We start from the raw sequence: 72089 nt of genomic DNA on the forward strand, positions 1-72089 counted from the left end.
TATTTTTATTTTTATTTTTATTTTATTAGGCTGTTTGTGTTTGTACATGAGTTAAGGTTTTTGATTTGTACGAAAAGTACGGCATTTAGTGTGATAGATAGTTGTGGTTTACATGTGTAACGCACACTTAGACCTTTCCTAACACTCTTTCTAAGTTGCTAGCATGAGCTTTCTGTGCACCAATATCGGTTGATAATCTACAAGAATCGTAACAGATGAATCACCTTTTTGTTTAATGCTGAAAAAAGTTTGAAAGTGCAAAACCATCAGCCGAGAGATACATTTTGCCCTTCTGAAGGAACTTGCAAGAATCTGAAGGTTTAGTCAAAAGCTTTGTGTGATTAATATACTTGTGTGCATATAAATGACACAGATTTACAATCTGTAACTTTTTTTTTTAGCTCAGGCAGCAAACGTAATCTATTTTTTTCATTAACTAAGAGTACCTGTTTATTTCTCAAGCAAAAGGGGTTATTGTTTTTTCCCCTCAGAGTGTTGGTCGCATTAAAAAAGATGAAGGTAAATATACCTCCATATCTTCCCTGGGTGAAATCAAAATAATGAAAAGAACACGCTAGCTGCACAATCTCTTGTCTGACCCTTTGAGCTAATGAAGAACCCAGAAGACTAACGTGTGTCGCACTTAATTCTCCCTCATGCAAATAACATTATTGTGATGAAATGCGGGAAGAGGGTTCACAGTTTTTGTTGATGACCATTTTTGTTGACTTTTAGCTCACATGCCCTTTGAAATAATACAATAACCAACAGCCTAGCTTGTTTTGCAGTGAAGAAGAACCACTTGAGCAATACAAGCTTCTTATAATAAGAGAAGGAATTTTCAGATTGTGAGAATAAATCAAATTTGTAAGAGGAAGAAGTATTCTTCAGAAACGACTTTTCTTTCATCTAAACATTTGTCTTTGTGCAAATATTACTCTTTTAGGTACAGGGTGACCCCCAAAAAATGGCCCCCCCAAAAATACTATAAACATCTACATGCCATCAATGGATTACTTCATGTTTGGTGCATGTTAGCTTCAGTTTATGCATGATCATTCCACAAAGTTTCCAGTCTGTATGTCAAATGGTCCAACTTCTCTGCTCTCTCCAACATGTGTTCGGAATGACCGGCCCTTGGCATTACAACTTCTCTGCTCTCTCCAACATGTGTTCCGAATGACCGGCCCTTGGCATTACAACTTCTCTGCTCTTTCCAACTGTGTTCGGAATGACCGGCCCTTGGCATTACAACTTCTCTGCTCTCTCCAACATGTGTTCCGAATGACCGGCCCTTGGCATTACAACTTCTCTGCTCTCTCCAACATGTGTTCCGAATGACCGGCCCTTGGCATTACAACTTCTATGCTCTCTCCAACATGTGTTCCGAATGACCGGCCCTTGGCATTACAACTTCTCTGCTCTTTCCAACTGTGTTCCGAATGACCGGCCCTTGGCATTACAACTTCTATGCTCTCTCCAACATGTGTTCGGAATGACCGGCCCTTGGCATTACAACTTCTATGCTCTCTCCAACATGTGTTCCGAACGACCGGCCCTTGGCATTACAACTTCTATGCTCTCTCCAACATGTGTTCGGAATGACCGGCCCTTGGCATTACGGGCACATTTGCTAGCGGAGCGCAAAATTGTCAGTGACAAAAAATAAGGGCCATAGCATACATATTCACAATTTTATTGTAACTAAGTGGGTGACCTTTTTTTATGGGGGGGGGGGGGGGGGCACCCTGGAGTAGAGCCAGGATCAGGGCAATCTCCACAAAGGAATGCTTTTGTGTCACTGAAAATTTGGCATGCAAGTGTGGCTGCAAAGACAAGGGAGTCATTCTTTAAAACATGTTGTTGGAGAGGACATATTTGGAATGGAAACTTCATGAGATGATCATGTGTAAGATAAATACAATTTGCACCACATTTGAAGTAATTTGCTGAACATTAATTTGTAGAAGTTAATGGCATTTTTGTGGGTGGCATTCTCGGGGGGGGGTGGGGGGGGGGTATCACTTTGTGTACCACCTGGGTTGCACCTGTGTGAAATATTCTTTAAAGGCCCCCAGTGTTGATCAGGACCAGTATAACCAAATAACATTGAGAAGTGTGACTTTCTGTTGTTTCCTCTTTTCTTCTGCGCAGTGCAGTTAACAAATAAGTGCAGTTAATAATGCACGACCAATTGACACACCCCTTTGACATCTGCTAGGTATTGCGATCCAGTATTCTGGTGCTTTGAGATCCAATTTTATGATGTTTGAACATCTAGCCTAATGTTGTTCTAAGATCTAGTGTTATGCCAATTGTTGATGTTTATATAGCAATGTTACTGTTTGAGATCTGGTAATTGAATGCTGTTTTGAAATCTAATATGAGCTGCTTTGAGATTGTACTATTTTGATGTTTTGAGATTTAATAGTGTGCTGTTTTGAGATGAAAGGCAGTGGTTGTTATGCTTTACAAGTTATAACCTCCAATTAATCTGTGATTCCCCTGTGGAACCCTTCCTTTAAGAACTCACCCTCCCTTCCCTCTGCTCACCCCCCCCCCCCCCCCTCCCATTTTAAGACTCATGCATCCTCCCTTTAGGACCCGGCGCTTTCTCTGGGGGCTGGTGGTTTCCATTTGATTAGTTTTTGAAGATATGAAAACTGAAAGTGCGGTTAATTTTGCATAGTCTGTGAAAATAAAATGCTAGAAAAGCACATCTTCAAACAGAGTCGCTTAAAATAGGGGTTTCACTAGCTGTCTTACAGTGTGTGTGTGTGCGCGTGTGTGTGTGTGTGTGTGTGTGTGTGTGTGGTACACTGACAGTGTGTGTGTGTGTGTGTGTGTGGTACACTGACAGTGTGTGTGTGTGTGTGTGTGTGTGTGTGTGTGTGTGTGTGTGTGTGTGTGTGTGTCTGGTACACTGACAGTATTGTTGTTGCTGTGAACAGGAAGAAGCTGAAACAGAGAGACAGCCAGATTGTGGACAAGATATACCAGGCACAATACTCTAACGGCTCTCTCCTCAATCGCTCCGGCTCCGTCAGGTCATCCAGGTGAGTGCACTTGGGATGGGGGGAACACAGACCTGGGAACCTATACGATTTCGGCATATTTTGTACGCATGATTGTCCAGAATACGATCAGTACGGTCAGTGGGGAAAAAGTATGACGAGTTAATATTCCTAGACTACTTTTCTTCACAAACGCTTCCGTAAGCCGATCCACTAGTTTGACACATGATTACAGTTTTTTGTCAGTAAACATTGAGAGAAGGATTTGTTTTGAATGTCTTGGTAAACTTAATTAACGGTGCAACGGACGCGTATGAAGCATGTTTGAATCATGGATGTTCAAATGCTGTCTGGAGTACGCTCATTTTTCTGAAAATACTCTAAGTTTGTTTGAGAATACTCCAAGTGCAAAACAGGGGTTCCCAGGTCTGGGAACAGGAAAAAGTGTGTTGTGGAACACATCAGATGGGGCATGGAAGGGTGTATCTTTTGAGCTCAGTTGACCCCGTGTCAGAAATCTTGCTGAGAAAACCTTTCAACTGTTAAACTGAGATTCCTTCAGACTTTTTCGGCAAACAATCAAAAAGCAATCGACCTATGAACCCAATGAATCAACCAACAAATCAACCAATCACACAGTGTAAACCTCCATATTCTGTTTATTCACATTTAATTATGACACTCACTGTTCAGCTCATGTTTTTTGTGTGTTTCTTTTTCCAGTGGCAAGAAGAAGAAACTGTCCAAGAAAGGCTCACGGGCTTCCATGAATGCGCTAGGGACCCTCAATGAACCAGGCTATACTCAGGATTATGGCATGAACGATGCAGGTGTGGGTACGTACAATCAGAGAACTCGAGCCAGAAACTCAGTCACCGGCTACAACAACTCTGCTTATGATGATTATGATGACTACTCTAACAGAAACGGAAGAAATTCAATCTCAGGTAATTACGGCAATGATTATGACGATCACTATGATCGGCGTCAAAACGCCAGGCGGTATTCTGATGATGACAACTCCAGGTACAATGAAGGTGTGGATTTCATTGCCATGGGAGCAAGCATGACGCAAAAAGATGTACAAACGGGCCGCTTACCACCCCTAGAAGATCAAGAACTGCCGGCGAAGAGGAAGAAGAAAAAGAAAGGGTTGTTGAAAAAACATCGGCAGCAGCAAGACCAGGACTGGTAGCACAGAGTATTCATAGAGACATAGAGTTCTTTGTCAATTGTACTATAATTCACTGTAAAAATTATCTCACACTAAAGTTGGTTCATTTTTGAGTATCCATATGTATCCATCAAGGTTTCTTGATCATGTTTTGCTCCTTTGTATATTTTTTTCTGTTCAGAAAATGTTATACCTTTTTTCTTCCACGCCTTTCTGTGCCAGTAGCTTTACTCTTGCTGTATGTGCCTGGATCAAAATGAAATCAAAATATAATTGCGCCTTGAAATGATATTCATGGGAGGTAGAGTCAGGTACATATTTGTACATGTACCCCCATATGTAACACTTTGCTTGTGTTAAAGGAACATTCTTTGCCATGTAAATTTACAGGTCCTGTGGAGTTACCCTCATGAAAATTCAAGTGCGTTTTCTCTCAGGTAAAGCGAACTGCCATACATACGTACACAGTACAGCACTTTCATTTTTGTGTGCATGCCTGTGTTCATGTTTTCAAGCCCGGAGACTTTTGCTGTGAACTTTAGATCTTTATCGTGTGTACGAGAGTACACGGGAGTGTTTGGACACTGAGGAGAGTCTGCACAAAGTTGAGTGAAAAATAAATCCCTTGACGAAGCCATGCTGACGCTATCAGTGATTGTGACAAAATGGTTTTAAATGAAGTGCCAGCGCTGATAGTGACAGAGCTATCTCCCTGCCCCATAAACCATTAAGTACAGGGCCCCAAAGATCTGTCCGGGGTTTTACATGGGACAAGGACATGCAGCCTGGGTTCCACTCAGACACATACCAAATACAGGTATTGACAGCCGGGCTGCGTCCTGTGCCGAGTAAAGGGATTGTAAATTATTCCATACATTTTGCAGAATGACGTAGGTGTCAATTATGTAATGAATTCAACGTCACAAATGACCAATCATCACAGGAAGAAGCCATGCAGGCTGCAAATTTTTTAAGACTCCCTCCTTTTTAAGACCCTGTTTTCTCTGACTTTTTGTTCCTGTATGTATAGCAGTGAAAGGGTTCCCTTGTTCCTGTATGTATAGCAGTGAAAGGGTGCTCTTGTTCCTGTATGTATAGCAGTGAAAGGGTGCTCTTGTTCCTGTATGTATAGCAGTGAAAGGGTGCTCTTGTTCCTGTATGTATAGCAGTGAAAGGGTGCTCTTGTTCCTGTGTGTATAGCAGTGGATGGGTTCCCTTGTTCCTGTATGTATAGCAGTGAAAGGGTTCCCTTGTTCCTGTAAATGTATAGCAGTGAAAGGGTGCTCTTGTTCCTGTATGTAGAGCAGTGAAAGGGTGCTCTTGTTCCTGTATGTATAGCAGTGGATGGGTTCCCTTGTTCCTGTATGTATAGCAGTGAAAGGGTTCCCTTGTTCCTGTATGTATAGCCGTGAGAGGGTGCTCTTGTTCCTGTATGTATAGCAGTGAAAGGGTGCTCTTGTTACTGTATGTATAGCAGTGAAAGGGTGCTCTTGTTCCTGTATGTATAGCAGTGGAAGGGTTCCCTTGTTCCTGTATGTATAGCAATGAAAGGGTTCCCTTGTTCCTGTATGTATAGCAGTGAAAGGGTGCTCTTGTTCCTGTGTGTATAGCAGTGGAAGGGTTCCCTTGTTCCTGTATGTATAGCAGTGAAAGGGTGCTCTTGTTCCTGTATCTATAGCAGTGGAAGGGTTCCCTTGTTCCTGTATGTATAGCAGTGAAAGGGTGCTCTTGTTCCTGTATGTATAGCAGTGAAAGGGTGCTCTTGTTCCTGTATGTATAGCAGTGGAAGGGTTCCCTTGTTCCTGTAAGTATAGCAGTGAAAGGGTGCTCTTGTTCCTGTATGTATAGCAGTGAAAGGGTGCTCTTGTTCCTGTATGTATAGCAGTGAAAGGGTTCCCTTGTTCCTGTATGTATAGCAGTGAAAGGGTGCTCTTGTTCCTGTATGTATAGCAGTGAAAGGGTGCTCTTGTTCCTGTATGTATAGCAGTGAAAGGGTTCCCTTGTTCCTGTATGTATAGCAGTGAAAGGGTGCTCTTGTTCCTGTGTGTATAGCAGTGAAAGGGTGCTCTTGTTCCTGTGTGTATAGCAGTGAAAGGGTGCTCTTGTTCCTGTATGTATAGCAGTGAAAGGGTGCTCTTGTTCCTGTATGTATAGCAGTGAAAGGGTGCTCTTGTTCCTGTATGTATAGCAGTGAAAGGGTGCTCTTGTTCCTGTATGTATAGGAGTGAAAGGATGCTCTTGTTCCTGTATGTATAGCAGTGAAAGGGTGCTCTTGTTCCTGTATGTATAGCAGTGAAAGGGTGCTCTTGTTCCTGTATGTATAGCAGTGAAAGGGTGCTCTTGTTCCTGTATGTATAGCAGTGAAAGGGTGCTCTTGTTCCTGTATGTATAGCAGTGGAAGGGTTCCCTTGTTCCTGTATGTATAGCAGTGAAAGGGTGCTCTTGTTCCTGTATGTATAGCAGTGAAAGGGTGCTCTTGTTCCTGTATGTATAGCAGTGAAAGGGTGCTCTTGTTCCTGTATGTATAGCAGTGGATGGGTTCCCTTGTTCCTGTATGTATAGCAGTGAAAGGGTGCTCTTGTTCCTGTATGTATAGCAGTGAAAGGGTGCTCTTGTTCCTGTATGTATAGGAGTGAAAGGATGCTCTTGTTCCTGTATGTATAGGAGTGAAAGGATGCTCTTGTTCCATGTAAAAGCTTGGACAGTTATGTGGCTGTGTGCATGATGGTGTAGATGGGAAAGACTGTATCTTCCTTCAACTTCACTTGCCCTTCCTCTCATGACTGGCAGAATAGTCTTTTGATTAGAGAATATCTTTATTTATCCCATGACCTGCCTCTTTATCTCTGTTAGCTGAGGAGGTGATTATTCTGAATATTCCATCACAACCATATGGATATCCTATGGATATCCCATCACAACCGAGTTTCGATCTCAACTGTCATTGGTCATTGTCTTTGATTTCAGAGTACAATTGAATAATTTATAGAGGTCATCTGCATATTCAGAGTTTACAGATGGACTACTTTTTGAGTCACTTGAGAAAAAGTGACTCTATGTAATCGGTCAGTGTTAGTCTGTCCGGCCGGCCGTCCGGCCGGCCGTCCGGCCGGCCGTCCGTAGACACCACCTTAACGTTGGACTTTTCTCGGAAACTATCAAAGCGATCGGGCTCATATTTTGTTTAGTCGTGACCTCCAATGACCTCTACACTTTAACGATGGTTTCGTTGACCTTTGACCTTTTTCAAGGTCACAGGTCAGCGTCAAAGGAAAAATTAGACATTTTATATCTTTGACAAAGTTCATCGGATGTGATTGAAACTTTGTAGGATTATTCTTTACATCAAAGTATTTACATCTGTAGCCTTTTACGAACGTTATCAGAAAAACAAGGGAGATAACTAGCCTTTTCTGTTCGGCAACACACAACTTAACGTTGGGCTTTTCTCGGAAACTATAAAAGTGACCGGGCTCAAATTTTATGTGAACGTGACTCATTGTGTTGTGAATAGCAATTTCTTCCTGTCTATCTGATGCCTCATATAATATTCAGAACTGCGAAAGTGACTCGATCGAGCGTTTGCTCTTCTTGTTTCAACATACGGACTGAAATATTTTGTGGTGTCAAAGTCAATATCACGTATAGGTACAGGCCTACATGTGTCAATATTGAGAAAATAAAGAATACTTCATACGATACGCACATTCTGCATGGATTTAAAGAGCGGAGTCGAGATATTTCGCTGGCTGAAGCGACTGCATGGTCAAAGGCATGTTCAACGAGTATCGCGAGTGGGATCAAGGGACGATACTCCCTAATTTTTACACAGACAGCCATCTACACAGAACCGAGAGAGAGAGAGAGAGAGAGCGCAATCAAAACACAACCCAGTCACCTGGTAGTTCGAAAACTCAATCTGAAACTGACATCGATTGTCGAAGGCATGCCTGCGGTGCATAACTCTGGAAAAGTTGTCGTAGCTGGGAACCCGTTGAGATCCATTCCAACGCCAAAAAAATTATCAGAAGACTCACCATGAAGTCAAATCAAACGTTAGGTTTTCTCATTTGGTTATTTGCTTTGGCTTTAAGTGTATTGCTTCGATTGATAGCTGAATCTGCTTGCAACCGTGCTGTTCGAACTGTCGTCTGCTAGACGGGCTTGTGTGAATCCGAGTCGAGTCAACTGCGGGGTTCAGCGACAAATGAGGGAGTGGCACCAAAATGAAAAGAAGAAGACGAAAAGAAGTTGGAGATACAGTTAAGATATATGGGGAAGAGAAGAGGATGTGAGGTGTTAGATGTATCCAACCTTAGGTGTTCAAACTCAAGACCGGGACAAAGTAGAAAGCGATGTACCGCGACCGACTCTCAGTGCCGACATACAACTTCCAAGCTTTATTGCTTAACGTCTACAACAGGCGAAGTATTGAAGCTTTGGCTCACCTAAACCCGACGACTGAATATGTAAGTGATCCACGTGTGAAAACCAAAACAGAACAGCGCGATGACAGCCAACATTTCTATCCCCGACTGACAAACAGTAACACTGCATGCGAACTGACTTGGGTCAACGATCAAACCAGCACGGCCCGAACTGAATTTGTTGCGCTGCCATTATCGTGCGCAATTCTGGTAAAAATATAAACCCGGTATGCCGAATTGAGTATAACAAAAGCCGATGTCAAATAATTATACACAGGGATATTGTAAAATGACTTTCAAAATGTAAAAGCAGATAGCAGACCTTTTTATAAGCAATATGAATGACTGAATGTCCACATACAAGTCGAATGACGCCGTCCATTATGCTGACAAATGGGAACTAGCTTTGCGCATGAATTCATTGACATGAATTTCGACTGCGGAGGCTTTTGGCAAGCTGAAAACGGGCACGGGCAGGTTTTAGCGGAAAAAGTAAGTGTTTTTAATTAAAACGTCGGAGTAATGGGATAAATAGCTTACACACCTCGTCCTGAATATCTTGCATATTTTCCCGAGGGTCGATTTTCATGTATTACCTCGCCAAAGGCTCGGTAATACATGAAAATCGACCCTCGGGAAAATATGCAAGATAATCAGAACTCGGAGTGTGTAACCTATATGTATGTTTTTATGTACAGGAAGCAGATAGCCTTGAATAACTCAATTGCTCAATAATATTTTTATTTTTTTCCATTTAAATCTTCTGTGCAGTGTGATTAATTTATAGTTGAATAACTTAATTGCTCAATAATTTTTTTTGCATTTAAACTTTCTGTACTGTTGTGTGGAATTAATTTAATTCATAGTTTGTTCGTTAGATCATGCCATTTCAGATTCTTGTAATTATTTTTATCTTATATCTTACCCCCGATTTTTACTAAGGACACCATTTTTTGGCTATGAACCCATTGAACCGCACATGCACACAAACATGTAAATCCGCGAACATTCCTAGTTACTGCAGGTCTTGTAGTAGGCTGTAATGTATTGTGTTAGTATTTTAGCGCTAAGAGTTCCTAAAGTTCGTTGTGCATAATAAATAAGTTCATCCCACTTTTTGATTTACTATAGTAGTTAAAGAAAAATTTGGACACATTAGAATTGCTGCAGATAACTTGATATAGTAATAGTGCCGCCACATTGCCATATCTAGTTGTAACATACTACATGTAACTCATATTGTTCTTTATGTGAAATGTATACAGAAAATATTTTGCAGCATAAACGCATCTCCAGAAATTTATCTAGCGACTCATTAGAACTAGTATTTTATAGAAAAACTGATTTTGTGTTTGCAATTGAAGATTGGGCCAAACTCTGAAAGGGAAACCTGTTTGCAATTGAATACCAGCTGGGCCATTGACTGAAAGTAAAACCTACATTTCTCATTCGTTAGGCTTCAGATGCCAAAGCATGTACTTTTGTTTGTTTTCTGCATCTGTTATTTGACCAATTTAGTTGTTTTTTATGTGGGTGTTTTTTTTTGTTCATCAGGCTGTCCTCATTTGTTACATACTAATTGTTAATTCACCAGTTTTTATACTTTTTATGAGAATTTACACAAATATTTACATGTATGCTTACTTACAAAATGATCTGTCTGTGATACAAGTTATGTATGCTTTTTGGTTGCTTCAGGGATTTACCTATGACTTATATAATTATGTATATCAGTAACGTTTCCACTTTTGAATAAAACCTAATCCCCATGCTGTGTTTTGGCTTCATTGACATAGTTTGTCACATTGTGGTGGATGTCACAAGACATAATCAGCTGTACAATTCCCGGTGAACTGTATGTCAGAACAAGTGCATGTTACTCGTGTTTCACAGTGCATCTGCATGCACATAAAGCACATGTATGCCCATGAATACACACGCACACACACTGACACACTCAAAATTTAAAAACAAGGCCTGCATGAATGCAATAACATTCATTCAAAATCACATTCAAAATCACAGAATTTAAAGAATGACAGATTTTCCCAAGGATTTCACAAAACTGTCAATGTATGTACAGATATTGCACAAAGTTTATCAAGAACCAAGAAGTTTCCATCTCATTGCACTAATTTGGGGATGCCAAGAAGTGTGCTAAGAACAGAGGCTAACCACAAGAAGAGAGAATCATAACCATGAGAGGCTTATATCATCATCAACAAGATCTAAGAAACAAAGGGAAGTAAGCACTATAAATTGAGAAGCAGGAAATTTATGGTCATAATCATTGGTATTGTGGAGAATATAAGCTACATGTCATTAATTAATTCTGAGGATGAGAGTACACTCTCGCTTAGGCAAAGGGCGGAAGAATTACGCTCTGTGGAAAAGTTAGCGCACTCCAAGAGTGCGCTAACAGTTTTAGCGCATCGCCATTAGCCTTAATCAACTGGTTTACATCAGTCATGTGACACCAGTACTTACTGACAATTATTATTATTATTAATGAAACATTTTTATCCCAAATTGAAAATTCTATCACAGACTTTAAAAATCTGCCTATGCTGCCAAATCATAAGTACATGCACATGCAACCCCCACAAAGCAGAACTGGAAACAATTTTAAGTAGTTGTAATAAATGTTAAAGAATGGGGGAAAAAAGTGCTCTTTCAAAAAGAAAGAAGAAAAAAAGGTGTGGCAAGTATAACATGACTTAATTGGCAATGCTTCTTAGAAGTCCTGTGATATTTATATTTTGAACTCCTGAAGTTAAGCAAGCAAAAGAACACACTATGTATTCTTGCATCATTTCATATCAACTCTCTGAAGATTTCAATTTACATAAACCATGACGTATTGCCAACATATTTCTACATGTTCATCAAAAACAAAGACACAAACCATAAAAAACAAAGTTTTAACAATCCGACCAACAACAACAACAAAAGTGCAAATACATGTAAAATATTACAAAATAAATAAAATACAGAAAAACGAGACTAGAGTAAACTTGAGCCATGTAAAATGGTTCATTAAAAATTTTTCATAACATAAAATATGATAAAACTGGTGCCATTTGTAGAGTTATACTGGACCTTTGCACCTGCACATTCTGTGTGTGTGTGAATCAAAATAAAAGGTGTGAATCGATGAATATCGGAAACAACTCTGTCAAGGTTTGGAAGCGGTGTGGCAGAGTTATCACCACCTGAAGCTGAGGCAAGCCGACTTGGCAGCGGTGAATGGGTAATCTTATCTCTCATGTGCATGTTTTTGGTAAAAAAACAAACAAACCAACAACACCATATCGAGCGGGCAAAGATGATGCCTCCTCCTTTTAAAATCATGTACATCTTACATCATTAATCACTAGGATGCCACAATCGCTTGGTTTAACTGGTCAGTGGTATTTGCCTCAGAATCCAGGGGTGACGACTCTTCGATAGCCCATGAAAACACAGATTCCCGGAAAATCCGGGAGGGTTACCAGCTATGCATTACAAATCAATATCAGGTCCTGTTAAAACATTTTATTTCAGCTCATTTTAATTCACAGGAGTGATGTCATCTGAGACGTTTAATCTTAAGCCTTCACAGGTGTATTTGGAGTTGAATAAACCTCAGTGGAGAAACAGCTGCTGTAGGTTGCCAAAATTCTGTTTCTGTAATAAAACACAGGGTTCGTACAGAGTCCTTGAACCCTGGAAAACTCCTTGAAAATTGGAAAACCTTTTCCAGGCCTTGAAAAGTGCTTGAAAATAGAGTTTTGTTAAATAGTCATTGAAAAGTACTTGATTTTTCCAAATTGTTGCCTATACATTTCGTCAGCAGCTTGTCTTATTTAAAAAAAAATGCAACCCCCTTTTTTTTCGTCAAATACAGTACACACATTTTGGGAGAATAAAAGATCGAGTGAAAACAAATTAAAGCAGACGAACTAACTATTACTAGTCACCTGTAGTTGCTTCCCTTCCTGAAGGTAAGCTTGGTGCTTTGCATTAAATTGGGGAAAATCATGTCCTTGAAAAGCATTTATTTGGTCCTGGAAATGTCCTTGAAAACTCCTTGAATTGTATCAGCTCTGCCCTGCAGGAACCCTGTAAAACATCAGTTAGGAAATAATAAGCATTCATAAATATATCACAATGAATTAACATTTAAAAATGTAACCACACACTTTGAGCAGCTATAAGCATAAGTGCTGCTCATTTCAAGAAATGTCAAATATTTATCACCTCAACTTCACATATAATGTTCAAAATTCTACACATCCACAGACATGGTAACAATAAAGTCTGGGGAAAAGAATTAAATAACAAGTCGCGTAAGGCGAAAATACAACATTTAGTCAAGTAGCTGTCGAACTCACAGAATGAAACTGAACGCAATGCCATTTTTCAGCAAGACCGTATACTCGTAGCATCGTCAGTCCACCGCTCATGGCAAAGGCAGTGAAATTGACAAGAAGAGCGGGGTAGTAGTTGCGCTAAGAAGGATAGCACGCTTTTCTGTACCTCTCTTTGTTTTAACTTTCTGAGCGTGTTTTTAATCCAAACATATCATATCTATATGTTTTTGGAATCAGGAATGGACAAGGAATAAGATGAAAGTGTTTTTAAATTGATTTCGACAATTTAATTTTGATAATAATTTTTATATATTTAATTTTCAGAGCTTGTTTTTAATCCAAATATAACATATTTATATGTTTTTGGAATCAGAAAATGATGGAGAATAAGATGAACGTAAATTTGGATCGTTTTATAAATTTTTATTTTTTTTTACAATTTTCAGATTTTTAATGACCAAAGTCATTAATTAATTTTTAAGCCACCAAGCTGAAATGCAATACCGAAGTCCGGGCTTCGTCGAAGATTACTTGACCAAAATTTGAACCAATTTGGTTGAAAAATGAGGGCGTGACAGTGCCGCCTCAACTTTCACGAAAAGCCGGATATGACGTCATCAAAGACATTTATCAAAAAAATGAAAAAAACGTTCGGGGATTTCATACCCAGGAACTCTCATGTCAAATTTCATAAAGATCGGTCCAGTAGTTTAGTCTGAATCGCTCTACACACACACACACACAGACACACACACACACGCACATACACCACGACCCTCGTCTAGCTTCCCCCCTCTACGTTAAAACATTTAGTCAAAACTTGACTAAATGTAAAAATAAGAGGTAATTCTGTCCCATCACGTGATCAACATTATAAAAAGCTATATATATAAGATGCACTTCCTCCAAGCCAGGGCCACTTCTGAAGATAAAAACACTGTCAATGCTCAAGTTAGCAACTTAGATGTACAGTTGACTGCTCAAATAGTACAAGATAACAATAAAAATGTAATCATTATTTATATTTATTATTTATATTTATTATTTATTATTCATAGTTATTGCCTTTGTTTTCTTCCTTCTCCTTTTTATCTTAGCCAAGACTACATTCTTTTTATTCTCCTTATTTGTACACATATTGTAACGTCTTACTTCTGCGCACATCAGTGGGTTTTTTTTTTTAACCTCAGTTGCATGCAGGTTTGCTACTACAATTATTTTTTGCCTTATTTTTTTAATTATTTTTGTGTGTGTGTGTGTGTGTGTGTGTGTGTGGCTTGGAGCAAACCTTCTTCATAGGTATTTTCTTTTCTGCGCACATCACTGTCACTATGACTTCCTTAGATTTTGTTATTTTTTAGGTTAGGTCACGTTACACTCTGTCTGTATTCTTCTTTGATCTTTCTGTTCATTTTCGTTCTCTGTCAACTCTTCCTTTTAACTTATTGTTTTTTGTAATGCTGACGAAGACGAAAAGTCGAAACTAGTTCGTGTTTATGTATTCATGTTGCTGTTTTCTGGTGAGTACATTTTTCTTGTTATCTTGTTCTACTTCCTCTCACCTGCAGTCCCTTGTTCCATTTTTGCTCAAATAGTGTCAAAGTCTGATTCTGTTTGTATGAAACCGGTTACAGTGACTTTATTTTTACACTCATGATCAGTTTTTCTTCCAGATATATACTGAAATACTGAAACTCTAATTTGAGAACCCCCTTCCCCCCCTTCCCCCCCCCCCCCCCCCCCCCACACACACACAAAAAAACCACCCCAAAACAAACCCACATTAACTCAAGACATCCCCCCTTTTAGAACCCTTCTTTCCCAATGTTCTGCCCGTAATGTCTGTGCATTAGTAAACTCATATCATTTCATTTATGACCTGAGTTTCTCAGATTTTTTGGCAGTCTTAAAATGGGGGAGGGCACTGTAATATGCAAGCAAACAAACCTACACCACAACTATTTAATCTAATACAAAGTACATACAATGCAAAGTAATCGCTTTTTTCTTTTATACATATTTTTCATACTGCAACCACCAAGCCATGATCATCCCCCCCCACCCCCTGTGTGTTGTAATTGACCAAGTGTGTTCTGTTTTATGGATTTGTCCCCTTAGTTATGTGATGTCCTGTAACGTACAGCATATGATATGTGAAAAAAAATAAAAACTCCACAAAAAGAGATTAAATTTTTTGTTTTAAAGTAATCGCTGCTGTTAATGTGTCTCAAGCTGAGAATGTTGAGCAAAAAACCCCACCAAAACCAAGCCTACATCCAAACACACTGCTTGCAGCTAGGTCTTTAACCTTATATGCTGTTGAAATATTCATAAAGGAAATTGAAATTCATTTCCGTATCTATTGTATAATTCCTTCTTTATTTTTTAATTGTTTTTGGATTTTTGTATGGTATCTACTACATTAGACATGTAGCCTCAGTAACTCGATCTTATTTGCAAACTGTTAATGGGGAAAAAATAATACTGATTAAACTGAAATAGATATGTTAAGTACCCTTATATCGTTACTGAAATGACATGTTATGAGCTTGAAGAAAATCTGAGTACAAACAAAGTGAACCAACGCAAAAAACAACATGTGTACAAATGACTGGAATGTAATAAATGCTGACAATAAAACAAGGATGTCATGGGCGGGTAGTGACTGAGCAGGCAGTGGAAATATTCATTTAAACTTACAGCACTGCAAAAAATAAACAATTCACAATTTGGGTAAAAAGAAACTGCATGGTCATTCGCATTCCAATCTTCTGATTTATTTATTGTGATGGAGGAAAAAACAACACCACCACTCAAATAGCTTTTGTAGTTAGATGTAGAATGCTTTGGCCTTTAAGAGTCAGATCATACTGCAAGCTATATACGCCGAGTGAGAAAATAAATCATGTGTTTATAAAACTTAACTACAGTGGTACCTGCGATAGAACGACACCCTTGGGACTATCCAAAAGTCTCCCTACATTGCAGGTGGCCTGTCATGACAGGTATACTTTGGTAGAGATAATAGAAAAAGGGACATCAGAAGGTGTCCTTTTAAGGGAGGTGTCGGCCCTCATCAGAGGTGTCCCCTCATCAGAGGGTCTACACATTGCAGGTACCGCTGTAATAACAGGAGATAGATACAGACAATAATTAATAAATAAATATAGTCAGATCAATTTTTCAAAGGCCTTCACAGTCAAGTATCAAAACTCTTCAAATAGGAGATTTCATTTCACAACACATTTTGTAAACTAAACAGACGGACGCAGAAATACCCTGTATGGATGCAAAAGCATCTCCACACGATACCAAATCAGTTCAAATGTATCTGAAAACATACTTTCACAATGTGGGTATGCAAAATTCCTCACCTTGTCTACTTCTTTCTATAGGAAGATACAGAAAGCAATTTATAACCATGTATTATCAGTCTACGCATAAAACTACCTGGAAGTTACACCAAATAATGTCCACAAAGATTTTCAGCCTTCCACAATTTCACAACATATTCAACCGTGCTGAAAGTAAAGTATGTCTATCACCAATGTTTCAACCTTTCACCGTTTAATCACCTATCCACAAGTACCAAGCATGCTGTGACACTTTCAACAACAACAAATCAAAAAAACAAAAAAACTGCTATGTAGTAAGAACTGGTATGAAGAATGCACCAGTTTTCGTTCCTCCTACCTATCTGCATTACCTGTGTGACTGGAGACCACAGTGATAAAAACAGTCAATTCCAAAATGTAGCTACACATGCACACACTACCGTGCCTCATGGATGCAAACGGCAAAACCCCAGTTTCGCTGACAGTCTTCTTCTTCTTCAGCGTTGCAGAATTTTCTGGTTACGTGTGAGCTCGTTTGCCCATTTGGGTTCCCCAAACTATACTCTGAGAGCATAGTCAGCTTCACTCCGCTTTCGTTGAGTCGGCATGCTGGGTATTTTCGTGTTTCCATAACCCACCGAACTCCGACATGGATAACAGAATCTTTTCCAAGCGCACTTGGTCTTGTGCTTGCGTGTACACACGAAGGGGGTAAAGTCACTAGCAGGTCTGCACATAAGTTGACCTGGGAGATCGGAAAAATCTCCACTCTTGACCTACCAGGCAGCAGCGACCGGGATTCGAACTCACGACCTCCCAATTAGGAGGCCGATGTCTTACCACCACGCCACTGCGCCCGTCGCTGACAGTCAATTCAACATTTCACACACTCTTCATCATTGACGTCATTCTGGGTCGGTTCCGACATTTCCTGCAACAGCGCATGCTTGCTAGTTGGGGAAGCGAGAGAGTCCCTATTACTCCCAGATCCCTGAGAGTCTGTTCCCATAGCAACATTACTGTCCCTGTCATCCGAATGTGAAGCTGCACCACTGACCAGGTGCCGATCACGTATTTTGCTGGTAACGCTCTCCATGAAATTCTGAAGTCGCCTGACCGTTTCCTCATCCTCCTGGGACTGTCCAAGTAGGTGTGATTTTTCAGACTCGGTTGTTTCACTGTCTTCTTCATCATCTTCAGCATCATCATTATGGTTGTGGTCATGGTCTTGCTCTGTGTCACTGTCATGGTCCATGTCATCCAGTGACAGCACTGAGAAAAGCAATGAAACAACAAGTTTAAACTGTTGGAGTAGAGGGCAAAGAGATTACTTTGATACATAAATGGGGGCAGAGAGATCACCACTAATGTAACTATCCCTCACTAAAGACAAACTCTGCATTAATTTTTAAGACTCTCCAGAGCTTCAAGGTTGCTGCCACCCCTTCCCAAAGAAAAAGTTCACATCAGCTGCAATACCATCCAAAACTTTAATGTTGCTACTATCCTCCTGCAAACATAAACTCTTCAGAATACTTTTCATCACTGCCCAGCCTCCTCAGACACAGAATCCCTCAAAACCTTTATGGCTGCTGCAATCCCATTTCAAAAGCAGAACTTCACAGTACTTGCAACAACAAGCAAATCTTCAAGGCTACCACAACCCTTTCTCAAAGACTAACTCTTCACAGTTCTTGCAATTTCACCCAAACCTTTATGGTTGTAAATATACATTGCCGATTACAAAATATACAACACTTCTTAACATTGTCAAGAACTTCAGGCTAACGCCATTCTTCCCCATAGAAAAACTCTTCCCCATACATTTAACATCATCCAAACCTTTAAGGCTGTCATGATCCATGTCTCTGGACAAACTGTGAAGATCCTCTTCCCCTGTGTGCTTGACGACCTCCTCCTTCGTGGGTAAAAGGTCAAGGTCAGCCTCCATGTCGTGTTCCCCTAATCCACTCAACAGCAGATGGGTAGAGTTCAAACCCATGTGAGTAGAGGCTGAGGGGTTGTGGGTGGGACTTGCGGGTGAGTTAGTGGGGCTAAAAGACCTGTGGGTGGGGTTGGAGAGTGTGTGGGTGGGGCTAAACAAGCTGTTGGTGGGGTTGGAGAGTGTGTGGGTGGGGCTAAACAAGCTGTTGGTGGGGTTGGAGAGTGTGTGGGTGGGGCTAAACAAGCTGTTGGTGGGGTTGGAGGGTGTGTGGGTGGGGCTAAACAAGCTGTTGGTGGGGTTGGAGGGTTCGTGGATGGGGCTCTGCCCGGTGCTGGGAGTCTGCGGCAAGGAGTCAGAGTCAAGGTCAAGGTCAGATAGGGTGTCGCGCTGCTGGTCGGAGGCTTCGCTGGAGTCAGATTTCTGGGTGGGGATCAGCATATTGACCTCACTCTTCACCTCGCTGCATTCCTGCCGCAGCTTGTCCAAGTTTGACATGTGTTCTGTCCGAAATAATGAAGGTTTTAGTCAACACAAAGTCGAGCTCAAACATCAAAAAAAGCTGGTGTAGACAGATTGAAGGGGGGCAAGACTTTATAAGAGAATGGGGAGGGGAGGATGACTGGGTAGAGAGAGGGAGAGAAAGAGAGGGGGGGGGGGGGGCGGGGGGGAGAGAGAAAGAGAGCGAGAACATAGAGTGATGCACATGAAGTAAAACAGAAGTACAGAAAATTGACAACAGGGGAAAGGGAGGGGATAAGCTGGAGGGAGAAAGAGATGGGGGGGGGGGGGAGAGAGAATTCGAGGAAAAAAAAGACAAACAAACAGAACATAGATTTACACACAAGGAGTCAGACAGAAAAGCAGAACATGGACAACACTAAAAGACAAGTAGCATACACATACCTGACACACTCCACAGGCCTGCCACCTCCAGTGTCTTCAGTTTCTTCTCTAGTTCAGATACTCTGTTACCCAGAAGCCTGTAATGAGAAAATATACAGATGCATATATCCCTCTTCAGTTTAAAGCCATGTGTCAAAACTTTAAATTGCCATCAAACTAAAAATCTGCTCTCAAGCGAAGTTCTCCAGAAGGACAATCTGAAACTCAAATAGTCTTTGATCTAAATGATCATTTTAAGTTCACTGCAGTGTACATCACACATAATTTCTTTCCAATCTGAAATTGATCTTAAAAGAGAGGGTTCTTAATTCAGAGAGTCTTCAAACACTGCACCAAATATTGTCAAGGATGGACCTGGAGCGCAAAAATCTCAGCAAAACATAGAACAACAGAAGTAAACATGCTAGGGGAGAAAAAAAACCAGCACTCACTTGTTTGCTTTACGCTGATGTGAGAGGGCCAGACTTTTGTCATTGGCCGAGTCGAGTAGGGCAGAACACATCGACTGGAGGTCAGCCATGGCTTGAGGGGTGGGTACAATCGCTCCGTTCTGCATCATCTGCTGCACTGAATGCACAGAGGTCAAACACAGTTTAAAAGTGATACTGCCTAATAATAATGCTCAAAAAGACACAACCCTCACAAATATGGAAAAAACTTATCTATATACTTGATGCCCAGAAATGAATCTCACCATGTGTTTAAGTCAAAGAACCCCATCTGATCATGCTTAACAATAAGCAACAATTATCTTACCAAGTTTAACCCAAAGCAACACCACAATAATATCATAAGTCAAAACAAACTAGCTAGCTGTATGCCGCTAAAAGCGACATAGCTGTCAATGCGTAATACCTATGACTCATCTGACCTTGTTTCTGTGAGATGATGAGTCCTCCGCTACGACTTTGTCCAACCTTGAGAATGCCCTTGTTCTTCTTTTTCTCCAGTATACTCTGCAAGCACACAACATCCACATAATCATGAAAGGGAACATACCGTATTTTCCGGATTACAAGGCGCTACAGCGGCGCACCCCCTTCTTTTAAAAAAAAAATTGTAATCCAGTCACCCATTGGGCGCAGGGGGCCGATAGGGCGCACCAAAATTGAAAAAGTATACTGGTAACAAACGGTCGAAGAATGAAAATAAGCCGCACATCAAAGGAAGAATACAGAGTGGAAATATGTGTGCTCTGTGTGTGCGGCGAGATCAAAGGCAGGTCCATTGTGATAGCTGGGTTGCCTTGTTTATAGACACTGACCTTCTTCCCAGGGGTCAATGACCCAGTTTTAGCTATGAGAGGTGGTTCCCCTGTCATATCTGAGAGAGGAAACACTTCCTGCACCGGGGTCAGTGACCGAGTTTAACCTATGGGGCGGTCTCTTTGATGTCTTGAGAGGAAACTTGGCCAGGGTAGTACCTAGTAGCTGAAACATGCATTATCACAAGTTGTTTGACTGGTACTCAGGCGGTCTCTTTGATTTTTTTCGTATTTCATACACGGATTAGGCACTTCGTTATACAAGGCGCAGGGGTCAAACTCGAGGAAAAAAGTCGCGCCTTATGACCCGGAAAATACGGTACACACAGGGCAAGAGTCACAACATTACAGTGTGCGCTGTTCACTGTTCACAGAATATCAACATAATCATGCAAGGGAATTAACATACACACAGGGAAAGCGTCACAAAATTACAGTGTGCGCTGTTCTCTGTTCACAGAATATCCACATAATCATGCAAGGGAACATACACACAGGGCAAGAGTCACAACATTACAGTGTGCACTGTTCACTGTTCACAGAATATCAACATAATTATGCAAGGGAACATACACACAGGGCAAGCGTCACAAAATTACAGTGTGCGCTGTTCACTGTTCACAGAATATCAACATAATTATGCAAGGGAACATACACATAGGGCACGCGTCACAACATTACAGTGTGCGCTGTTCTCTGTTCACAGAATATCAACATAATTATGCAAGGGAACATACACACAGGGCAAGCGTCACAAAATTACAGTGTGCGCTGTTCTCTGTTCACAGAATATCCACATAATCATGCAAGGGAATTAACATACACAAAGGGCACGCGTCACAACATTACAGTGTGCGCTGTTCACCGTTCACAGAATATCAACAATATTTGGGGTCATAAACTCAGCAATAATGTGTGGTGAGTGTGTGCACATTCGCACCTGTGTGTGCTTGCATGAGATTGTGTGTGTTTGTGTGTGTGTGTCAGCGCTGAAAGTCCACAAAATGGGGCACTCGCCTTTGGCTAGTACTTCTCATAATTTACTAGCCAGAGAGCAAATTTTACTTTCCAAACCAACCATTTCAATTAATTTTTCAGCAACTTTACTGGCCTTTGGCGAGTTGATTAACAATTCTACTCGCCATTTACAGATTTCTACTTGCCATGAAATACTCGCCACTTTCAGGCCTCTGTGTTTGCGTGCAAGCATGCGTGTGTGTGTGTGTGTGTTTGCACATATGTTTGCATGTGTGCATGTGGGTAAACTTCCTCTGGTCTCCTGTAGACACTATAAGATGTTTGATGGGTTGTTGACAGACCAGCTTTTTTGTCGGTCCGAGGGGGAGCATATCGTCTTTTGTTTCATATTTATTGACCAAGGGCGAAGGCCGCGGTCAATAAATATGAAACAAAAGTCAATATGCCCCCCCGAGGACCGACAAAAAAGCTGGTCTGACAAACCACCAAACATCGTTTTTGTCATCATTTTGGTAGTGAGAAAATAAGTGCACAATCAACACAGGGAGCCATGCTTTGACACACGAGTTCCGTTTTGATAACCACACGAGTTCCGTTTTGATAACCACTGGCAATCAAAGCTGGCGTGTGAAAGCAACTTTCTGTGTTTTTGAGTTCATAAAATGTTGGGATGAATATGTCAGGTTTGAGGATGCACAGTTCTGTAGGTTCATCTCGGTATTCCACCCCCTCGGCTTTCAGTTGTAAATATTAAGCTTAGTGATCGAATGTGGAAGCTACGTTGAGTCAAAGGTCACAGGAGATTTGCGTCGTGCAGCGAAGGAAAGAATCGCGATCTTGTTTCCGACTCAGTGCCTCTTTGTTTTTCATTAGACCTGTCATTCTGCTTGGTCGGCTTTGTTAGATGTTTGCATATCTTGTTGCTATTTTCTTTGCTTTTATTATTATTTCTTATTTGCGCTTCGTTTATCGATACAACGTCTTGTGCACGGGTCAAAATTTGTGTGTCAGGGGTCAATTGGTTTGACTTGAACTTGACGTTCGTGTTTCTCCGAACGCCTGTGTATCGAAACGCATGACTTTGTAGGAAGACAAAACATATCGGTAGGTTTCATTTGTTTGAGATAAATTTATGACCTTTCATGAAGTAGTTTTGTTTTTTGTTTACTTTTGCCAGTTTGCCAGTTCGTTTTTGGAACTTTGCAAAGCAGTGTCGTGTCGTCTGTTTAGGTCTGGGGAAAAGCCAATGAAAAGAGCCGAAGAATCCCCGAGCGTTTCTATTGGGTTTGTTTTTGATTATCCATGTATAACCTGCTTCCTGCAACTATGGTAACCGGGGATTTATTGCATGGGGAACATGAGATTTATTTCCCAGGTGCTTGTGAATGAAAACTCGTGAAAATGATGACAAAGACTTTTATTCAGATCTCAACATAAGAATTTCTAATCTGACCATATCGTCTCTCCCTAACATCAAGAAAATGTTACCTTGTATTTTGATGCTGTGTCCATGGCCATTACTTTCTCTTCTTCCATCTGCTTTAACCGTTCATGAAGATATCTGGTAAGGAAAAGGAACATCAGTAACAATTAAGAGGCATTTTTTAATTTTCTGTTTCCTGCACAGTATGTGGAACCCCCCTTTCTAGACCCCCCAATTTAAGACTTCCTCCTTTCTCAGATGTTCTGGTCATAGCCTCTGTAAATTGACCTCTATTTTAAGGCTCCCTCCTTTCTCAGATGTTCTGGTCATAGCCTCTGTAAATTGACCTCTATTTTAAGACTCCCTCGCTTTTAAGACCTGATTTTATTTTGATTTTTCAAAGTTGTAAAAGGGGGGGTTCCACTGTACCAAAGCTGAAGATAAAATGTTACACATCCTACTCTTGTGCTGTAAATAAGATTAAGTCTGTTTCTAAAGGCTGTACTTACATCTCCGTGTCAGCTTCAGTACAAAACAAAGAGAACATGACACTATGTTAAGACGACAGTACTTGCATAGATATGCACTGCACGCACCCACGCGCACACACACACACACTGCAGAATTCCTCACTTGTTGTTCATAATGAGAGCATCAATGTCCACCACCCCTTTCTCGTCCCCCTTCAGAATGTAGTTCAGCTCTGTGTTGAGACGGTCATACTTTTGTCGATATGCATCCCGCTCTGTGACAAGCTCTTGTTTTTCATCAATTACCTGCTGTAAATCTCGTTCTAACTGAAGCGTCTGTTAACACAGTGAAACAACAAAGCACATGAGCTGCATGCATATAATTTTACCACTATGCATCAGAAAACCATTGGGAGAGAGATGGGGACAAAATTAGAGACAGACAGACAAACAAACGAGAGAGAGAGAGAGAGACAGACAGACAGACAGACAGACAGACAGACAGACAGACAGACAGACAGAGTGCCTGAGAGAGAGAGAGAGAGAGAGAGAGAGAGAGAGAGAGAGAGAGAGAGAGAAAGAAAGGGTGCTATGAAAACTCTGCTATGAAATCTTTTGCTAACAGATACTCCTCACATGCACTTGAAATTATTATAAAATTGAAGTTATTAGTTGGAAAATGGACTGGATGGCTTGCTAAACACTGCCTGTTACAAACACTCTCGATCTCTTTATCATTAACTCTCTTAATTACTATGTGAGCCAAAACTTTGGATAAGAATAAGAATAAGAATAAGAATACTTTATTATCTCATAGAGAAATTCAGGCGTGGTACATGACAATAATACAAACAAGACATTGATTTTACATAAAACATATAGCACTATATAACAGGGCAGGTTATAAACACACCTCCCACATACAAAACAAATGTGACCTGCTCTCTGGATGCCTCCAGCTGCTTGACAAGGTCTTCCCTCTCATAGGCTGGGAAATATCTGGTAGTCATTCCTTCATCTGCCGTGCCAACCCGGGACCTCACTATCTGTTCTCGCAGTAGCTGCAAAATAATATTTCGGTCCAGTAATGTTTAGGCATGATGATGTGAGGTTTGTTCTTGTCACCCCACTGTTTTCACATTGGTGTTATGTAAGCGACTTTCTTTCTTTCTTTCTTTATTTGGTGTTGAACGTCGTTTTCAACCACGAAGGTTATATCGCGACGGGGAAAGGGGGAGATGTGATAGAGCCACTTGTTAATTGTTTCTTGTTCACGAAAGCACTAATAAAAAAATTGCTCCAGAGGCTTGCAACGTAGTACAATATATTACCTTACTGGGAGAATGCAAGTTTCCAGTACAAAGGACTTAACATTTTTTACATACTGCTTGACTAAAATCTTTACAAAAATTGACTATATTCTATACAAGAAACACTTAACAAGGGTAAAAGGAGAAACAGAATCTTAACACTATTTCATAATACAAATAATCCTTTTTGGTCTTCTGCTGAAATTGAGCTGTCTAAAATGAGTTTCGCCAAAATTCCATGACAACGTCGACATTCTGCACATGACTGTAATTTCTTTACCTTAATGTCTCCCTGAGCATCATGCAGCTTCTGCTTCAGGTCGTCCACCTCAAACTGCAGCGACTTGTTCTGCTCCCTGTATTCCATCAGTACTGCTGCCAGGCCCTGTGACACCAAGACAATGTGTGGTCAGTGTTGATTGTTATACATATTCACAATCAACATTTAAGTACAGTGGAACTCACCTTTTAAGACCTGAATAACATCTGACAAAAATCAGGTCTTAAAAAGGATGGGGTCTTAAAATGGAGGTAACTTTACAGAAGTAATGAAATAAAAAAAAAAGTCCTGTAACAGGGTCCCCACTGGTTTTTAGAAACAAAATTCCATGACTTTTCCATGACTTTCCATGAGCCTCAATAACATTTTCCATGACTGGATACACAGGTCGCCATTTCCGAACACGCAAACTTTTTACGTCTTGTCACTGCCAGTTTTGACACTGGCTTGCTTTGCACTGAATTTGAGTCAGTTTCTACGCAGTGTCTCTTCGACAAGCAAGTCAAGCATTTGCTACGCAGTCAGATTATCGGTAATGTTTGCTGGTCCTGTCATTTCACTAAACTGGACCAGCCACTGTTTGTATCCATCTGCACTTTCGTAAATTCCGTTTCGTAACCGTCACTGTGACTTGACGAACTGTCATTTTTTTCACCGCGATACACAGTTCATTGCGAAGATCTTCCTTGGTAATTCGTTCCAATTCCGCATACTTTTTGTTGTCAAGAAACAACTCGAAAGAAAGTTTCAAACTCATCATCCTCCATCTTGCTTGTCGAAGCACTAAAGTACTTTATCGATGCAAAAACAAAAGCAGAAAACTTCGACGAAACCGACTCAAATGCAGCGCAGACGACACGACGAGATAACGGAAGGAAGTGAGCCTCGCTTTGGCTCAAGTGCCGTTAAAAATACCGTTATTCTCGTATGCAAATACGAACGAGAAGTTGGTCATACGAACAAGCCTTGTGCTGGCGACGCAAATCGCTGCTGGCTGGCAAAGGGGGGGGGGGGGGGGGGGGGGGGCGACGAAAATAGCCGCTGGCGTGCTAAAGGTTAATTTTATATTCTTTCTTATTTTTGTTAAATTCCATGACTTTCCATGACTTGAATTGAAATTCCATGACTTTCCAGGCCTGGAAAATTAAAAATCAAATTCCATGACTTTCCAGGTTTTCCATGACCTGTACGAACCCTGTGTAAGTAAGGAAGTCTTAAATTAAGGGGTCTTAAAAGGGGGGTTCCACTGTTGTATTCACAATCAAAATGTGAACAGAATTAACCCTTTCGCTGCCAATCAAAACTTACTTATGTGCATTCCTGATTGCCAGGGAATTTTGGAGTTCGGGGTGTAATAATTCACAAAAAATTCTAGCTCCAAACTGGCAGTAGGTAGGTAAGTAAAACCTATGTTATTTTTAAAGGAAATTGAACCAAGAATCTGTTTTTAGTGTCCAAAGATGGAAGTAATAATTAGTTTGGCTTATAATGATGTTTAAATATGAACTTTTGAAAAATAAGTCCGGCGCATCTTCCGGTGCCTGTGGATCAAACACAGGAGGCTGTTTTGCTTGCTCCAAGAAAGGATCATAATCACTGTCATCTACCTGTTTCCAACGAATCGTCCGAAAGATCTCCTCCTTCCCCTGTCAGTATCCATAATCATTTGCACCGCCTGTAGCGTCAGTCCGTCTTTGTTTTTCCCTACTAGCGCCCGGTCGACTGTCACCGCTAGCCATTTTGACTAGCTTTCTCTCCCCTTTCCTGCCCGCCAAGGCCGAAAATAGCCTTCAGACGCAAAACCGCGTCACCATTTATGTTTATTCATGAGAATGAGGTATCCTACCAAGCCATTGGCTGCTATTTGTGTGTCAGCAGTGACGTAGCATTTCTGGAAAATTCCTGAACGGAGAAGACGGGTTTACCCGTCCTAAGGCGCTGCGGCTGCACAAGCGCATGACGGGTTTACCCGTCATAAGGCAGTCAAGGGGTTAAAGGAAGTAGAACCTACCTTTTAAGACCTACAAAATTCTTGAGAGAATCAGGTCTTTTAAAAGTAGGAGGTCTTTAAATCGGGGGTAAATTTACAGAGGTTATGTATGAACAGAAGATCTGAAAAAATAAGTTCTTATGAGAAAAGAAGTTTTAAACTGGGGGGTGTTAAAAGGGGTGTTCGACTGTATTAAGCCAGGACACAGGTCCCGGGATGTTGCCAGAGTTGTGTCTTCTTTGGTACATTTTGGCACAACATTTTCTGCAAACTTTTGAACAATTTAAAAAAGGTTTGAACCACATTTTCAGGTCTTTAGTACTATCTCTCTTTATTTAGTGTTTAACATCGTTTTCAACCACGAAGGTTATATCGCGACGAGAAAAGGGGGGGAGATGGGATAGAGCCACTTGTTAATTGTTTCTTGTTCACAAAAGCACTAATCAAAAAATTGCTCCAGGGGCTTGCAACCTAGTACAATATATGACCTTACTGGGAGAATGCAAGTTTCCAGTACAAAGGACTTAACATTTCTTACATACTGCTTGACTAAAATCTTTACAAACATTGACTATATTCTATACAAGAAACACTTAACAAGGGTAAAAGGAGAAACAGAATCCGTTAGTCGCCTCTTACGACATGCTGGGGAGCATCGGGTAAATTCTTCCCCCTAACCCGTGGGGGGTCTTTAGTACTAAACATTACAAATTTATTATCTAAAAATATGTGAAGTAGACCTGGCAAGGATACAATGAAAAGAAAACAAATGAACGAAACAATATACGTTATTTGTATTTTTGACTACAATATGACATTTTACACAGATCAAGACAGTCAGTGTTCCTCTGAGACCGCAACATTTATGGATCGATCGATTTTAGTTTGAATTCTTGCGACTGAACGCACACAAATATGTACTCTTTTGTAGTCTCGGCTAGCCGCCTAAATATGACTTTTTGTCGGATTCTGATGTCACATGTTTCAAAGAAGGAAGTTCCAATGTTCAATTGATACATATACTTCTGAAGTGGGTCCCATAGCTATAAAAATAAAAAATAAAAAGCCAAATATGTTAAACATTACCTGGCCCTGTGCCGAAGCATATTCTTTCAGGTCCACACTGCTCGACGACTCATCATTGGACGGTGACATGGGGCGCTAGAGGAGCAAGCAGTAAAATGTTCCGCTATTAACAAAAGCATCATAACTACATATTCACAACCACTGGTCCTATATTCCAGTTAGAAGTGAACTCTCTTCCTTTCTCTGTCAGACACTGCACCTCTCTCAGCTCTTTTAAACAAAAGTTGAAAACTTTCTTTTTCACACAATACTACTGTACACCAACCCGACTTAATGTCTTTTCCATTCCATTTATGCACGTACTCTGATCCTCTCCCACAAAGTTGGCATGATTGTTGAAAGTGTTCACTGGGTATGTGTGTATATAGCATATAATGAATATTGTGTGAACAGTACATGTGGTGATTTTTGTCCGTATGGATAATTTTTTTTACGTAGGTTGTACATTTAATTGTTCTATTCGTGATATATGTCCAGTTATTATTATTATTATTATAAACCCAGTGACCAGACGTAACTTTTGTTACACTTACAGACCCACAGAAAATTTTCTGCAAACAACTGTCATTGTTAATTAAATAAATTTAATTCATAAACCCTTCAATCAAATTTTTGGACCTGATCAAATTGATAACGGGCCCTCTCTGCACGTACTTTTGACAAAAGCTTTGATCGCACTTTTCATTCCAAAATATTCATGGCAGCTGCAGTAATAATTCTTCCACCAAACATGCAGTTTTAAAGACCGATGATCGAAGGCCATCATGTCAATTTTTTTACACTTCCAGAATCAAAACAAACTTGACTTAAGATTAACAACCTGAAGTAATTAAGTCTTCATGTCATTTTAAGCTGACAGCTAGCCCCTTTACCTTGGGTAACAAATATAACAAGATTACTTGAGTATTAAAATATCTTCCTGCATGCATGTTCTCAAATGTTCATTATTTTGTCTCACATGTCCAGCAAGCTGTCGCTTTAAGACTTGGTATCGCTCCCTCAGTTGTTCTGCCATCAGCTTGAACTGGTCACGCTCACTGCGACATTCTGCAAGCTCTCGACTCAGAATCAGCAGAGCCTCACACTTACTCTCCAACTTCTTTCTGCAGATCTGGTACTAGACAAAGAAAAGAAAAAGGGCTAAATATGATCGAAATCAACACATCAACAGCTATATTATCAAGACACAGGATACATTTCAATAGCAAGAGTTATAGTCTCCATGTAGATTATAGCTGTCCTTTGAGTGAATCTGATTTTTGTGTGTGTTCCTGAAGCCCTATAAAAACTGTGCAAAATATGTTATGTGTGTTCTGGATTCCCCCCTCCCCCCCCCCCCCCCCCCTCTCTCTCTCTCTCTCTCTCTCTCTCTCTCAACAATAACAACAATCTCAAATTCATTTCAACCCCCATTCCCAAGGCTGTACGTGTTTCATGCAGTGACTCCGAGGTTGCTGGAAATCGTAGCATAAAATACACCAGGAGGGGAAGCTGAGTGACAGTGTTCTCACTCTGTGGCATTTGTGGTGTTGGTCTGAGAGCAACCCAGCTTGTAAATTGTACTCGCGCTTGTGTCATCGATAAACTATTGAATTATTAGCCTACCTCTGTGATCAAGGCGTCGTATTTCGCCGACAGTTGAGCGGCGTCATCCGCCGCCATTCTGAAACCTGCGCCTCAACAATCAAGGAAACTTTAAGAAAATGACGAATTCTACCTCCATACAACTTCGCATGCTGCACTGTGCCCAACCTCACTGAATTGTCGCATTTTTAACAGACCGTTTGTGTTGTTTACTTGCGACGAATATCAAGCAGCCGACATTCATTTCCGGTAAAGGGACACAACTCTATTTGAATGTTGACGGAACTACAGTACTGTACAGGCGCTTGATTCTGTCCGAATCTTGAAAGCTGTTTTATGTATACAGGGCCGGACCCAGGGGGGGGGGGGGGGGGGGGGGGGGGGGGGGTTCCGGAACCCCACCCCTGGAAAAAGCATGTACCTTGCTTTGAGTGTTTGTTTGTTTTTTAAAATAAATTTTGTGTGTGTCTCTAACAAATTTTATTCAATGTGAAATCCGATGAGAAAAGGTACCCCCCCCCCCCCCCCCACCAACTCAAACTGACAGGCCTTAACCCTCAAAACAAGGCCCAGAATGCACCAGATTGCACAGATTTTAACCGTTTTTCAAAAATTTTCCGGGGGAGCATGCCCCCGGACCCCCCTAGTTCGCGCGCCTGCTGTGGCTTCGCCACTTCGCTGATTTGCCCCCCCAAAAAAGGAGGAACCCCTCCCTTACAACTCATTTGGTCCGGCCCTGTGTATACATGTGTTTTAAATCAGATTTAAACAAACGAACATGCTATCAGTGTAAACTTAACAAGCTTGTTTGAAGTTTACCTTGAAAGTTATAGATGCATGGTGTCAGTGATTGAAACATCGACTGAAATAGAAGGCGAGGGGACTCCGTAGGCTCATGATAATAAATCACGGTAACACTGACTTGAAGTTTTGACGACTGTTATGGTTTAGGCGGTTTAACACTAACACCAACACTATCACGGCCCAGGAAAGCCCCAACCTGGCTTGAATGTCACAGCCAGAGTGACTGACGGGGACGGCCGGTGCAGGCCGGCCGGGCGGCCTCAGAGACATCTTGAACACGCGGCCAGTACAACTGGCCTTGACACGGAACGATTCAAGGGGGGCAATCTCAGTCATCTGAAAGAGGGAAATCCAAACGCAATCTGCCTTGTTCGATTTTATGTGCTTGGACGATAGAGAAAAATAAAAAAGCAAAAGCTGGAGTCCAGTCTGGACGAAACTGCTACCAAGAACGCAGAATTGATTTTTTCTGAGTTTTTTTTAGCCGTAAGCGCCATGTTTATCGGAGCAGGAAACTCTTCCAGAGTGAGGCCTCTTTGTTGGTTTCACTGCGGTGAGAAATTCGAAATGAGAAATGGCGCTTACGGCTAAAAAAAAAACTCAGAATAAATCAATTCTGCGTTCTTGATAGCAGTTTCGTCCAGACTGGACTCCAGCTTTTGCTTTTCTTATTTTTCTCTATCGTCCAAGCCCATAAAATCGAACAAGGCGGATTGCGTTTGGATTTCCCTCTTTCAGATGACTGAGATTGCCCCCCTTGAATCGTTCCGTGTCAAGGCCAGTTGTACTGGCCGCGTGTTCAAGATGCCTCAGAGAGAGCCGCCGGGGTGCCGGTCGGCCGGGAGACAAGAGCTCGAGAAACCGAGAGAATGAAAGAGAGAGAGCCGGAGCGAGAGAGATAGAATGACAGAGAGATAGCTTAGACGCAGACAACCGCCCCCCCCCCCCCCCACACACACACACACACGCGCACACAACTTGACTGGACAAACACACTGCCACGCACATACACACACACACACACACACACACACACACACATAGTACACAACGGGAAAACACACCACGCACGCACACATGCACACACTCACACACGCACGCACGCACACACACACACACACACCGTCACACACACACACAGACTATGATAAGACAAAACACAATCGACAAGGGAGACCGCACTTCGCAGAACACGTGTGTTTTAATGAATACGGACAAACAAATCGGTCAACAAAATCATTCACCGGAATTTGTCAAACACGACACATAAACGACAAGTACCTGTTAAACAAAAGGTGAAAAGATTGGAGTCTGATGTATTCCTGTAGGTCTCTCTCTCTCTCTCTCTCTCTCTCTCTCTCTCTCTCTCTCTCTCTCTCTCTCTCTCTCTCTCTCTCAGTCTCTCTCTCTCTCAGTCTCTCTCTCTCTCTCTCTCTCTCAGTCTCTCTCTCTCTCTCTCTCTCTCTCTCTCTCTCTCTCTCTCTCTCTCTCTCTCTCTCTCTCTCTCTCTCTCTCTCTCTCTCTCTCTCTCTCTCTCTCTCTTGCCTTGTCCAAAGCTTTAGTTTTTTTTCGTTATTTCTTTAATTTCCTCCTTTATTTCATCGCTCTTGTTCCCGCACTCTTTGAACGTCACGACCTAGACCTTGACTCGACCTAGTGACCTCAAACTGTGACCTACGAATGACGGTGGTCCCCTCGGTGCAGCGCCTCGTGAACCTCGTCAGCCCACGCCTCGATCCTGCAGAACAGTTCTTCACGGGACAGCGGGCTGCACACCATACTGGACGCATCGTCGTCATCATCAAGCACCTCCTCAGCCACTCCCTTCCCCGCCTCCTTGTGGACGTTCTCGCGCTCCTCTTCCTCGAGAAGGCGCACGTCGCGGTCCCTGAGGTCATCAGACGCCGTGCGGAACATCTTGGTCTGCTGCTGCTCGCAGAAGGCCGCGGCACGCATGTTGGCCAGTTCCTGATCAAGGCGCGCGCGGCCTTTGATCTTCTCACGCGTGCTGGGGTTGCGTGGGAGGCAGCGGGCTTTCATCCCGGGTGGGAGGGCGCGGGTCTGTGGCCCGTTATGGCTGTGGGTGGACATGACAGGCTCTCCCAGGCCTCGCGTCTTGAGGTGCTCGCACAGCTGCAGGATGTCCATCGGTTGGTCCAACGAGGAGAGGTGGTCGGAGTACCCCAAGCTTTCTTTCTTCTTGTGACGTGCAGTTCTGGCGCTCCCTCTCTTGTGGTCCCGTTCTGGGTGTTTGGGTTCGAGTTCGTGGTGTTCAACGATTCTCGGACTTTCTCCGTTCTCCAAAGCTCCTGTGTGGTGTGCTGGATGCGTCGACCCCATTTCCCCACTGTGTTGCACGTGCTCGCTGCTATATCCATTGTGGTTTAGGTAGGATGTTACAGCCTCTTCTCTGATGTCGTGGCAACTGCTGGTCCTGCTGCTGACACCGGAGGACGAAGCGTCTTCGTCCTTGCTCGTCGTTTTGGACTCTTGCGGACGACTGGAAGTTGATCCCTTTTGCTTGTTGTCTGGATGGCTAAGGATCTTAGTCTCCTCTCTTGTGAGTGTGAACAAGGACATGGCAGGGTGGTTTATATGTGGGGGTGACGCGACTCTCTGATCATTCAAACCAGTATGTTGTGAATCACCTCTCTGTTCGTCAACCCCCCACGACACTTTGCGAAAAGGGGTCATAGCTGAATGACCTTGAACCTGAAGAGACCTATTTGGAACCGTCCTCCCTGCAGAACAACCCTTATTACCTTGCTGCAGAGAAGGAGCGTGGACTGTCGACACTTTACGAGAAGGGACTCTAGACGACGACTCTTCGTGTTTATGTGGGTCAGGACTGACCACGGAAGATCTTCGAGAGGAGGAACTGGGGGAGGAGAACTCCAGTAGAGGACTCCATGCTGCGGCCCCGCGCCACTGCCTTGGAGAGGCGGCGAAGGTGTGACTGCGTGTCATACGGTAAGGGAGGATGGAGGGGAAACCAGCAGAAGGCGAAGGGGAGGAGGAAGAAGAGGAAGAGGAGGTTTGAGTCCTGTCACATGATGCATCGAGTCTTAGACGTTGGTATGCCGTCTGGACATATTCCATCTGTAAAAAACGAACCAGCGTTTGAACGTGTTTCCTTCGTAACACAAAACAATTCTATCCACAATGAAGAAAGCATATGAACGTAATCTTAATACTTAACACACAAAATAAGACACAGTCTGAGTGTGTACCGTGCAGTAAAGTGTTCCGTCTTTAGCACAGAAATGGCACAGTCATCAGATCCCTTTGAGGCTAGGGCAGTATATTCTATATAGGACAACAGAAAGTTAGTATCATGAACTCAGGATTGACAGTATATATATATATGTAAGTACGTGTGCGACAGACAGATCAGACAGACAGATAGACAGGCAGACAGACAGATAGACAGACAGACAGACAGACAGACAGATAGACAGACAGATAGACAGACAGATAGACAGACAGATAGACGGACTGAAACAAAAAGACTGAGTTATGTTGAGAGCTGAGAAGACTCAAGACTCAAAGATTGTAATGTCCTTATAAAAACAAGGAAAATTGCCTCGCAGTGTCAGGCGGTTTAAAACTTAAATAACATCTCAATCACCAACAGTTTAAAATTCCACTAAAAAGATCCATAACATTCTTTGCAATCACTCATGGATACAAACACCCACCAGGGCCGGACTAGGCGAAGAGGAGGGGGGGGGGGGTTGCCAGTGGTGGCCCAGGGAGATGTCCCCCCTGGCGGCAGGGGCGGATCAGTTCATTTTATGACTGGTTTTTTTCAAAAGTATATTGTGAAGATATGGGTGTGAAGGCGCGAAGCGCCGAGCCGACGGCGCGAAGCGCCTAGCTTGCTAGGGGGGTCCGGGGGCATGCCCCCCGGAAAATTTTGAAAAAAAGGATGCAAAATGGTGCAATCTGGTGCATTCTGAGGATGATCATTACCAGTTTCAGGCAGCAGATTTTGTCACTGATTAATACCCCAAAAATTGAAACTCAATGTAAAATAAAGAAATGCATACCTCATTCAATATTTTTATGTTTTGGCTGGGGGGGGGGGGGTCCGGAAACCCTAGAACCCCCCCCCCCCCTCCCCCTCGTTGTGGGGGTCAGGGGGCGAAGCCCCTGAAGCTGACGGGTAGGTCATATTCTGAGATAGGAAAATGGTCGCTCCTTGCATGAAACGGCATAAAATAAGCAATAATAAAAAAAAAATTAAAAAAGTAAGGTACATGTTTAGGCTAGGGGGGGGGGGGGGGGTTGCGCAACCCCCATAACCCCCCCGGTAGTCCGGCCCTGCCCACATTTACACACGCACAAGCACTCAGGCTCGCAGAAAGGGTTGTTTGTTTGTTTGTTTGTTTGCTTAACGCCCAGCCGACCATGAAGAGCCATATCAGGGCGGTGCTGCTTTGACATATAACGTGCGCCACACACAAGACAGAAGTCGCAGCACAGGCTTCATGTCTCACCCAGTCACATTATTCTGACACCGGACCAACCCGTCCTAGCACTAACCCCATAATGCCAGACGCCAGGCGGAGCAGCCACTAGATTGCCAATTTTAAAGTCTTAGGTATGACCCGGCCGGGGTTCGAACCCACGACCTCCCGATCACGGGGCGGACGCCTTACCACTAGGCCAAGAAAGGTAAGAGCAACCTAATCAACAACCCGGCAGCTGGTTTGTTGGTTGGTTGCTTGGTCGGTCTATTTGCCCTTTTTGTAAGAATAATACCCCACGCGTTGAGTAGGATATTCTCAAGTCATTTGAGGTCAAAACGTTTGGTTCTATAATCCTCAGCTCAAGTTGAGTAGACCCGAAGCTTGACCAAAACCACTTGCTGCACTCGAACTGGAAAACAGCTGCTTTGTTTAAAGATACCACTCTTCTCAAGCCAGGTATCACGTACCACATCACAGACTTTTCTGGACTTTCACATGCAATAACGTCCTTCTTCCACTTGGACACACACAAAGAATCAACCGTCTGGATGCTTTTTGTGCAGAGCGGATTATTATTATTATTATTATTTTTTTCTTCATAGAATTAATTTCTCAGAGTGACGTAGGTTTCACTTACCAAGGGCGGATCAATTCACTTTGGAGGGGGGGGGGGGGGGTTACAAAATGACTGCGAAGATACAAGTTGACGGCGCCGAAGCCTCTAGGGGGGTCCGGGGGCATGCCCCCCCGAAAATTTTTTTTATCCAAAGAAGCAAAATAGAGCTATCTGGTGCATCCTGGGCCAATAAATTACCTCTTTTTGGGGGTGGTGGGGGGGGGGGGGGGGGGTTACGTAACCCGTGTAACCCCCCCCCCAGATCCGCCCTTGCTTACTAACAAAATGAATATATAGGAAAAACTTCCATTCTGCACAGGAAGTAGCCGGGCCTTTGATTTAAGGTAGGTGTCTAATAAGAGAACGGATTCATGCTCATTGCATGTAAAATACTGGGGATATTCGGGGGTGTACCCACAATGGCTTACGCCAGGAGAATGGACGTTCTTTTGTTCACCCTTTAGCAATAATAGCGCGTTGAGTGGGACTAGAAATCTGACAAAACCACTTACCACACTCGAACTGTAAAAACAGCTGCGTTATTTGAATCAATCAGTGCGTACAGCTCAGATAGGCATCAAATACCCATTACGAAGACAGCGCAGATAAAATATCCGGGAGAAATGTTTTCCTTGATCATACACTCGATACTAGAAGCTAAGGCATTCCAGGAGAAAACCAAATCCGATAATACCCACACGTGAATCTTGTAAGTGCGAATGTTTGCCTGGTGTTGAATTTGAAACCTCTCTGTGTTGACCCTGCCTGACAGATTTCTGTCAACGATTTCTTCAAAATGCGGAGAAAAGCAAGGAGAGTTTAGGAGCAGTTGACTTCTGAGCTGGGCAAACATTCGCATATTTCCATTACGCGTGTTGCGAGCAAACACTTGGGTTTTTCTCTGAAAGCTTGCGTCTCAAGTTTGAAGACTCCTGTTGGAAAGGAGACTAGTTTTCCATTCATGTTCCGCCTATGTTGTCCTGTCGTTTTTGTTTTGTCTTTCCTTATTTCAGTCTTTCTTTTTTTTACTTGCAGTCTGTATATGTTCATATTTACTAATTCCTGTTTTTATTTTATTTATTTTTGTTTATTTTTTTTATTTTTCTTCACCATGCAGATATTTTTTAATTGCACAGTTAAGTAGGAGTATTATATTTGCAGTGATTTTCAGATTTGTTCTGGTTAATATTCCTTTAAAGGCACAGTATTTTTTTGTTGTTGATCTGTTTAATGTTTTACTTAGGAAAGTATATTGTGAGAACTTACACAAAACCATGCGTCCGCAGGGATTTTTAGCAAACTTGATCTGGCGATTCGATGAGCTGGACGGAAGTTTTACTTATTTTGATATTGTTTCTGGTTTTTAGTTTCTGATTCACACCAGAAAAAAAGGAAACAAATTGTTAAAATTGTCAAGCAACATGAATGATCGATGCAGAGATACCAAGGCAGTAAGAGCTCCACACTAAAACTTAAAGGGTTGGGTTTTGGGTGAGGGTGGAGGCGTTGAACAGAAGAGAACAAATGAAACGAGATTTTGCACACCCTTGCAATCTGGGGCTGGGCCGCTATTGCGCGGGCCGCTATTGCGCGAATCTAACCCTAACCCTAACCCTAACCCTAAAGATTCGCGCAATAGCGGCCCCGCGCAATAGCGGGCCGACCCCTTGCAATCCTACGTTCTCCAACTAGGACTAACCTTTGTCTTTGTTGGAAAACTCCCCCCAATAGCTGGTTTATCTTATCTTTTGACATTTATCTTCATATTTTCGTTTCTGACAATTATGCATTTGCACCGATAAAAACTGATATCTCCAGCTCAGAGGCACAAGTATGTAGCCCACTTGAATGACCGGGTTTAGACAGTGCCGTCGTAATCTCTCATCCCCCGTGGATTTTCGAACTGAAGAAGGAAACAGATACTGATACCACTATTTCTGTGAGAGGAATGATATCCGTTTCTGCGTGCTTTCTACAAGGGGTTCCTTTTGTTGTTATCACACAGGACAACGTTGGAGGTAAGCCTGCTGGTCACGACACGAACACATTTCAATCGTGTTTGCAGTTCAATTACATTCTACAACTAATACTAAAACTGACGATAAGGAAGTTAAGGGCTTGCTGAACACGATCCCGCACACGATCTCCGCACGGTAACGATGCGTGGGGACAATCGCAAACTTCCTCTATCACAAAAGACTCTTTGACGTTTTGATGGTTCATTGTCTTTAGCATAAAGCATATGACTATGGCACTCAGTCTTTATCTTTGTTAAAGAAACTACGAAATGTTGTAACATTTGCACTATTGTCAGTAGCTAACTTGTGTTTGGAACTTCCATCTAAAATTGTAACAATGAAACTATTCGAAAGAAACTACGAAATTGTGTAACATTAATGTGCATTCGCACTCGTATCAGTACCAAACTTGTGTTTGGGACTTCGATGTACAATTTTAACATTGAAACAATTCGTAGCAATATGTGTCGGAATGTTAACGACTTCTTTCCAAGCCTTTCTCGTTTGCTTGCTTTCAGAAAGATGAGCGACATGGGAGTTTCGCTAACTTGCTTTAACTTGAATGCACACGAACACATAACAGCGTACTGTAACTGATAAACGGTTACTGATAGAATTCGAGGTGAAATTTGTATCCTTATATTATACATGGGGTGGATTTGGCTAGTCGAATATTTAACAGTGAGCGCATGAATGCTTGATAAAATTGGAGTACAGTAGATTTCTAATTTGGAGATTGATAGATTGTTTATCATCTATAGTGACACATGTCCCTTGTGAAGGAGTACGAATTATCAGAGAGAGAGAGAGAGAGAGAGAGAGAGAGAGAGAGAGAGAGAGAGAGAGAGAGAGAGAGAGAGAGAGAGAGAGAGAGAGAAAGAGAGAGAGAGAGCTAGAGAAAGAGAGAGAGAAAAAGAGAGAGAGAGGGAGAGAGAGAGACAGACAGACAGAGACACAGACAGACAGGCAGACAGACAGACCGAAACACAAACATACAGACAGACAGGCAGACAGACAGGCAGACAGACAGACAGACAGACAGACAGACAGGCAGACAGACAGACAGACAGACAGGCAGACAGACAGACAGAAATCAGGCAAAGGTTCTAAAATAGCTGAAATTAAAAAATTAACAGTGTTTGGGAATCTTACATAAACTTGTGTTTACATGTACGTGGCTACTGTAAACATCCGTCGCTGTCTGGCTACTCAACCTAATTCAATTAGTAATTGGCTCCAGCGGCCAAAGGGACAATGCTCATAAGCACACCTCTCAGCAAAGGAGAGGGTGAAATCAGTCTCGTTGGACGTGTTTTAAAGCCCAATTAGTCACCAAAGACGTCTTTGTCATACTGAAACTTACCGACCGTAACGGCACAATAAACCCAGCAAAGGTTCACAATAGAGAAATACTTGTTTTGCTTTTGAATACGGAATTGCGGAATACTTTTCTTCCCAACCAGTGCTCATATAGTTTCCCAGACTGGATGAAGGATAACTTGGGTTCTTTTTGGAAACGTAATAATATTGTGTAGTGTTTGAAAATCTGAAAATGTAAAGACCCCCCCCCCCCTTCTCTCTCTCTCTCTCTCTCTCTCTCTCTCTCTCTCTCTCTCTCTCTCTCTCTCTCTCTCTCTCTCTCTCTCTCTTTTTTTCTCTTGCTATCTCGGGCTGTCTGCCTATCTGTCTATCTCTCTCTTTCTCACCTGTCTGTCTGTCTGTGTCTCTCAGTTTCTTGGCCTGTCTCTGTCTGTCTGACGTTCTGTGTCTGTCTCTCTCTCAGTATCTCTGTTTGTCTGTCTCTGTGCCTGTCTCTGTTTCTCTTCCTGTCTGTCTGTCTGTTTTTGTCTGTCTATCTATCTGTCTGTCTATCTGTTTTTGTCTGTCTATCTATCTGTCTGTCTGTCTGTCTGTTTTTGTCTGTCTATCTATCTTTCTGTCTGTCTGTCTGTCTCTCGCTCTCTCTCTCTCTCCCTCTCTCTCTCTCTTTTTTCCCCTCCTCCTTCCGGTATCTCTGTCTCGCTCTGTGTCTGTCTGTCTGTCTGTCTGTCTCTGTCTCTGTCTCTCTCCCTCTCTCTCTCTCTCTCTCTCTTTCTTTCTCCTCCTTCCGGTATCTTTTGTTAATGAAAGACATGATTATTTTTGTCAATTGAAAGTACTCTCCCCTAAACAGGCTCTTCTAACGTGATTGTTAACAAAGTCACACGTTTTCCACTTGCCTTTATGGTTACGTAAAGGGAGAGTGTTATCTCATTGATGAAATTCACTGAAGATTGATAGATATTATACATTTAAAAAAATACATAATAATGAAATAATTGACAAATAAATCTTCGCTCTGCCACAGAGAGATACTCACTGGTGCTAAGCAACAGCCTCATCTTAATATCAAAGCGCGCTCTGCAGGTGGCAGCTTTCACAAAATTATTGTCTTCATGTTTTTGCAAATTCAATGTTGAAGAGAAACAACGTATTTGTGTTGTTTTTGTTTGTGCATTTAGTCACCTGTCATTATCAATAATATACGTTTGTCGTACTTAGTATTGCAAACGACAACGTGTAAAAGACATGAAAAGGAAATATAGGCTACTGGGTAAGGAACTGCATGAATGCCTCGAACAACACTGTCCTCTTTCAACAGGAGTTCCTAGTCAAGACGTTTGCATAATGGCATGATACGAAAAACATAATATAGAAATGAAATTGTACGGAACACAGAACAGGGCGCTTTTGTGAGACATAGCTAATAGGCCTTCTCTGCCAACCAACGGGAATGAGAAAAAATAACAGGCGCAAATATATATGTATGTGTGCGCTGGTCTGTAACACAATTTGTTGCTCGCGTTGAAGAATGTTCGAAGTTGATTCATGTAAGCAAAACAGACAATAATGCTTTTTGTTTTTTTAAAGCTACAGTTTGCGTACTGCACGCTCGTTTGTGAACTTGCATTGCTTCTAAATACCTTACCTGATATGAGAAGGATTTGTCATGAAAAGTGCGTGTGGGTGGCCAGCTCTTGTTGAGAAATACTTTGAGATCTGGCACTAGTCTGGAAGATCTTACTTGGTGTTCATTTTGTTTCCTTTCTTTGTACTTATAATTCTTCCTTCTTACTAACTTTCAACTTAATCAAAATGTTCACAAATTTATTTAAATGATCCCCCTAAAATCTTGTCAAGCGACAAGCCATTCGACATTTCATGTCAACAGATTTTTTAGCTTCTTTTGACAAGGGCACACAGAAGAATCGAGGTCTCTCGTGCATACCCTTTGTGTTTGTGCTGACTGTCCCGATGAGACAACAGGCTATAGCTCCTGTGACAGTCATGCCAACATAACCAGACTGCCATGAAAAGTTAATATGGGTATTGCAACAGGTATTTGCTCTGAGATTACCTTTGAGGTTGAGGGAGACGTCTACTCAGAGGAACACAAAAGGGGTTTTCCTATTTTTTTTCGAGGCGCAAAATTCAGATGGTTGACGAAATTAGTTTAACAGTGGTATATGGTTGGTAAATAAAAAGTGTTTTTGAACTGAGTAAATAGATTGTCTGTAACGTCACCAAGAAAGGAACCGAACCGAAATTGAAGTTTGATCTTTTGGGGATATTTTTTGGGGGGTTGTTGTTGGTCAGACCGAGGCAATCTTTTCAAAGTTGTCAAAAGACATCTGAATACCTTATATACCCGAAAAAGGCTGCAAAACTCCACTATAATAATAAATAATGTTGTTCTTGGCGTAACTATAAACAGAAATCAAAACTTGACTAAATGTAAAGACGACTTTGACACATCAGAGCGACTTACGTGCTGTCTGTACGTGTCCACAGTGGGCACGGCAATCATCGTTTTCTCCCTCCTCTTTCTGGGACCGGGCACATGGGTCCACGGTCTTACCCGGTCTCGTACCTCCTTGCTCATCATGGCTTATTGTTGCTGGCGTTGTTGGTGTTGGTGGTGGGGATGATTGTGGTCGTAGTGGTGATGGTTTCCGGTTTTTGTGTGGTTTTGTTAATGTTCTCTACTTTCTTTAGACGTTCGCTTCGAATCAGCTGATCGTCCAGAAAAAGGTGGGGGTGGAGGTGGTGATGTCCGTTGTGTTTCTCTTTTTTTTTTTTAGCCAATCTCCACAATTTTTTTGTCAGTGCTATTTGTCCCCAAGAGTGACGTGGTTGTTGCCACCATAGTTCTTACTGAGTCCAGCTTTCGAATCGTTCGCCACTGTTTTATGGTAAAGTTGTTTGTCCCCACGAGTGTTGTCGTTGTTGTTGGTGGTAATTGCTGTGGCCGTGGTGGTGGTTGTGCCGCAACCGTCGTACGTTTTGTTGCGTCCGTGTTTCTTTGGTTCTCTGTGACTTCCCAGAAGAGCTGTTCGTTCCAAAGAGTCACAGTCCTTGAAATCCTCGCCCTCAAAGCGATTAGGAAACTGTTATGAGCGATTCTCCAACCTGACACTTACATTTATGTACGTGTAAGTTGTCCTTTTAAACTCACGTTTGATAGCCCGATACTGAGAGCAAAATGTAACACGAATCACCTGTCTAGGGTATTGGCACTCAGAACGCTGAAGTTATCTACTCCATTTGCATAACAGAAAACATCTTTGATCTTTTGCTGCTTTCTATAATGAAAACAACAGTACAGTATCGTAGCTTACGCTGATGGGGATAAAAACACTTCCAATATTTTCTTCTTGCGAAACTGATGAACTCTCACCTTATTTTTTTTCCACAAGAAAATGCCTTTAAACAATTTTTATGAAGCAATCACCTCCAACCCATTTTTATGAAGAAATCACCTCCAAAAAATTGTTTATGAAGAAATCACCTCCACACAACTTTCATGAAGGCACTTCCAAAAAAACCACAATCAAAAATCTTTTCACACAAAAAAATCTCAAAACATTAGAACTTGCGTTTGTTTTAGGATGCACAGGCATGCCATCCACTCTTTACACAGCAGAACACCTATATTTTGCTCTCATATATGCCGCTTAGAAAGAAAACCATGACTTTCCACTACTGGTTTCCGGCGTTCATGCGTGTCATGAAATGGTGTGTGTGTTGACGAACACAAGGAACATTTGTGACAGGGTGCAGGCGTCGAGTCAAGAGAAAGATTGTGTGTGTATGAGACAGGGGTAAAAGATAGGCGCAGGAATCATTTATTACACCCCCGGTATAGGGGTGTGTATAGGTTTCGGTCGATGTGTTTGTTTGTTTGTTTGTGTGTTTGTGTGTTTGTGTGTTTGTGTTCGCATATAGATCTCAAGAATGAACGGACCGATCGTCACCAAACTTGGTGAACAGGTTCTATACATTCCTGAGACGGTCCTTACAAAAATTGGGACCAGTCAAACACACGGTTAGGGAGTTATTGGTGGATTAAGATTCTACAAGGACTTATAGAGGGACATATTAATGGTCAAAGGGAAATAACCTTCTCAGTTGGTGGCAGTGAGAATGGTTATTTCCCTTTGACCAACGGGGGTGTTTTTCCTACCTCGGAGGAATTTCTTGTTTATTTTAAGAACGCTTTGTGTCAGAGCGGTATTGATCGCTGAAAGTAGACGTCAAAGTTTTAACAGGAACAACACGACCGACTTTAAAACTATTACATGTGTTTTGTCAAAAAATCATGCAGCTTTGAGTTATTTTAACGCCACTTTGGAAAAAAAAGGCTTGGAAATTAGACAAAAATATTTTATGATACGAAACAACACAATTGAAATGTGTGTGTGTGTGTGTGTGTGTGTGTGTGTGTGTGTGTGTGTGTGTGTGTGTGTGTGTGTGTGTCTCGTCACACACAACAAGCGACACAGTAAATTGAATAACATCAAATAAAGAAATCACAGATAAAGTACTCACATCACATTCAGTCATAAAACATGTGAGCCCTGAAAGTTCAATAAATGGTGTACTCGCCTTTGGCTAGTGATTCTGAAAATGTACTAGCCAGAGAGCAAATTTTACTAGCCAAACTAACAATTTGTTTCAGCAACTTTACTCACATTTGGCGAGTAGATGAACATTTCGACTCGCCATAAAAATACTCACCACCTTAAGGCCTGCATGTCTTCAATCTTCTCTCTATTATTTTCCACCCATTAAGTACAATCCATCCACATCAATTCAACGTTAGGGGCTTATCCAGTACAGAACACTGCAGACGCGTAGTCTGTCCGTTGCATTATACTTACGAAAGAAAACGCCTACTGTTTAAAAACCTAACAATTAAAGAAAAAAAACTAACACGTCCGGCATAATAGTTTTATTTGCAGTTTGACTTATTCCCCACTTTGATACCAGTGTTTTGGCAACAACAGCAACAACAAGTTCTGCTGGTGGACAACGGAGGTATCGATAGCGCCTGTGATGACCTTCAGAATTTGTATTGCGAAAAAAAAGTTCACAATAATTGTTGATTTTCGCTGGGCTCTGCGGTCTGTTTGTTTCTCTTTTATCCCCCCCCTCTCTCTCTCTCTCTCTGTCTCTCTCTCTCTCTTTGTCTCTCTCTCTGTCTCTATCTCTCTCTGTCTCTCTGTCTCCGTCTATGTCTGTCTGTCTCTCTGTCTGTCTGTCTGTCTCTCTCTCTCTCTCTCTCTCTCTCTCTCTCTCTCTCTCTCTCTCTCTCTCCATGTTACCTCTTAAAGGCTGCCATATTCGTAGCGTTCATTAATTAATTCATATTGTTTACATGTGCCAATAATGTTATAAAACTGTACCTAAGGGGATATTATAACGATTGGCTGTAGCTTTCGAACACAGAAAAAATTATTTCAGTATTGCAAAGTGGTGTTGATAGTGTCGAATGTAAACAGAACAGTCTCAAACGCCATCTTTGGTTTACGAAACGTCACGAAGTGACGTCAACGGTCTAAAAATAGCCCAAGTCCTGGAGAACTGTTGCTAAACAATGCAATAAAGAATTAATTATTTCTCGTAATTGGTAAGGACTTCAAACCTAAAACTTTGCAGGAAGCTTAATTTATACATCCCCGCAACGATGGGAAAAGGCCTTGAAGTAATTAAACTAATTAAATAGGACTATGTCAGCCTTTAACCGCACCTAGGCATCGAGCAAACGGAGCATATTATCTTTTTCTCGGTTATCGACAAAATTACCCCAAACAAAACAAACAAAACACACACAAAAACAGCAACGTGATATTAACATCTCTTTCCTTCATACTTGCTCATTTTGCAAAGGACAAACATGAGACTCAGTGCTTGACCACAAAAAGAGTTGCAATTTCATACGCCTGTTCAGGGGAAAGCCAGACAGAGACGATCCGAACAGAAAGAGAGCTACATTGAATATCAAACAATTCTGTCGAACGTCTCACCCATTACTGAAATGACGGAGTGCGATTAGTTCACAGTAACGTGATAAATATCACAACTGTCATTCTATACAAAAGCAACACAAATTGTCTGAGGGGGTGGGGGGGGGGGGTGGCAATGAGGTGGTTGAGATATTTCGGTTGACAAGAAAACAGATATCAAAGGCTTTCCTACGAACGCAACCAGCTTCACTTGACCACACAATGGAACATGTCCGGAACGGTTTTGCTTCGGACTGTACGGCAGTTGTCCGGCCAAAAACGTGGCTCCCTTCAGTGGTAACTGGACAGATCCGTAGATAAAGCTTGGTCATTATGTAATTGTAACGAACGTGTGTCGTGGTCGTGGTCGTTGTCATTCTTGAAAGCGAGTAGGCAGACTTTAAAGATATATTGCAATTCTGTAAACAGAGACTGGAGACTTCTTTGCTGAACAAGCGTTAAATCTTCTCGGGTTTTGTCAACAAAAGTCGACTGAGTAGAAATTAACGTGTTTGTTAGTTCCAGACCTGGAGACATCTTTTCTGTACGCCGTTAACATTCCTCTGAGAGAACCTGGCCAGTCGAAAATAAGGGGAGTAGGCCTATATTATTCACACAGACAAAAATGGACCGTGCTCGGAAAGTTCTGTATTTGATTTATCGTCAGTGTGAAATTAATTGATGCTCAGATATATATTTGATCATTTTTGAAACTCGGAAGACCTCGACGGTCAGTTTTAAAACAAAACAAAGCGACAAAAGTACAATTAAAGATACAACAACCAGCCAACGACCCAGCTTAAAAAAAACAAAAACAAAAACAACAACAACAATAACAACAACAACAACAGCAACAACAGAAGAACAAACAAACGAACAAACATGACTGAATTTAACTGTTTATGCTACGGTTATCAAGCATTATTAAGTCAATCAACAGTAAAACAGTGTAATTTGTGACTATTTGAACGTTCCATGTAACCGCGGCGAGCCTTAAAAAGCATGTATTGAACACGCCGGTTCAAAGACTCAGAGAAGTGGAAATAACAAGTACCATTTATCTTCAGAAAATTCAGCAAGCACGTTTCACAAACAGAACAACAATAGCCACAAGTGAAAATTCACTTGATTCAATTTTGAAAGCGCTACAAAGATACGTCACCGTCACTGAAAAAGTGAACAATATCCTTAGAGGTGCACAGTTTGATTTATGTTGGTTAGTGCAAAAAAATGTCATTCTGTCAAAGACTAATCGATTTTGCAGATCTGTGTGTCAGTCTGGTGTTTGTAGACTATACGAATGTTGAATGGAGGGGAGAGAAAGAAAGAGGAACGAGTCATGTAAGCTGGGCTTAACCCTCAGGCAATTAAATTGTCATATAAAAGGCGTAGGTGTGCCTGTTAAGGGCAGAATATACCTGCGCAGAGTCAGCGATACAGACGACGCACTGCCTATTATTGATGCTGCGATAGGGATTATGACGAGTACTTGGCCTATTTTCTTTTCACGCAACGCCGGTCAGTGTAGCGGGCTGCATCGTCTGTGCCGCTGAAACTGCGCAGGTATATTCTGCCCATTAGAATGTCACGCGTGTTCAAAGAAAATTGGTTAGAACTACGCTGCAGTGGTGATTTCTTCCATTCACGACGCTTATTTTTGTAGATTTTGTCTTCACATCTTCAGAATAGGATCTTAAACAGTGTGAAAGGCGTTTGTAAACAATAGTTTGTATTGATTACGACAGTCCGACCAACAGACCGACCGACCGACAGACGGACGGAGGGAAAGACAGACTTGTTCAAACACATTCACGTGCAACCAATAGCACGTTCATAACAACCCGGCACGCACACACGTACGAACGCACCACACACACGCCCCCCCCCCCTTTCCGCTCTCATAGAGTCAAAATGGAAAAAAGGGGGTGGGGTGTGGGGGGAGGGGGGAGGCAAGTTGACATATTAATATCAAAGATGTGGCGTATAGAGCAGCTACACGTAATGTGGGCCTCGTCGTTGTTAGACAGCCCCCACTCAGGAAAGGACACTCTTTGTTGCACTATGTTTGACTAACTTGACAAAAGTGCACCTGTCACGAAAGCCGGACATCTGCACTATTACGCTAGAATACCCTCTCATCAGCACGCAGCAAGAACCTTCTGTTGTGCTGCACCACCACTCTGGAACTCTCTTCCTTTCTCTGTCAGACACTGCACCTCTCTCAGCTCTTTCAAACAACAGTTGAAAACTTTCTTTTTCACACAATATTACACCAACCCGGCCTAATGTCTTTTCCATTCCATTTCTGCACGTACTCCTCTCCCACAAAGTTGGCATGATTGTTGAAAGTGTTCGCTGGGTATGTGTGTATATATAGTGTGCATAGCACATATATGAATATTGTGTGAACAGTACATGTGGTGATTTTTGTCCGTATGGTTAATTGTTTTATGTAGGGTGTACATTTGTATGTTCTATTCTGTATATGTTCTTTTGTAAAGGGCCTAGAGCCATAGATTAGGCACTTACACATGTCCACTTATTATTATTATTATTATCATTATCATTATTATCACAGGTACATTTACACCACTCCACCACTTGCGATTGTCGTTGCTTCTAAAGAATTACGACTCTGAACAGATATTAGAAAACTCAAAGAAATGTCAAAGCAAACGGCCGACAAGCGTCCTGTCCGCAACTTGCACAAGAAATCCATTTCAATCCCGAATCACAGGAAAGGACGTGCGATTTCATCATGATAAAAACTCTTTTATCCTTCGGTATGTTAAATCAAAGGTTTTATTTTAATAAGGCACTCATTTTGGAAATACAATGTACATGAAACAGTCAAATTAAAACAAAGAGACAAAAATGGAGCAAATTAATGTGTGAATAATTTTTCTTTTACAAAAGATTCAATCACAGGTAACAAATTCGGGGTATCGTCTGGAAGAATTTGTATTGAAAGTTTCATGAAGATCTGGCCAGAAGTAGTTTTCTCGGAATCGCTCTACAACCCCCCCCCCCCTCCCCCCCTTCCCCACAAACACACACACACACACACACACACAAGTACACCACCACCCTCGTCTCACTTCATGGTCTATCTGAAAACATTCAGTCAACACTTGACGTAAAAACAACTTTTCTCTGACTTCGAAAGTCTTTAGCACTCTCTTTCAGTACTTGTGCAAATGTCGACCCCCCCTGATGCAAACCTAACATTAACAGGCAGGATGTTGTTTATACAGAAGGGCGAGTCAGGTAATTGCAGGAAGCCATTTACTGGGATAGCTGCTGATCTCTCACGCCAACTCAGTCTGACTTGGCACAAACAGCCGCTTGAAAGAAAACAGGAGTTTAGAGTTTTGCAGTTTATAACTGTTTCAGTAAAGAGAGTTGAATCTTGTCTCTTGTTGTGCAGTTCTGTTCTCTTTTTTATGGGTCCAGTTTTCATGCTCGTTAATGCTATTTCTGTCTGTAAGTCTTTTTTGTTTGTTTGTTTATTTGTTGCTTAACGTCCAGCCGACTACGCAGAGCCATATCAGGACGAGGAAGGGGGGGATGAAGGGGGCCACTTGTCAAGCGATTCCTGTTTACAAATGCACTAACCCATTACTTGTGTGGAAGATTACCAGTTTCCAGTATGTTAAAATAGGCTTAACCTATCTACTGCTGGACTTACATCAGAACACTAACAGATTAAACTATACATGAATCGCGAAAAAAGCGGCAAGAGAAGAGATTTTTGGAAAAAATACAGGTGAATGAGCAAGAAGGCAGAAAAAAGAAAAGAATTCATGAAGAAAAAGAGAGCATGACAGGAAAGAGGAACCAAAAATCTACTTAACAGCAAACTAGAAAGCTCCTGCGGTTCCAAAAACAGGAGGGGCCTTTAATTTCATAACCGCAGTGCCCCACTGCGGGAGTCTGTAAGTCTGTGACTGAGATACTGAGTCTGTCTGGTGCACCCCCCCCCCTCCTCTCTCTCCCTCTGTCTCTCTCTCTCTCTCTCTCTCTCTTTCTCTCTCTCTCTCTCTCTCTCTCTCTCTCTCTCTCTCTCTCTCTCTCTCTCTCTCTCTCTCTCCCTCTCTCTCTCTTTCTCTTTGGCTTTCTCATTCACTGTCTCCGTCCCGCACTCCCAACCTCTCTCTCCCTTTCTGTTCCATCTTGAATAATCCGTTGTAGATTTTGCGCACAATTGTCACTGTGATTAGCACAGTACCATCGTGTACGATACACATTTAACTTAACCTTCCATGATTATGCTGGGTGCACATACGATGACTATCACGATATAAATACACACTGCTCTGTTCAGCATCGAGTGCCTGTAGAAAGCGCCAGTGTGGTGAAAAACACTGAACATTCATAGCTGGCACGTGCAACCATTTCTGAAACAGGAGAGAAAAAAACATTGAGAGGGACAAGTGTAGCAGCAAGGTGCGCCAGAAAGGGCTTTCTTTTGCCGGAACTTCAGAACTTGGATAAACTGTGAATGGCTTTCTTTTGAGTTCAGGAAGTTAGAGTTTTCTTCAGTGGAACTTGACATTGCTATTTTTCTTCGGTAGAACAATTAGAATATACAGTGAAAAGCAGGTTTTTTTGGTCAAATTTATTCCAATCTAATTGCACAATTTGTCAAGAGTTATTTTTCTTTTTGAATTTAAGAAGTAAACACGTTCATGCTTGGGAGAGCAGAATAAGTACATGTTTTGATTTGGCTTTTCAGTCAGTTGTGTGACAACCGACGATTAAAAACAAGTATTACAAGAGATCACTGAGAAATTGAGATGTTTAAGTGATAACTTTATTTTATTGGTAACTGGGATCATTGCCAAAGATAATAACTACCCGTGATATCCTAATGTTTTTGCGTATTTCACAGCAAATATGCGTGAATAATCATGGCGTTTTCAATGCAGACCCGCGTTAATTTCCGTCGACAGAAGTCAACATGAGCCAGCAGACCCGTTGTACAAGTAAAGGATCGTCAGACAAAACGGCCACAGCTTCTCTGGCGATGTTAATGCTGTTGACGTTGCTGGCGACGGCGGCAGGAGGGGGGGTGTACAGCAGCAAAGTCCTCCTCGTATCCATGGACGGTTTTCGCTGGGATTACATCCACAAGGTCAAAGGACTGGGCAACTTTAGCCGTCTGGTGGACAGTGGTAGCTGTGTGGACCATGTCAACCCGGCCTTCGCCACTGTCACGTTCCCCCTGCATTACACCATGGTTACAGGTAGGCTGATTTCACTGTTGTTCCCATGGTGACGTCTTATTAAAAAGCCTTCACCACCGTCACCTTTCCCGTGCACTACACATGGTTACAGGTAGGCTGATTTCACTGTTGTTACCTTGGTAACCACCATCATCTTTCCTCTGCATTACAGCAGGTTTACAGGTTGGCAGCTTTTATTTTTGTTACCTTGGTTACCTATTATTAAAAGCCTTCACCACCGTCACCTATTCCATGCACTACAGTGACCATGGTTACATTGGTTGCATCATATAAACAGGTTTTACAATCATCATCTGTCCACTGCACTTCACCCTGAGTACAATGGTTACAGGTGGACTGGCATCATGGTGACGTCATATTTAAACAAGTGTTACCACCATCATCTTTTCCGTGCAATGCACCAAGGGTACATGTAGTCTGCTTTCACTGTTGTTGCCATGGTAACGCCATATAAACAAAACCATCGTCTATCCCCTGCACTATACCATGGGTACATGTAGACTGCTTTCGCTGTTGTTGCCATGGTAACGCCATATAAACAAAACCATCGTCTATCCCCTGCACTATACCATGGAAACAGGTAGACTGCTTTCACTGTTGTTGCCATGGTAACGCCATATAAACAAAACCATCGTCTATCCCCTGCACTATACCATGGGTACATGTAGACTGCTTTCGCTGTTGTTGCCATGGTAACGCCATATAAACAAAACCATCGTCTATCCCCTGCACTACACCAAGGGTACATGTAGTCTGCTTTCACTGTTGTTGCCATGGTAACGCCATATAAACAAAACCATCGTCTATCCCCTGCACTATACCATGGGTACATGTAGACTGCTTTCGCTGTTGTTGCCATGGTAACGCCATATAAACAAAACCATCGTCTATCCCCTGCACTATACCATGGAAACAGATAGACTGCTTTCACTGTTGTTGCCATGGTAACGCCATATAAACAAAACCATCGTCTATCCCCTGCACTATACCATGGAAACAGGTATACTGTTTTCACTGTTGTTGCTATGGTAACGCCATATAAACAAAACCATCGTCTATCCCCTGCACTATACCATGGAAACAGGTAGACTGCTTTCACTGTTGTTGCCATGGTAACGCCATATAAACAAAACCATCGTCTATCCCCTGCACTATACCATGGAAACAGGTAGACTGTTGTTGTCTTACTTAATTCCATATTTCACAATAATAACTCGTAATCTGCAATACGTCAAGGTGTCAAGTTGCTGATCTGTCTTCGTCCCAGGTAAAGTGGTATAATTGTGTACAGAACATCAGCTTATCATAGCTTCCAGGTACGTCACCCGGCCGTGCAGTTAGATGCACAATTGCACACATGAGCTCAGCCCACAGTTATGTTTACTTTACGTCATAACTGCTTTCATCGACGTCACAGGATTGAACAAGAGTGGTCCTTCACCTTCCTAAAAACAAGCTGAATTAACATTTCAATAGGTTTAGTTTGATACAAAACAATGTCAAATGCAAAAGTAGGCTTACTGATCGATTGGCGATTTATGTTACGGTTGAAAAAAAAAATGTGCAGTAAAATAGCGGAATGATCCGGTCAACCAGAAGTTAAAACAAACTTACATCTTGATCGCAGGACTGTACGAGGAGAGCCACGGCGTGGTAGCTAACAATATGTATGACCTGGATTCCAATACGGCCTTCACTTTGACCTACTCTGGACCCGACACCAATGCCAGTCTATGGTGGGAAGGCGCGGAACCAATCTGGGTCAGTGCGGTCAAGGCCGGTCTCAAAGCAGGTCAGTGCGTGTGTGTGTGTGTGTATGTGTGTGTGTGTGTGTGTGTGTGTGTGTACGTGCGCGCGCGTGTGTGTGTATGCGCACGCGCGTGTATGTGTATGCGCGCGCGCACGCGTGTGTGTGTGTGTGTGTGTGTGTGTGTGTTTGTGTGTGTGAGTGTGCAGAGGGTGGCGGGTGGTTGAGAGGGGAAAGAGGAGGGGATCGAGGTAGAGGAGGTGAAGAACTTCTGCCCAAAATGACGAGCTAGGTGCTACTCGCTGTATTTATTTATCAGTTCATTTAAATTCAAATCAGTAACCGAAGATATTAAACAAGAGAAACTACGTTGTCTAAAACACACACACACACACACACACACACACACACACACACACACACACACACACACACACACACACACACACACACACACAGAGAACCCCATACCATATACCATCCCTTCGTCCTCCTCCGGGCTCCTGTCTTTCTCACAAGCGGACTTTCTCCTCATATTATCCCAGGCACCATTTTTTGGCCCGGCTGTGACGTAGAAAACCACGGCTCCAGACCTACGTCATGGCTCGCTTACGGAGGAAAGATGACGTATGAAGATCGAATACGAACTGCCGTGGATTGGTTGCACGAGCAAAACATGCAGTTTGTAGCGCTCTACTTTGACGAGCCGGACACAACGGGACACACATACGGTCCTTTCGCCAAGCAAACTGCTGACAAGGTGCTCATGTTTTTGATGTGGTGGTGGTCGGTGTTGGTTTTGTTGATGTGATTTTCGCTGATTGTGGTGTTCGATGGTGTGGTTGGTTGGTGATTGTGGTAATAGTGGCCCGTACGTCAAGTGAGTGTTGTCGATGTCGCTGTTGATGTTGATGTTGTTCGATGACAAAGTCGTTTTGGGTGACATTGAAGACCAGTAAATGAGGGCGAGGCTTAACAACTTGCTAACCCGTGCAACAGTGGAATTTACAGTCGAACCTGCTCTGGCGACCACCTTTTGATAACGACCACCTGGCCATTAAGGACCCCGGAAGAGGTTCTTTTCTACATCATTTTCCATTCCATAACCACCATTAATTTTGTTTATGTAGACAACTTTTGGTTGGACGATCCCTTTGGTGGTCGCTACAGACAAGTTTCACTGCGTCTTGAGCGTTACACGGGGTCTCGTTTGAATGACTGAGAAGGCCTAAATCGAACAATTTAGTTTAGTGTCCTTGCTCACAGTGTTGTGACGATGTGAGTGAGCAGGTACGAGAGATGGATGGCGTGTTGGGTCTGATCCTCGAATCCTTGGATGCCGCGGGACTTGGGGATGACGTCAACGTTATTGTGACGTCAGACCACGGCATGGCTGATGTTAATTTGGAGAAGAAGGTGAGTTTGACTATTGCAGTTGCGGGCCGGGCCCTGCATTCCAAGTTGAAATTTCATGTTTTTCAAAGTGAAAATCTCAGTGAAAAGGTCTTTACTGTTCCAGGGATATTGACACAAGTTAAGATTGTGTGTGTGTGGCATTGACATTTAGGCCGCAGATATGTAATAATTGCGTACTGGGTATTTAAAAATGTTTATTTTATCTTATTTTATAGGAATTCGATCTTAAGCGAGGGATATGATCTTAAAAGAGAGAGAGAGAGAGAGAGAGAGAGAGAGAGAGAGAGAGAGAGAGAGAGAGAGAGAGAGAGAGTCTGAGAGAGAGAGAGAGAGAGTGAGAGAGAGAGAGAGAGAGAGAGAGAGAGAGAGAGAGAGAGAGAGAGAGAGAGAGAGAGTATGTCACCTTTAATTTGGAAACATTGTGCAGATGATAAACCTTTACGACAAAGTTGATCGAAGCCTCGTTCAGCGCGTGCCAGACAGCGGCCCCGTTACCGCCATCATGCCTGTGGCAGGACGGGAAGATGACGTCATGGCGGCGCTGCGTAAGGTGGATCACCTGACGGCGTACCGGAAGGAAGACATACCGGAGAGGTATCACTACACGGATCATCGCCGGATCATGCCTATAATTGTGATCGCGGATGAGGGTTGGGAGTTGGCAGCTGTGAGTTGTTGTAGCTTAAAACGGTTGCTTTTCGTATCATTGTTTTCGCCGCGAGTTTTGACGCCGAAAATGTGTTTTGTAACATTGTTTGCCGTTGTGATTTTGTTGTTGCTGAGTTTTTGTTTGTGTGTTGCATAATGTTGCGTCCGTTGTTGGACTCGAGGTTGGTGGTAGAAGTTGTGGTGTTCGGGGGTGTGGCGCATGAACGTGTGTCTGTGTTCTTTATACTGTAACCATGTGTATGTAGTTCAACAGAAAACGCTGTGATATTGAACTTGTACAACACATTGTGCGCAGTAAAGTAAGTTCTGTTCTGTAAAAAATCTGAAAAAAAGCCTTAAGTTGTTATTTTTTCTACTTAAAACAAAAAAACATAAAAACCTTACGCAGCAAGATCATTCCACTGTAATTGCTATTTTCAATCGCGGGATTCAAAAAGAACGCAGCAGTCTGGTTTGTCAAATTAACGTTTATTACCTTTTTGTCCTTTTTTTGTCCCCCCCCTCAGGATCCCAAAGCCTTCTTGGATTGGGGTGCCAAAGGAGATCACGGATACGACAATGAGTTGTCTTCCATGAAACCGATTTTCTTCGCGAGAGGACCCAACTTCCGCAAGGGAGCTCACACCACCGCCATCAGTTCTGTGGATATTTACCCTCTTTTGTGCGAACTTTTGGGAATTGAACCCAAACCCCACAACGGTTCTTTGGACGCCACCCGCGCCTTCTTGCAGCAGTCTCAGACTAGTTCTAGCACCGGATTGCCTTGTGGACTTCACCTTTTGTTTTGTGTTGTTTTATCTGTGACTTTATGTATTTGAACTGTTGGCATTCGACACGCAGAAAGTTGCATACGAGGGCACCGTACCTGATTAAATAAGGTCGGCTCCTTGAGTGTATTTCGGTCTCTTCAGCATAAACCTGAAACTGTCTGGTTTGAATTTTCATGATGACGCTTCATTTTTGGGGACCTTATTATGATCCAGCAAAAATACAAACACAGATTGACTGCCAACGTTGTAAAATTCATGATCAAATTACATGAATGGTGAGTAATTGGAACGTTTATTATAGACAAATGTGACCCTCCACCACGGAATGAGTCGCATGTCACCTTTTCATGATTTTCATATTTTTACATTTTCTGAAAGAAGTTTTTATTCTCTATCTAGTGGTGAAAACCGTTTTAGAAAAGAGTGAACACTTTTCGAGTTATATAAGCCTGTGACTATGGTGACCCTCACACTGTTACTAGTAACCCCCCGGGCTTATATTTTGCCTAGCGCAGAACCGCGCGAGGTGACATGCGACTCATTTCGTGGTGGAGTGTCACAAATGTAACTTTTTGTTTGGTCTATAATAAACGTTCTTATTACCTAACATTCTTGTTTTCAGATTATGATCCAGTGGTTTTGAACCTTGATGTTTTTCTTCTGTTTTAGGTCGCCAGAAAATAAACAGGATCGGTTAATTGGGTTAACCTAATCAACGATATATGCTGTGCATGGGCTGATTAGGGGGGAGGGGTGTTACAGGGGTTCCGCCCCCCCCCCCCCCCGGCTGCCAAAAAAAACATTTTCTGTCTGTAAATTGCCATTATTTAATACTAACTTTAAAAGAAATAATGAGTGGCTGCTGACACCAGTTGATCATGTGTAAAATCAAGGATAAGCCACAAATTGTTGATAAAATAGCTAAAATTCTTCAGCTTTAGGGGGACTTGGACCCCAGGTTGTAACCCTCCCCCCCTTCCCTCTTGCTTAACTGCTCCGCCCCTGCTATGTGTAGCCCTTGTGTAGTAAAGAACCTCTTCTGGGACCCTTTGGGGTGGTGGTAAAGGACAGGTGGTCGTTATTAAGAGGTTGGGCCAGAGCATGTTTGACTATATTTTTTAATTTAGTGTTTGTCTGCGTGTGTTGCGGCCTTAGCAGTGATGTATAGTGTACTCACAGAGAACGAAAGCTTAATACAATAAAAGTCATGTTCAATCCAGCCTTCAAGGTTGTTTATTTTATTCATGGGGTACACCTCACTTTTAGGGTAGACTACATCTGAAACGTTTTACCTCCTTACCATGGCTCCCTTCTCTCTCTCTCTCTCTCTCTCTCTCTCTCTCTCTCTCTCTCTCTCTCTCTCTCTGTAAAATTGTAAAATAAAGTTCAATTCAATTCTCTCTCTCTCTCTCTCTCTCTCTTTCTCTCTAGTTTAGTCTGAATCGCTCTACACACACACACACACACACGCACGCACACACACACACACACACACACACACACACGCACGCACATACACCACGACCCTCGTTTCGATTCCCCCTCGATGTTAAAATATTTAGTCAAAACTTGACTAAATATAAAAAGACGAAAGAGGCAAAAAAGATGGGTTGAAGCAGCCGGCCTTGCATGCAACGGAGGTAAAAAAAAACAAGTCGCGTAAGGCGAAAATACAATATTTAGTCAAGTAGCTGTCGAACTCACAGAATGAAACTGAACGCAATGCCATTTTTCAGCAAGACCGTATACTCGTAGCATCGTCAGTCCACCGCTCATGGCAAAGGCAGTGAAATTGACAAGAAGAGCGGGGTAGTAGTTGCGCTAAGAAGGATAGCACGCTTTTCTGTACCTCTCTTTGTTTTAACTTTCTGAGCGTGTTTTTAATCCAAACATATCATATCTATATGTTTTTGGAATCAGGAACCGACAAGGAATAAGATGAAAGTGTTTTTAAATTGATTTGGACAATTTAATTTTGATAATAATTTTTATATATTTAATTTTCAGAGCTTGTTTTTAATCCGAATATAACATATTTATATGTTTTTGGAATCAGCAAATGATGGAGAATAAGATAAACGTAAATTTGGATCGTTTTATAATTTTTTATTTTTTTTTACAATTTTCAGATTTTTAATGACCAAAGTCATTAATTAATTTTTAAGCCACCAAGCTGAAATGCAATACCGAAGTCCGGGCTTCGTCGAAGCCGATTACTTGACCCAAAATTTCAACCAATTTGGTTGAAAAATGAGGGCGTGACAGTGCCGCCTCAACTTTCACGAAAAGCCGGATATGACGTCATCAAAGACATTTATCAAAAAAATGAAAAAAACGTTCGGGGATTTCATACCCAGGAACTCTCATGTCAAATTTCATAAAGATCGGTCCAGTAGTTTAGTCTGAATCGCTCTACACACACACACACACACGCACACACGCACACACGCACACACGCACATACACCACGACCCTCGTTTCGATTCCCCCCCGATGTTAAAATATTTAGTCAAAACTTGACTAAATATAAAAAACAAGTCGCGTAAGGCGAAAATACAATATTTAGTCAAGTAGCTGTCGAACTCACAGAATGAAACTGAACGCAATGCCATTTTTCAGCAAGACCGTATACTCGTAGCATCGTCAGTCCACCGCTCATGGCAAAGGCAGTGAAATTGACAAGAAGAGTGGGGTAGTAGTTGCGCTAAGAAGGATAGCACGCTTTTCTGTACCTCTCTTTGTTTTAACTTTCTGAGCGTGTTTTTAATCCAAACATATCATATCTATATGTTTTTGGAATCAGGAACCGACAAGGAATAAGATGAAAGTGTTTTTAAATTGATTTCGACAATTTAATTTTGATAATAATTTTTATATATTTAATTTTCAGAGCTTGCTTTTAATCCAAATATAACATATTTATATGTTTTTGGAATCAGAAAATGATGGAGAATAAGATGAACGTAAATTTGGATCGTTTTATAAATTTTTATTTTTGTTTACAATTTTCAGATTTTTAATGACCAAAGTCATTAATTAATTTTTAAGCCACCAAGCTGAAATGCAATACCGAAGTCCGGGCTTCGTCGAAGATTACTTGACCAAAATTTGAACCAATTTGGTTGAAAAATGAGGGCGTGACAGTGCCGCCTCAACTTTCACGAAAAGCCGGATATGACGTCATCAAAGACATTTATAAAAAAAATGAAAAAAACGTTCGGGGATTTCATACCCAGGAACTCTCATGTCAAATTTCATAAAGATCGGTCCAGTAGTTTAGTCTGAATCGCTCTACACACACACACACACACACACACACACACACACACACACGCACATACACCACGACCCTCGTTTCGATCCCCCCTCGATGTTAAAATATTTAGTCAAAACTTGACTAAATATAACAAGTCGCGTAAGGCGAAAATACAATATTTAGTCAAGTAGCTGTCGAACTCACAGAATGAAACTGAACGCAATGCCATTTTTTCAGCAAGACCGTATACTCGTAGCATCGTCAGTCCACCGCTCATGGCAAAGGCAGTGAAATTGACAAGAAGAGCGGGGTAGTAGTTGCGCTAAGAAGGATAGCACGCTTTTCTGTACCTCTCTTTGTTTTAACTTTCTGAGCGTGTTTTTAATCCAAACATATCATATCTATATGTTTTTGGAATCAGGAACCGACAAGGAATAAGATGAAAGTGTTTTTAAATTGATTTCGACAATTTAATTTTGATAATAATTTTTATATATTTAATTTTCAGAGCTTGTTTTTAATCCGAATATAACATATTTATATGTTTTTGGAATCAGCAAATGATGGAGAATAAGATAAACGTAAATTTGGATCGTTTTATAAATTTTTATTTTTGTTTACAATTTTCAGATTTTTAATGACCAAAGTCATTAATTAATTTTAAAGCCACCAAGCTGAAATGCAATACCGAAGTCCGGGCTTCGTCGAAGATTACTTGACCAAAATTTGAACCAATTTGGTTGAAAAATGAGGGCGTGACAGTGCCGCCTCAACTTTCACGAAAAGCCGGATATGACGTCATCAAAGACATTTATAAAAAAAATGAAAAAAACGTTCGGGGATTTCATACCCAGGAACTCTCATGTCAAATTTCATAAAGATCGGTCCAGTAGTTTAGTCTGAATCGCTCTACACACACACACACACACACACACACACACACACACACACGCACGCACATACACCACGACCCTCGTTTCGATCCCCCCTCGATGTTAAAATATTTAGTCAAAACTTGACTAAATATAACAAGTCGCGTAAGGCGAAAATACAATATTTAGTCAAGTAGCTGTCGAACTCACAGAATGAAACTGAACGCAATGCCATTTTTTCAGCAAGACCGTATACTCGTAGCATCGTCAGTCCACCGCTCATGGCAAAGGCAGTGAAATTGACAAGAAGAGCGGGGTAGTAGTTGCGCTAAGAAGGATAGCACGCTTTTCTGTACCTCTCTTTGTTTTAACTTTCTGAGCGTGTTTTTAATCCAAACATATCATATCTATATGTTTTTGGAATCAGGAACCGACAAGGAATAAGATGAAAGTGTTTTTAAATTGATTTCGACAATTTAATTTTGATAATAATTTTTATATATTTAATTTTCAGAGCTTGTTTTTAATCCGAATATAACATATTTATATGTTTTTGGAATCAGCAAATGATGGAGAATAAGATAAACGTAAATTTGGATCGTTTTATAAATTTTTATTTTTGTTTACAATTTTCAGATTTTTAATGACCAAAGTCATTAATTAATTTTAAAGCCACCAAGCTGAAATGCAATACCGAAGTCCGGGCTTCGTCGAAGATTACTTGACCTTAATTTCAACCATTTTGGTTGAAAAATGAGGGCGTGACAGTGCCGCCTCAACTTTCACGAAAAGCCGGATATGACGTCATCAAAGACATTTATCAAAAAAATGAAAAAAACGTTCGGGGATATCATACCCAGGAACTCTCATGTCAAATTTCATAAAGATCGGTACAGTAGTTTTGTCTGAATCGCTCTACACACACACACACACACACACACACAGACACACAGACACACGCACATACACCACGACCCTCGTTTCGATTCCCCCTCGATGTTAAAATATTTAGTCAAAACTTGACTAAATATAAAAAGAAAAAAAAAGTTTTCCTTGGTTATGAGAAAAAAAGCATTTTGAAGCACTTTGGCAAACTGTTACTGGAATAGCGGCTATTGTCATCATTTTCACGAGTTTTCATTCACAAGCACCTGGGAAATAAATGTCATGTTCCCCAGGCAATAAATCGAGGTGGTGAATGGGTTTGAGCTTTCAGGTCTTCTTCTGCGTTCGTGGGTTGAAACTCCCATGTACACTCGTGTTTTTTGCACGAGAGGAATTTTACGTGTATGACCGTTTTTACCCCGCCATTAAGGCAGCCATACGCCGCTTTCGGAGGAAGAGCTTTCAGATCAGTGAAACGTGGATTGTCAAAGTAAAAGCCAATCAGGCTGATTGTTTGATGTGTGGAACCATCGCGGCTTTGAATTTGTGTTTCCGAGGACAACGATTGTAAGCATTCACTCTCAAAGACCCGGCCAATCAATGTTGATAATTACCGCGGCGACTCATGGTCAATTTGCAACTTATCTCTGTAATCGCAAAATCCACAACGAAAGTCATAAACACTTAAAAAGAAACCGCCTTGGTCGATAAAGATGAAACAAAAGAAGATATGGTCCCCTTGGACCAACAAAAAAGCTGTCTGTCAACAAGCCACCAAACATCTTATAATGTTCGCGCTTCATGTGCCTGTGGCTTAGACCCAACTCGCGGGAAACTAATCACGTGTGTGCAGTACGCGTCGCCTCGCTCTGAAGCAGGGTAAGCAAAGGCGAACTTTCTTCCTTCGAATGTACAGAAACGAAGGAGACGGTCATCTTAGGCTTGCGATGGCCGCATCATATCTTCCAGTTCTAGGGACCATGGGGTGATGAATCGAGTATGGTAGTAAGTGTGCTTTTTTCTGTCGTGTCAGAGTCATGGCTGGTGAGTTATGTGACGGCATGGTGTAAGCTTAGTGGAACAAAATGGACGCTGTCAGCTATTTCACCCCAGACAGTCACAATGAGTGAGAGTAAGTGGCAGTGCACAGTGGTAGTGGTTAACTAAGATCCGAGACATAGATAGTTGTCTAAGTCGAAATTTTGGAGAGTTTTCTGGCGAAATCGACCGATTTGAAGAATTTGGGGAATCTAGTGTACCTTAAGGTTAGAGTGCTACACAGGAAGAAGGACACCAATGTCTTTTAAGAAAAACCACACAAAAACATATAAAAACACAAACTATAGTATAGTAATAAAATTGATAGACAGAGTAAAAAAAATTTTGTTTTTTACAAATGTTGACTTTGACGGACAATTTTGAAACAAAACGTACACAAATTTTGCAACGATACTGAACAAAAACTAAACACCTTACAATTACATTCTTTCTAATACTAATAGGCATTTTATTCAGCTTCTGGTACCAACATCAGAATGATGCATTCCAATCATCATTTGTTCATTCGCAACAAGTGATACAGCAAGTCAATCGGACCAATGGTGTGAAAAAAACAAAAATGTGGGGGTATACAAACAAAAATTATTTAGTAGGGCACAATATACCTAACACATCCACACAAATACATTATTCTGAAGTATGTACATAAAACAATATTTTTGCAAAGTTTCACCTTCATCTGGTAAAGGGTTCCATAGATATAGCACTGCAAACACTAAAAAAATGTGCGAAATGAGAAAACGCTAAAACGTGAAAGCCAACTATTTATTTTACAAAAAGAAGGACTGGACACAAGTTTGACATTTCTGGCACAATTATTCTGTATCAGCAAGCAGTCCTGGGCCATATGTTGGTCCTTCCTGTCTTTCTATCTGGATAACATTTGTTCTTTTGGCTTGACCCTTGGCTCTGCGCGCGCGCTTTATTTCCACCTGACCAAACAAATCCCCCCTTTTACACCTCGTTAGATCTTGCCTGGTCTCAAATTGCTGAAGGTTCACTCCTGGTGACACTCCAAGTTCTCCCAGAACCTGGGACAAGTGTGAGCAGCCCTGATTGAAGTGTGATACTGCAGCGTTCACACATCCCGCACCCACATGAATCGTCTTTGGACACTGCGCCCAGATTTGACCATAGATAGAGAAGAGTGGAGTGGGAGGGGGTTGGAATTGGTAATAGAGAGAAAGACAAAGAAAAAGTAGTGGAAAAGAACCAGGTATTGAGGTAATCAAAATATTAAAAAAACCTCACCTGTTAGTCTGACAATCGGGCGTTGCTGATACTGCCTCAGCCTGTAGTGATTGATCACAGGACTGTTTTGCAACGTCATATATGTGTGGATGCACTTCTTCTTCCCTCTTCTTCGTTGACTTATGGTGCAGGCCACGGATCTCCAGAGTAGTCATCATACTTGTCATCTGTCTGTTGGTGATGCCGGAATGCAGCATGCCTGTACAAAACAGAATCACATTCTAATATAATACAGAGAAATGACCGTGGAATAATACTAGGGGAATGCTGTGTCGCACCATTAGAGCCATTAGAGCTCCTTGTATCATGTATGGCAGGGTTCTAAAGATATATGTGTGGGGTGGGGGCAGTATTTTCAAGAATGTTGTTGTTAGACATACATGCTTTGCCAAAAATTATTGTTTTGTGTGTGTCATACATGTGTGTTTTTATTTTTTGATAACATACCAAGTAAAAAAACCCACCTAAACAAAAACAAATGAATAAAAAAAACTACAACTGTACAAGACTGTGAAGACATAACATAACAGAACAATGCATCCATACTCAACATTGTAGTATGGGAGTTTGACTGGATGCACAGTATTTATAAAAAAAAAAAAAAATAATGTAAATTGTAATTTCTGGGAAAATAAAAATAGCCCAAAAAAGGAAAACAGTACAACCACTCACCCTCTCAGTATGCACAGTGGACAGTGCACTCCTATCGCATCTCCACTCACAGAGAGAGAGAGAGAGAGATAAAGATAGATAGATCTATCTAGATCTACTCACCGATAGCTGCTTTCATGTTTACGTCGTAGACCATGCCGTTTGAATTTGTAGCACGATGGCGTTTCCCGGTCGTCACCTTGTTGATCGATCCGCACTCACACCTGACGTACGTAGAACAAGCTTGCGTATCCGTATCTTTGCTCTTTGGTTATGTTGTGCAAGTGCAGAGGTTTCTCACAACACTTGCATGAGCGAAGTTCGTCTGCCAAATGATGCAATTCAACGATACGCCGGCCCGTCTGCCACTCGTGTGCAGTTTCCTCCTCCGCGGGCTCGATTTCATCGTTATGCACGGCTGATTCGTTATTACTTTGGTTGTCTGGTGTATTCTTCAAAACTTTACTGACAATGTGACGCCTACCCTTCTCCTTTTTCGTGATGAATCGGCCTGGCCATCTCTCCGCCATTTTGCAGCCGCAAACGCAAGGGAAACTATCATGTCAAAGAGTATCGGTGGAGTTACGTTTCTTGGGACACAAGGTCTGTAGTTCTGCGCGGTCAGCTCCTATTGATCGCATGGCGAACACTGAGCGGCGATTTATGGAATAATTAGTTAAATTATTCACATGGAACAAACTGCAAGTTGGGAAAGATTGTTGTTTGCTACACTTCTTTGTATCACAGTGAAAAGCAAGTTTTGATCCCAACCCTTGTCTGTCAGTTTCAATCAGTTTCACAGGCTTTTTACAAAAGCGACACAGCAAGTTGTTCGAAATATTCAAACCAAGAAGGTCCACATCTATAATTCTACTTCCATGGGGAACAAACTCACTGACTAAATCATCATCCAAATGATCATCCACACTATCAGTATCAGTATCACTGAAATGGGCTTCATTTCCTTTTTTAAGCTCCTTTTCAAAGTCCAGGAAATCTTTGTAATGTTCCCCAATCTTTCTTTCAGTCGTGGTGGGCGTGGCACTTGTTGATGAAACACAAATGTTGCTTGAAACTGAAGAAGTATTGTTCGACACTTGCGAAACAGTTGTATCACTCACTGTGACACTGACAGATGATTCGCTCGGTTTCGTGTACTGATTACCGTAGAATTTTCGTTTCTTTTGCCGTTTTCCTCTACGTTTTGGATCCGTAGACATTGTTTATCAAGTTGAAAGCTCAAACAATACACACTTTACACAATAACTGATGATTTTACTCTAAAACACCCCTGAAAGCATTCGAAAATGGCTCCAAACACTCGTGGAACGTAAACAGGAAGTGGGTATTGAGGGAGCCAAGCGGCTTATTATTTCTAAGGTGCGGGGGAGGTCTTATTGTTTTTAGAATGCATAGCTTTCTCTAGGAGGAATTTCCTAGCAAAATGGCGGCCCAGACAGGTCTGATACCCCCACTTTGAAGGCAAATATCTCATTAGGTAAGTAAAATACAGACCTGTTTACCAGTACGATTTGGGCGTATTTTGTACGCCAAATTTTTATCAGTACGCATAATACGCGACACACGCACAAAATACGCATAAGAAAAAGTCTAGAATACGTTTTCCGGTGTTGGTGTGCTGATTACGGGATGGTACAACTGATACCGGTTTCGGTCTAAGGGAGATAACCATGACAGCGAATCTTCAGCTGTGGAAACCTCGTTCAGTTGTTGGCACGTGCGATCGTCTGGACAATCGTGGGCCAGTGCTGATTACGGGATGGTACAACTGATACCGGTTTCGGTCTAAGGGAGATAACCATGACAGCGAATCTTCAGCTGTAGAAACCTCGTTCAGTTGTTGGCACGTGCGATCGTCTGGACAATCGTGGCAAAATGAAGCGAAAAAATGTGCCAGTTTCGGATGACTGTACCAAGTCTAAACAGCAGAAACGGCAGATTTTCTTGGAGAAATACAAGAAAGAGCCAGGAATCGTAGAGTCTTCTTTGGGAAAAAGTCATGCACACTGCAAGTATTGTAAATCGGATTTCTCCGTTGCCCACTGATGCTGGGAATGGGAAAAAGTCATGCACACTGCAAGTATTGTAAATCGGATTTCTCCGTTGCCCACTGATGCCGGGAAATATGACATCGAACGACACTGCAGTTCCAAAACTCACATGGACAATGTTGCTGCAAAGAAATCCGCTGACAGCTGCCAAGGAATTATGAAGTTCATTCCCGCAAAGCAAATCCTGCCAGAAGAAAAGCCTGTAGTCCGTGCTGAAGCAATGTTTTCAGAGATGATTGTAAAAATGAACTTGCCACTGTCAACCACTTTTGTGAGAGTAACACAAGTATGAAGACAACAAGATTAACTTTTGAGCAAAGCCAAAGGGGAGAAGACTGAACAGATGCAGCTGTCAGTGGCAAGTTCATCTTTTCATTATCAATCTGTTTGGAAGACACTGGTTATAATGCTACAAACTGACAGGTAAATACAATTGTTTTATCCCTGTTGTATTGGAAGGAGTTAAATTCTGAAGGTGTTCACAAGACATGCAATTCTTACACAAACACGTTTGCACCCACGCATACATTTTCCCTAGCTTGCAAAGTACACCAACTTTTTGAAAAATACACTCAACTTTTTTGGAAAGTACTCTTGCCTCGGGTTTAGGGTAAACAGGTCTGAAAATACATCAAAACGATTGTCATTTTCGAAAAATTCAGCCATTTTACCATAAGAATACCACAATCAATAATTTTTAATGATTTTTCGTGGTTTTTCAGCTGAGAAAATGTAAGTTTTACGCCCTCACGGCACAAGTCAGGGGTTGTAGTAACGTGACTTTTATTTTAATATATACCAGAAGCAGTTGTAGTTCTTTCCTCAATATACAGCCGCACACAACTCGTCGGAACTTGAAACACGATCCCGGTCGAAAGTTACTTCGCTGATGTACAACCAACTCTAAAACGTTTCTCACACACACAAAGTCCCTTCAACAATCCTGGAATCAATTCTTCGCCAAAATACGGTTATAATGGCCCAAACTACACTCCTTGCCTTGATTATAACAGAAACACAAACATCGTTCAATCCAAGATACGCTCACTGACACGTCATAACACTTCGAAATTACACCGGCTATCATTCTGCCTCTCGCGCGCGCACTCATTCAAACAGTCAACCAATCAAAAACCATATGATCTCCAAACTGAACTAGGGAACCTACCGCCCACAGCGGGCTGACTGACAGGCTGTTTACGCTCGCTGTCATAGCTAGCCCGCCTGCTCATGAAAACACCCCAGCGTTTTGCTTTGCTGGAGCGACTTAATAATAACTTTGGTGACAGAGTACACATTGTCACAATAAGAACAAGTGACAACAGTTTGATTACATTAATTCTTTATCTTCAACCTTAGAATCGCAGTCAAAAATTGTCAGCTGGTGATTTCTGCACTCGAGCCACCTCCTTGGCCTTGACCATTTACATCAAATATTCCATTTAGTTCAGCAACATTGCTTCACTGAGAAATCATACAAAAAGGCATACACGTAAATATTATATGTATACAATGCAACCAATTTACAACATCAACATGTGAATCTGACATGCTGAGAATAATTTAACATAAACTCCATTCTTAAATAAAGAATGTCACACCGCAATAATAAATATCGCATACCTCAAAAATACTGTAGTCCTAGTTTTTCACTCCTCAGTCTTGCCAGGGTATAACCTACAAGTATTACATCTACTTCAGGTGGTAACAGCTAACAATGCAAACTTAGACACTGACAGGTGACAGCATGCCAAAAATGCAGTGAGCTTAGTTCACACTAAAAAAAAGTATTCTTCCAAGCCAACATTGGCTACAAAACTGCCAATGAGAGTACAGTTTTCATAAGCCAATGAAAACTTGCCATACAAACAATAGGCACTTCAATGAAGCATATTTTAACAAATAATAAGCAGGCAACTGATTCCTGCACAGGCACATGAAAAGATTATTCTTTTAACCCCTTCACTGCCACAGTATAACAGCATGTTGGTATTGCTGTGTGCCAGGGCAAAATTTCGCTTTCTTCGGTACGTTCACTAATTTGTTCACTGCTCGATCATTTGAGCTATCTCTTAGATCTTTGGCATGTGTTTTGCTTATAGTTATACCCTTGGCTACTATGTGATGACATGATCATTGTTTTGCATCTAGTTTGTTCAATAAATTTCTTTCTATCTTCAACGCTTTTGGCTAGATGAGGTAACAAGAGAAGGATATGGGCATTGGAATTACGTCAACATTTCGAGCATTGTCACAGATGAAACATTTACTGCAGGGTGCTCCCGCAGTGGGGCACTGCGGTTATGAAATTAAAGGCCCCTCCTGTTTTTAGAACCGCAGGAGCTTTCTAGTTTGGTGTTAGGTAGATTTTTGGTTCCTCTTTCCTGTCATGCTCTCTTTTTCTTCATGAATTCTTTTCTTTTTTCTGCCTTCTTGCTCATTCACCTGTATTTTTTCCAAAAATCTCTTCTCTTGCCGCTTGTCTCGCGATTCATGTATAGTTTAATCTGTTAGTGTTCTGATGTAAGTCCAGCAGTAGATAGGTTAAGCCTATTTTAACATACTGGAAACTGGTAATCTTCCAGTAGGTATTAATTTAGTTTTACTAAAGCCTGCTGGGACACAAGTAATGGGTTAGTGCATTTGTAAACAGGAATCGCTTGACAAGTGGCCCCCTTCATCCCCCCCTTCCTCGTCCTGATATGGCTCTGCGTAGTCGGCTGGACGTTAAGCAACAAATAAACAAACAAACTGCAGGGTGCTCCTGATTAACAAACCGAGCAAAACTGTGAAAATTATTGAAGAGAAGACATGTCTAAACATTTTCTAAAGAGACAAGTTTGCAATCATTTGTGAACACCATTATTGTATTGAGGAGTAACTGTTCCCCTACCCCTTAAATTCTTCGGTGTGCGTAAACTGGGGAAAAAATGCGACCATCTATGAACAACACAAACCAATAATAAAACAATGCAGAAATCACTCTTGAAAGTGAATACAATGCAAACATCATGCAGATTCAACAGTTTGCTCCACACGTTTGATTTTTTTTAACAAAAATAAGATTGTGTGCTCGGTAATCTTGACAGAAGTTACATTTTGACAATTGGGTCAATACTTTCAGAGAAAAACGGCCCGGAACGAATTGGTTACATCATAAGTTTCACCACCACCACCACCATACATTTAATTAAGATGATAATAATAAATGTAATGTTATGAGATATTCTTGAGGATATCAGCTGGAAGATTCTCTCATTCTATAAATAAAATGGAAGAATGAAAACAAACACAATAAAATTCATAGTTAAAAGATGGCTAGAGTAGAACTCACGTGTCGGCTGTGATATTTTCCTCAGCTGGCGGATATGCAGAGACAAAATGCTACGTCTTTAGGGATAACAATTTCCTTGGCTCTCAAACATGCAATAAAATGCAGTAAAAGATAGTGTTTGTGATTGTTGACTGTCGGCTGTGGTGTTTTCATCAGATGGCGCATATGCACAGACGAAATGTCATCAACGTCAGGAAAAACAAAATATCTTCCATTTCCCTCGGCTCTCAAATGCACAATACAAATTAAAATGCAGAATTAAAAGATAGTGTTCGGAATTGTTGACTGTCGACTGTGGTGTTTTCCTCAGCTAACGCATATATGCACAGACGAAATGTCCTCAACATCATGGGGGAAAAAGTATTTGCCCCGCCATGTCCCTAGGTTCTCAAACACACGCTAAAATTCAGAATTAAAAGATGTTGTGGCCTCGATTGTTGATTGTTGCCTGTGGTGTTTTCCTCAGCTGGCAGATATGCACCGACGAAATGTCATCAACAACAGGAAAGACAAAGTATCTTTCATTTCCCTCGGCTCTCAAGCATTTCACACATGCCTCGTCTGGTTCATATGGCATCCAAGGCGGACAAGGAATGATCACCCCACGGAAAGTTTGGTGGCTTCCACCAACCTTTATGAAGTCAGCCAGCACATAATCGCCTATGTTGATGGATTGTGGTGGCTGGAAGTGCGTGTCCTTCACAATGGGGACGCAGTGGTTTGAACTCCAATTATGGATGTTTCGGTTCTCTGGCCGGGTAGAGCAGTGCTGGATATGGATTTTTGCATGCTGACAGTCATCGGGAAGGCACTCTCTGTCCATTTCCGTTTTTTTTGTTGGCATCACCGATGTGATTGTGCATTTGAACACATTCGCAGCTGCCAAGAGATGCCACATTCCTAGATCTCTGGAGTTGTTTGCCGTAGACATCACATCGCAATCATAATCATATGCAGAATCTAGTGAAGGAACTTCCTGAAAATCACCACTCGCATGGTAAAAGCTCAGTAAATGCACTCCATCCTCAGATGCACCCATTGGCATTGCAATGTACTCTGGCGAGAGGTACATATGTTTGCGAACAGCAAGTTCACAAACAATGCGGACCCGGACTTCGATGTGGTGGTCGTCGGTGCCAAGGGCAGCAAAGCTCAGCGCTCTCGCCATGCAGTTGCCATCTCCCAAAGTTTCCAGTGCAAAATGGCCCACAAGGGCCGTATTTGGCAGTCACTGGTTTTCAGCTACCTCGTCAACCTGGTCTTCTTCTTCTTCTTCTTCTTGGCGTTCGCAGAGGTTACACAATCAGTCCAGCACTGGTGATAAATGTTGTCGTTTTCTCCAACTCCTGTCGACTGCCGTATAGTTTGGTCTGCAAGGGAGTTGGTAACGGCCACACTTCTTTTCGTTCCTCATCTAGTAAGGGACATCGCTGTAAGATGTGTTCCGCTGTTTGGTCCTCTTGACCGCAGGCGCAGGTTGGTGATGGCGCCAGCTTGAACTTTCGGTTCATGTGAGCATTGAGCCTGTTGTGGCCAGTACGCAGCCTGATGAGGTTGACTTGCTGCTCTCTGGACATTGTGTGGTAGTCATCTCTGTTTGTCCTTGGCCTCATCAATGCCTTGATGATTGTCTTCTGCTCACTAAAGCTGACACTGTTTTCAGGTTGGTCTTCCACGGCTCCTTCTTTTGCCAGCTCATCTGCCCTTTCATTTCCTGGTATCCCACAGTGTGCTGGTATCCACTGGAGGACAACTCTTCTGGTTTGTCTGACCATCTGTAATGCTTTGGCCAGCTGTGGGAGTTTGTCGTTCTCTAGGGCCTGAAGGACTGAAAGGGCGTCTGAGAGGAAGACAACTTGGTAGCAAGGGTCTGCGGAGTCCTGAACGAAGGAGGCGGCCTGCATGAGAGCTTCTGCTTCTGCTTTATAGTTTGTGCAGTGTTTGCCAGTGGCAACGCTGAATGTAGCTGTATGTCCCCCAGGGAACTGGATGAGAATGCCTGCACCTCCATTGAGCACGGCGTTAGTTGCTGATCCATCGGTGTATACATAGATCCACGCCTCTTTTGGGTACTGTTCGTCGATCAGGGCTAAGGTGAGTGCCTGTCGAGCTGTGTCATTCTGATCTTCTCCTGAGGTAACATGTGGAACACTGGTGCAGATCTGGATGCCTGGTTTCTCTGTTGCCTTGGGGGTTTCCTCTTCTTCTTGAGTCAGAGGTAGAGTGTTCTGTGGAAGGACTTCCCTGTACTGTCGAGAAAGTCTCTTGCTCTCGTGTACAAAACTGCTCCGTTTAAGCCGGTTCTTGGTGAGGTTGCTCAGTCTGTGCTTCATGGGGTGGTCGGGTAGGCACTTGAGCTTCTCGGCCTGTACCATAGTCTTGGCTTCTCTTCTCTGACAGAGGGGTTGGATGGTGGTAAGCTTCTCCATTTCCTTGATGGGCGTGGATTTCATTGCACCGGTGATGAGTCGGAGGGCCTGGTTTTGCACACGGTCAAGGGTCTGCAGGTTTGTCTTGGCTGAGGTTGACCACGCTGTGGAGCCGTACTCGAGGTGGGGTCTGATTGTTCCCTGGTATACTGTCTTCAGTATCTTCTCGTTCGCTCCCCAGGTGGTACCTGCCAGCTTCCTGAGTATGGCTAGCTTGCGCCGGGCCTTCGTCTCTGCCTGTGCAATGTGTGGTTTCCAGGTCTGCCGTCTATCAAAGGTGACACCAAGGTACGTTGCTTCTTCATCCTCTCTCAGAGGAGTTCCACCAAGCCTAATGGTTCCGGCTTTCTGCTTTGGCGACAGTGTGAATAGGGTGGTGGAGGATTTCTCCTTGTTGATGGAGACGCACCAATCTTCTGCCCATGCGTTCAGCCTATCTGCCGCTTGCTGCATTCTGTAGGTGGCAGTACTTGCGTGCTCCTCCTTGCACCAGATCACAAGGTCGTCTGCGTAGAGAGCAGCTTTGATCCCCTTGGGCATCTCAGACACCAGATCGTCGATGAAGAGAAGGAAGAGTGTGGGGGAGAGGACTCCGCCCTGAGGGACGCCATGACGAAGGAGGAACTTCTTGCTTTTGGTCTGGTCGACGTTAACTCTTGCCCTGCGGTTATAGAGGTAAGAGCGAATCCACTGGTACATGTTGCTGGACACGCCTTTCCTCAGCAGTTTTACAAGGAGTCCATCTTTCCAGACCTTGTCAAAGGCCTTCTGAAGATCTATCCAGGTGACGAAGACCAGCTTCTGTTCCTGAAAGGCATCTTCAACTTCTTGCGCCAGGTAAGTGACCTGATCTTCAGTGCTGCGGAACTGTCGGAATCCAGCTTGTTCAGGGGCGAGGAGGTTCCTGGATTCCAGGTACCACCTGAGGCGCTCGTTCACAATTCTCTCCAGGGTCTTCACAACACAGCTGGTGAGGCTGATTGGGCGATAGCTGGTGGCCTTCTTTGGATCCTTCCCTTTTTTTAAGATGGGGATCATGATTGCTTCTCGCCAGAGTTGTGGTAGCGATCCTTCTTGCCAGCTGCTGTTGAAGACCTCGAGTAGCTTGTTCTCTGCTGCACTACCAAGGTGGGTTAGCATCTCGTTGGTGATGCCGTCTGGGCCAGGGGATTTCTTCGCCTTTGACTTTTTCAGAGCTGAGTGCAGCTCGTGGAGTGTGAGTGGTTGACTCATGGCGTCCACTGTCGACTGTCTGGCAGGTCTCTCTCTTTTCTCTCTTCTTGCTTCTCTCTGTTTCTCGGGGCTAACATGGAGGTTGCTCTCAGCTGCATAGCTTTCAGCAAATTGGTTGGCAGCATGCTTTCCAGTTAGCACCTTCCCGTTCTCTTCTAATGTGATCTTTCCTCTGCTGGTGTTCTCATCATTCAACTGCTTGGTGAGCCTCCAGAGCTTTCTGCCATCCTTCTCAAGGTTCAGAGAGCTTGTTTTCTCTTGCCAGCTTCTCCGTCTTGCCTGTAGCTTCTTTTTGAGAAATTTGGCTTTGGCTTCCTGGAGGCGGATGTTGTTGTTTTGTGACGGGTTGACTTCTGCTTCCCTTCTGGCGTCTGCCAGATCATCATCCAGTTCCTGCAATTCATTGCTCCAGTAGGGCTTATAGTCTCT

The 72089-nt window shown here is 42.1% G+C and overlaps 4 protein-coding genes across 4 annotated transcripts in view; 2 read left to right on the top strand and 2 right to left on the bottom strand.

The window, feature by feature from the left end:
- Positions 1-5317, top strand: part of LOC138982891 (limbin-like) — a 46772-nt gene extending 41455 nt beyond the window's left edge. Inside the window, exons 29-30 of the mRNA XM_070356288.1 lie at positions 2952-3056; positions 3738-5317. Of these exons, the coding sequence (XP_070212389.1) occupies positions 2952-3056; positions 3738-4209 (577 nt within the window). The 3' untranslated portion in view covers positions 4210-5317. The remainder of the gene's footprint in view (positions 1-2951; positions 3057-3737) is intronic.
- A 9412-nt stretch (positions 5318-14729) lies between these two features.
- LOC138982892 (coiled-coil domain-containing protein 149-like) lies at positions 14730-29798 on the bottom strand. Its single transcript, XM_070356289.1, has 12 exons — positions 29557-29798; positions 28910-29068; positions 27952-28026; positions 24876-24980; positions 24224-24346; positions 23449-23621; positions 22881-22953; positions 20022-20106; positions 19582-19717; positions 19151-19227; positions 18145-18747; positions 14730-17574 (listed from the first exon to the last, which is right to left on the bottom strand). Exons 1-12 carry the CDS (start codon positions 29611-29613, stop codon positions 17177-17179), a joined length of 2064 nt encoding a protein of 687 aa, XP_070212390.1. The 5' UTR covers positions 29614-29798; the 3' UTR covers positions 14730-17176.
- A 2004-nt stretch (positions 29799-31802) lies between these two features.
- Positions 31803-42530, bottom strand: LOC138982893 (uncharacterized). Its single transcript, XM_070356290.1, has 2 exons — positions 41254-42530; positions 31803-33438 (listed from the first exon to the last, which is right to left on the bottom strand). Exons 1-2 carry the CDS (start codon positions 41368-41370, stop codon positions 32014-32016), a joined length of 1542 nt encoding a protein of 513 aa, XP_070212391.1. The 5' UTR covers positions 41371-42530; the 3' UTR covers positions 31803-32013.
- Positions 37178-55837, top strand: LOC138982894 (bis(5'-adenosyl)-triphosphatase enpp4-like). The gene is made up of 7 exons (XM_070356291.1): positions 37178-37445; positions 49723-50016; positions 51644-51808; positions 52309-52523; positions 53054-53179; positions 53607-53846; positions 54355-55837. Exons 1-7 carry the CDS (start codon positions 37376-37378, stop codon positions 54664-54666), a joined length of 1422 nt encoding a protein of 473 aa, XP_070212392.1. The 5' UTR covers positions 37178-37375; the 3' UTR covers positions 54667-55837.
- The last annotated feature ends 16252 nt before the right edge of the window (positions 55838-72089 follow it).

The sequence above is a fragment of the Littorina saxatilis genome, linkage group LG12, assembly GCF_037325665.1.
Source record: "Littorina saxatilis isolate snail1 linkage group LG12, US_GU_Lsax_2.0, whole genome shotgun sequence".
Taxonomy (NCBI): Eukaryota; Metazoa; Mollusca; class Gastropoda; order Littorinimorpha; family Littorinidae; genus Littorina; species Littorina saxatilis.

Bases quoted from the DNA above. Each gene is read 5' to 3' on its own strand.
- LOC138982893 (XM_070356290.1), bottom strand. From the start codon at position 41,370: ATGATGAGCAAGGAGGTACGAGACCGGGTAAGACCGTGGACCCATGTG. The intron at 33,439-41,253 runs GTAAGTCGCTCT...CGTTTTTTACAG, and splicing joins TGGACACGTACAGACAGCAC to ATGGAATATGTCCAGACGGC.
- LOC138982892 (XM_070356289.1), bottom strand. From the start codon at position 29,613: ATGGCGGCGGATGACGCCGCTCAACTGTCGGCGAAATACGACGCCTTG. The intron at 23,622-24,223 runs GTCACATTTGTT...CTGTGTTAACAG, and splicing joins TGGAGGCATCCAGAGAGCAG to ACGCTTCAGTTAGAACGAGA. The intron at 17,575-18,144 runs GTTTGGATGATG...TGCTTTTCTCAG, and splicing joins GGATCATGACAGCCTTAAAG to TGCTGTCACTGGATGACATG.
- LOC138982894 (XM_070356291.1), top strand. From the start codon at position 37,376: ATGATATCCGTTTCTGCGTGCTTTCTACAAGGGGTTCCTTTTGTTGTT. The intron at 52,524-53,053 runs GTGCTCATGTTT...GTGAGTGAGCAG, and splicing joins CCAAGCAAACTGCTGACAAG to GTACGAGAGATGGATGGCGT. The intron at 53,180-53,606 runs GTGAGTTTGACT...AACATTGTGCAG, and splicing joins ATGTTAATTTGGAGAAGAAG to ATGATAAACCTTTACGACAA.